The following is a 72,089-nucleotide window of genomic DNA, read 5'->3' as shown; positions in this document are numbered from 1 at the left end:
ACCTAGTGTAGGTATATTGTAATCGCATTACGCGGTTCTGTTCCCCTTCCTATAATGATAGGTAGGGAACCACTTTCTCGCTCATGCTCTAAATTACCCCTCCAAGTAGTGCTCATGTCTATTCTACACATGAGCGGCCATATTTCCCATCAAAGAATCGGTTTTCAAAGAGAGTATATTTCTGAATTTCACTTATTTCTCTCATTTACGATGATTTCTCAATTCAAAAACCGAAATATCCCAAAATTCGCTCCAGGCTCCACGACGTTTCAAACCCACCAATTCATCAAAAAGTTTTGCTGTTTTTCTTTTTCATTAAACAGTGGATAAAGAACGCATATTTTCAAGTTATGAAAATGTCTACTTAGATGGAGAGGGACGAAAAGAATCGTTATAGAATTTCATGATCACTAAATAATACTGACAAAATTTTCTTGAAAAACCAATTCGACTGATGAAACAATAATTTTGATGATATTTGTTTACAAGGTGTCTCTGTCTACTACGAGTACATCGAAAAAATGAAAAGAGATCACTTTTTGAAGTTTTTGATGACCATTACAAAAAACCAAATTTACAATATTGTAAATTTGGTTTTGTAAATTTGCTCATAATTATTATGAGCAAATTTATTTTCAACGTTACGTAGGTTAGAAATTCAACTTTTTTTCCGCTCTGATCACCGAAAAAATAATGAAAAAATTCCACCACGTTAGGATTTTTTAGATTTTCGAGTTGATGACACCACTATCACTGAAATTCTATCAATTCTACGTAGGTAGACGTACCTAAATTGTAAATCTACGATTGATAATTACATTATACCGTTTTCATGATTCTTTATGCGATTTTTTCACGATTTCATTTCATTTAAATACCAATTTGATCTTCTTTTTCTAATATTACACAATTCTTTATCCTATATGAATATACTTCTGCGATATTTCGGTCAATTTTTTACCAAGTTTCATCAATTTTCAGTCAATTTAAAAAAAATAAATCGAATTCGAACCCATCTTCAAATTATTTTTAATCTTTTTTTGCAAATTTTCGCGCAATTATGCCAATTTTTTCACCAATTAATACCATTTTTCAGTGATCGGGGGAGGTCAATTCAACGATAATATTTATAATATAGACATAGATGCAATAATTTTCTGCACATTTTTGAAAAATTGATATTCGCAGGGTGCCCATTACTTTTGACAAATCATTTTCCCTTACTTTTCCAGGTTTTCCCGACCATTTTTTCCAATTTTCTTTACTGACCCCACACTTTATTTGAAGAAGTTTCGGGGGGGCGGGGGGAGAGGGGTTAATTTTTTCACAAGATTCTTCGTCGGATATAAAAAAATGTAAACACGCAAGCAGTGGCGTCGCACTCCAAATTTTCTGTGAAGGGGGGGGGGCAAATTGAATACAAAAATGCCAAATGAAAAACAAAAAAAAATTGAGAATAATTTTAACCGACAGCACTAAAGAATAAGTACAATAAGAGCAATTCAACGCTTTTATTTATTCCAGTACAAAAATGACAAAATATAGCAATGCCGATGCGGGCCTTTTTTAAATGCAAGTTAATTTTTTGGTTTCTTAAATTTTAGAATCGGAATATGTAATGTTTTCTTGAAGGAAGTTGTATGTACTTTTGAAAAAGAAAAGAAAACAGATTCGAGCAAAATCTTCTGAAAAGGGTGCCCCCGGATAAGATAGGCAAAATGCCCTTAACCTCGGATTTTGCCTATCTTATCCGGGGGTACCCTTGTCCCTTTGTATTTCGAAAGGCATAAAAGCGAATTTTTTTATGTGAGGACAAGTAGTTCATTTTTTAGCTTTTAAAATTTAGAATTTGAATTAACGTTACTGACGTTTTCTTACAAGGAAGTTGATTCCGAAAATAGAAACAAGAACAGGCCCAAGCGAGGGCGAAAGCTCTTGCAAAGTATTTCGAGAGGCATAAAAACGATGTTAGGTACTTGAGAGCAGTTCATTTTTTGGCTTCAAAACTTGATTTCTATTGTTTAGGAATTTTCGTTTTGCTCTTGAAAAAGAAAAGAAAACAAGTCCGAGCGAAAGCTTTCGAAAATTTATGTTTCAAAACGTAAAAGTAATGGTTTCCTCTCATCACAGGTCCTTATCCAAAATTTGCAATTAATTGTTTTTTCACGATTCCAGGGATTTTGCGTAAAACTTACAAAATTACCTGACTTTTCCAGACCGACCGAATTCCCCGACTTTTCCAGGTTTGTGAACACCCTGTATAGCCTAATTGATGCAAAAATCTTTCACAATGAATTCCAGAAGTAAACTACACACCTCCCCTTCAGATACACCTCAAAATTCGATATGAACGTGTACTCAAATAAACAAAAAAAGATAATGAAAAAGCGGGATAAATTATAAGACAGACGATGAGACGAACGAAATCTCTACTAAAATCAACACAAAATGAATAAAAATCTCCCGATTGACGATTACGATTAAAATTATACAGACGATGAGATAAATCACCAAACATTCGAAACAAATTTAGTTTTCACCCTTCCCTTCCCCCTTGAGGAAATCCTTACTACGCCATCACCAATCAGAACCGAGCCTACATATTAATATTAGGTACAAACTAAACCAAGCATTTAGAATAGAATATAACTACATACCTCAACAGTGACAAATTGTTGACGAAAAATATCCACAAGATGAGAACAACGAACAATTTCATACGTTACACGTGTTACACGATACAACAAAAGTCTGTATTTAAAATGCACCCATTTAAATACCAAAACGAAAATTTATGTACATCAATCAACAAAACTTACTGTTTGCAAAATACACGAGAAACTACACTAATAAATGGCATTTGCACTAGAGCACTGCAAACAATCAAGCATTTCAACGACCATTCGACCATTCCTTAACAACTCGACAACGTGAAGGAAGACAGAAGACTGACATGGCTGAGGACACGAAAGACGACAGTCGACAACAAAACTCTCTACAGGCATACAGGCCTAAACCTGTTTGGATCCTAGTTTGGATCGCTTTGTTTCAAGTACGCTACACGCTACTACACGATAACGCAGCTGCTGCTAATTTCTCAGAATTCCTTATCAGTAACAGACACACATAAAAAACCACCTACTACACAAGAAGGCCAGAGCACTGGTTTTCTGATGTCACAGAAGCTGGCGATTGCGGCTTCATTGTCTTCTGGGAGATTGTCCAATTTCTTAGTTCTTCATGAATAATTTTTGAATGGTTACTACAGATCTGAATTAAACATCAGCTTTTATAACTTTCGATTGAAAAGCGCTAGAGCTTCGGGGAAAAAACGAGGTTGTAGAGGAGAAAGAGTAGATCATTTTTCATGTTTCAAACACCTATGAGCTCGATCAAATTTTCGATTTATCAAAGTTCCAAGGTTGCAATTTTTTTACATTTAAATTAAAATAAGTATATGTATCAAAATTTTGAGTGGGCACGTGGGTATTTGAAGAATGAAAAATGATCTACTTTTTCTCCTATACGAGCTGGTTTTTAATTCAAATCTGTAGCATTGACCATTAAAAAATTATTCAAGAGAAACTAAGAAATTGGTCAATCTCCTATATAATAAGACACCGAAAGAAATTCAATTAGCTTTCTCTAATATTTGTGGTAGTGAAATGTCAAACAATACACCCCTTGGATTTTCGCAATTGCCCAATAAGTTTTGAAAAAGGTTGACGCGACAAGCAAATAATGGATAATGGAGAATTCGCGAGAAATTCTAATGTACTTATGGGTCTGGTAAATATCAAAAAAAAAAAAAAAATATTTTTAGCGCAATTTTGAACAATTTTGAGCCCAAAATTGAGAGATGCTTATTATTCCTGCTAGTAGGGTGTCCACTTATTTCTGGAAATGATTTTCCTTGACTTTTTCAGGTTTTCCAGACCAATTTTACTTCTTTTCCAAACCATTTTTTTCAATTTTCTATGCTTACCTCATACTTTAATTTTAGAGAAGAAGTTGGGGAAGGGGAAATTTTTTTCATAAGCTTCTTTTGTAAATCAAAATCGCGAAATTCAAAGTGAACTAGAAAACACGAGTTTTCGTTTGTCAAAATTTAAAAAGTTGAAAAAAATCACGAGGATTTCAGAATAAAAATTCGATTAGAAGTACCTAGAAAAACTCCACCGAAAAAATTAAGGTAAAAGGCACTAAAATTTAAGAAAAAACATCGCAAGAATTGAAAAAAAAACTCACGAAGGAAAATCGAGGGAAAAATCTACAAAAATTTTAAAAGAAAACTCACCAAATCGGCGAAGTTCAAAAAAGTCATCGAACCGAAATAAGGAGAAATCCATTTATCGGATATCCGAGGATCAACCAGACGCAGATCACGAGAAGACTTTCTGACCACCGTTTTCGACACAGCCGTGGCGATTTGTTTTACACCGCTGGTGGTAATCAATACAGATGATCGAATTATTCGCAGATTCCGAAACAAGCATATTATTGCAGGCAGCTGAAACCACAAAGGACGAATTAGCGCAAATTCATAACGCAGACTGAATTACTCCTGCGGTAGTTATCTATATGCAACTTACCAGCAACGGCGGTACTTTTCTGTGCATCAGATGAGGCAGAAGTTTTGGAACAGTACATATCATTTTCTATGTTCGAGCACAGATTCGGGTAATCTATCAGTAACTGAACGACGTTGGTATGGGCCTCCCTTGGCCGCCTCGATGAGCATCGTGGAATTATACTGAAAAAGGAACCACCGTTTAGTGTTCGGTTAGTACATAAATATCACTCTTGTTTACATTACATAATCATAATGTTATTCGTATTCGTACACAAACAGGACTTGCAGGATGAGCAGGCAAGACGCTCATCAATTGGAATATTCAAGATTTAAAAACGACTTTAAAATCAACACGAAAACATTACTAAATTTAGAAAAAAAAATCGACTCGAAATTATGGGGAAAATGAAATATACAAACTCCAAATCACCACAAACAGTTGATTAGAAGTAAACAATCGCGAAAAAATTCGTTCGAAATCAACACGAAAATTAACGTTCCTTCATCACAAAAAAAATTATTCAAATTCTGGTGAAATTTGCTCAAAATTTGGCGGAAACTTGCCAAAAACACAATCAAAGTGTCACTAAACCATGATATCGAATCGAAAAAGTACAAAACAAAAGACGTTTCTGAAACTTACGATAGAGCAGTGCCAGCAGTCTGGATATCCGCATGAACATTAGCTCCGGCCTGTAATAGATACGTATCTGTTGAGAAAAATACATCGAGTCATTAGTAAAGGAAACGAGCTCATTTTCAATTCTTGACTCATGATCAATCATATCTTCACGTACCTCACAAGCTCCAGGTGGCCTTCTTGCGCGGCTTCCATTACCGGTGTCGAAGCGCCCAGCTCTAAATCGACGCCTAGTTTGATTACATAATCGGCTACTTCGATGAAACCGCCGCAACACGCTAACGTTAGAGCTATCTCTTGCGTTTCTTCGGTTTGAGCGTTGATACCAGCACCTTTGAAAACAAATCATATCCACGGTTTAGTCAATCATCATCAATTCATCACCGAAGACTCGATAGTGACAGGAAATCAACGTATACGTTACCTCTTTGTAGTAAAACCGCCACCATATCATCGTGTCCTTCTCGGGTTGCGTTGAATTCTTCGATATTTGCTCCGCGTTCTATTAATAGGATGGCTAAATCAACGTGACCTCCGCATGCGGCTAATGTTTAAAGGTGATTCGAAACTATCCGTAGGCATATTGACCTATAATGTGGAAAAAACACACGCAAACATAAGATGAAATATTCAGATACACGTTAAACCATATGGCCACCGAAAACACGTGTTCAAAAATCTCACACCTCACTCCCTTTCCTTATACATCCACGAATAAAATAAATTCAACGTACTTGGGCACCGGAATCCAGTATAGCAGTTTTGCTACTTCAACATGACCATCCATAGACGCCTCCATTAATGCAGTATGCATCTCGTCAAGTTTATGCTCCTGCACCTGCACAAAAAGTAACATATTTGGATCAGTTATCAATAGGCATATTACGAAGATCACGTTCACAGTTTCACACTATTGCTAATAGAGCTTTACCGGAAAAAAATAATCAATTAGAATACCTACACCACGAGACACACATTTCAATAGGTACATCATACTATAGAAGAATCGAGAATCAAAAATTTCCGCCGAAAAAAAAAACACCCGGTCACATGGCGGTATGAACGTCACTGCAGATCGAGTGAAAACACCAATCTTTCCTACACTAACTACTTAGGTACACTAAAATTATTAACAAAATAAAATTGTCAAATTACCAAAATACGTTCTTTATACAATTCGTAATATACCGGCGTCTTTTATTCTTAATTAAAGACGCCGACCGCGAACAAAGCAAAGAGCAAACACTGCAAAAAGAAACGAGAAACAGAAAGACGCCAAATTCCAAAACGATCAATAATGGCTGCCGAAACACATACATAACAAATAAAAGCGGAATTGCGAACCGTTCGTGGACTGAAAAATGCAAAACTCATGCAAAAATTGGGGGAAAACAAGGTAACTATTGTAACCAATGAAAATGCAGCAAAACTATTACAGTATTGCCAAACTTCAGATTTTTGTCAATTGACCTAATGCACTCCCCCCTACCTAGTATGATAAGATTCTGATTATCTATCGTATCTAAACTGCTTGCATTTTGTATTCAAACAAAACCTATGCCAAGCTGTTAATTAATTGATCATATGTTTAATAATAGTTGGTAAGTACGTAGGCCTATACTTGGTACAACATGTTTCCTAATTCGTATTCAGTTTTACTAATGATTTGATATTCTTTAGAATGGTATCCGGATTCTTATAACGCCATCGAAGACTTACGAATCTGTTTGCAATGAAACTGAAACAATCTGCTATCGTTACTATCGTTGTTGACTACAGGATCGTTTATAACAAAATTACCACATCATGGAGTGAACACTCCTGACATATTGACAGCCTATGGTATATTATTGCTGCCATCGACGTTTTACAGCAATCAGATCCATCAGGAATGCTGTTTGATGCTTTACGAGTCCTATAAAAGGTAGGCCTAACATAGGTTTTAATCGTTATAAACAATGAAAATGTTTAATTGTTATCTCTCAAACTTTCAGAACGTATTTACGAAACTGTGAAGATATCGTACATTGTATGGTTACGAGTTTTAACCGCGAAGAAGGAGCTACTGATTTATCAGATGAAATAACATTATGTAAAAATGTATCTAACCTTGTGAAATTCGTCGCGATGTTTTGTTACAGGTATGTATACCTACGAATGAAAAAAGAGACCATTCTGCGGATATTATTACAATTCTGGTGAATGTTTTCGGTATAGCAGGAAATTATTCGTTGATGAATATAGGAAATTATTAGCTGATCGATTTCTGACTCAAATTACCTTGGTACAATACTGATAAATAAATTAGGAATCTAGAATTATAGGTATTGAAATTGAGGTACCCTAAGTAAATATTCTGCGTGGTTTTCATTTTATTTGTGATCTTTTAATTATACCTACGATATTATTTTATAGATTCGGTGTGATTCTGGATTGAATAAATGCGAAATTGTGTCGAACGATATTCACGATTCGTGCAGAATTGGTAATCATTTGCAATCTGATCCGGTTTACGGAATTAACGACTTGGTAAATGAATCATAAATTTAGGCTAAGATTCGGTGTGATTCTGGATTGAATAAATGCGAAATTGTGTCGAACGATATTCACGATTCGTGCAGAATTGGTAATCATTTGCAATCTGATCCTGTTTACGGAATTAACGACTTGGTAAATGAATCATAAATTTAGGCTAATGAATTAATTTGTGTTTCGAATTTATTTTATTGAAGATGATTATATTTGTTTTAGAAATTTCATGTTCGATGGTATGATCCTTTCGGCGTATTTTTGACCTCCCTTCAAAGTTGATAATTTAGAATTACCAGCCAAAGTGACTGAACATTCTCGAGACATAGGTACACGTAATAACATTTTTATTTTATCTACTCGTAGTTAGGTATTTACTAACAGTTCTTCATTTATGAAATTGTCATTCAATTTCAGAGTAATCGAACCTCACCATTGGAAATCTCACTCGGGCACAGTAAATTTAGAAAAATCGAATTGAAAGATCGAAAATTAGACTCGACTGTATCTTCTGTCCATGCGACGATAATTTGGCATTTTCAAGATAGAAGTATGTTTTTTATTTTTAAATTGAAGTTATACGGAACTGTTTACAGATGAGTGGTTCACTGACTTGAGCCAAGTAACAATGGTCTCGTGCTCAAAAGAAATGCATAGTATTGAATTTATCCCAAGATTACCCATTCCTGCGTCAGAATTCTTTCAAAAGATCCCCCTCCCCTTCTACCCGATCACCCGAGCTACTAATATGCTGGTCTCTTTGTATAGAGGCTCTCAAACTTGTAAATAATCGAGAAAAATAGAGCAAATCAGAGTTTTTTTCTGAAATTTTTTTAAAGGCTCGTACTGGATTACTTATGCAAAATTTTGGTTACTCGAAGTTATTTTATTAGAATAAATTTCCAAAAATTTGGAAAGTCGTAGTTTCTCACTTTGATATTTATTGCTAAGATGCTCTTTATTTGTATGTACTTATTGGCAGTACCTATTCGTTTTTTCGCGAGATGTAATTTTTGTGAAATTTATTGCTAGGTAGGTATGTGATACTTTTTTTTAACATTTTGGTTGCTAAAGCTAATTTATTCCTTTACAAATTTTCAAAAAATAACGTGCGAAATTTTTTTCCAACTTGTCATCTTTTTGTTTTCAACGTTACGGTTACAAAAATCGTAAAAGTGTCGATTTCTGGCAAAAAAGAATGGATTAGATTCTTGCCTTTTATCAAAATTGCTAAATGCTGATGTTTCTCGATTGTGTTTTCATGAAGTGAAAAGAAGCTTCGCTTTTTCAATAAGAATAATTTGCGATTAAATCTCTATGTTTGCGAAAAACTCGTCAAAAAGTTTCGTTTTTCTAAATTAAAACTGTCGAAAGTTATGCTTTTCGTTTAATACCGACTAAAATTCTCGGTTTTTATCAAAGTAGTTGCAAAATCTCAATTTTTTTCAAAAAATATAATTTCTAGAAAGTATCGTTTGATTATAATTAAATTCAGAAAAAAAAACATCATTTTTTTTGCAAAAATTACCCAAAAATCATCTCTTTTGTCAGAAATTGCCGAAAAATATTTCAACTACCAAAATAATGTTGAAAAGTTTCAATTTTTCACTAACTTATTGAAAATTAAGTCTCGCTTTCGATTAAAATTTCAAAATATTAATGTTATGTTTTCTTGCCAATAATATTATAGCTTTTTCCAAGGCTGGCTTTTCACCAAAAATGAACCAAGATTCTCGGTTTTGAGATAAATTGCGTAGTCTCACGTCTTCAGCAAAAATTATTGAAAATTTGTAGGTGATCGCGAATAATTTTTTTTGTTCATCGTAATTTTCAGTGGATTTTTTTTTGGGTGATTTTTTGAATGAATTTTCCGATTGTGATTTAGGATTCTCATTTTCCAGTTTCGTGATTTTTGCTTGTTTTAAATTCTTATTCGGCATTCGGAACGCCCTCGTCGTCGGTTCCAAAAGTTTCCTGAAGATTGTTCAAACTTTTTCATCGGTGTTACAGTATTTTTTGACATATTTCAAGCAATTTCACGGTTTTATTTTTACGTTTTTTGAAATTCAATAATCTATTTCGTTTTCGATTGTACGTATAGATATTTTTTGAGAAATTTTGTCTATGGCTGAATAATTTTATTCTAAATTTTTTGTCAGTTTAAAAAAAAAAAAATGTATTACTACCTATGTACGTACTATACTTGTTTTGAGTATTGATTACGTATTCTGGTTCACCTTTGGATAATTTTTCATTTTCATTTATTTCATCTCGATTTCATTTTTCGACAAAAAATATAAAAATTTCTCTTTTTTCCATAAACTGCACAAAAACCTAATTTTTGCTCAAGTTTTCAAAATATTGCTTTTAGCTTAATATTGCCGAAAATTTGTTTTTTTTTGTACTAGAAAATTTTTATTAGGATAACGCGTCACTTTTATACCAGAAATTGACTTGAAGGGCTCATTTTTCCCCAAAAATTTTCCAGTAATCTAGTTTTATGCCAGAAGCTGTGGAAAAGACCAGTTTTTTGCTATAAAGTTGTCAAAATATTGCATTTTTTCAAAAACTGCTGAAAATTCTTACTTTTTTCTCAAATTATTTTGCTGAATAGTCGAAAGTTCAACTTTTACAAAACCAACACTTACTCGTAGCTTTCGGTTTTTTTAAATCAGAAATTTCAAATAGTGAGAGAAGTTTTCGTGATGGGATTGACAAAAACATTGAAGGGGGGGGGAGGCCCAAAAATGTTGATCACGATGTAAAAAAATGTCAAATATGGTGTGACATTTGTTCGAAATTCGGTTATGTATTTGCAGACAAATTTTGTCAATAGCTAAATAATTTTATTTTCAATTTTTTCGGTTTTTTCAATTTTTTACTACAGGTTTCCCATGATTTTTAACGAATGTAAAAATTTTTTTCATCACAGAATAGCTGGTGTTCAAAAATTATTTTATCGAAAATTTTGTTGCTTTTCCCGAATTTATGCTCTAATTTTGGAGCAGATTTTTTTTTTTTTTAAGCGAACATTTCGTTAAGATGCGATTGAACATGAACATTTTTAATATGTATATGGGTTCTCGTATCTAATAAGATCATCGTTTTGATGGGATTAGATCCATTCTGAATGTGATCACTTGCGGTTAATAGCAGCTTATAAAAATGGGTGAAAAATGCTACTTGAGCTGGAATACCTTACAATATTTTTCATAGTTTGTGAATTCAGTAGTTGTGTTTTTGCTATATCCATTATGGCAATATTATTCTTATTTACCAATTAATTCCATCCTTACAATTCATAGGTTCTATTGAGGTTGACCATCGAACGTCAGAAACGAAACAAGAAATGACCGAAGCGATTTCTAATGCGTATGATATTGCTCATCCGACTCCAGTATCACTGGAAAAACTTTCAGCGATCGCTATCGCCATGAGCCTGGAATTATGGCGACGTGCAGTATATGAAGGCCGCAGTAGCCACACGTTGGAAAGTTTTGTTGAGTACGACTCACATGCTGCATTGAAAGCTGCTTTTCCAGATTTACCCCCTGTGATTGATAACATCATTTATAAATATGCCAAGAGATTTTGGACCTCACTGGATGACTGGGCGCAAGATCATTATGATAGGTACATGTATTTTTACTGCGATTCTAAGTTTGACTCAGAATTATTCATTTTTAGGTATACGTGCCTTTATTCAAATTTTCAGCAAAAAGGGCCAACTTTTTTTTTGAATGATGCAGTAATTTCATAAATTTACGCTCGGTTGATTTGACGTTACTTTTGGTTAGTTTTCTCTCATTTATGAAAATTTTTCAATTTTTTGAAGCAGCTGATGATGGCACGTATGATTTTTATTAGAAAATAAAATTTCAAAAGCTGTTTGGTGAATTTTTTCAATATTTCTCTGGCATTTAGAACAATTTGTGTAGCATGGTGGTGATTTAGAACTCATCAGTTTAAAATTTTTTCGCGATTTTGAATTGATTTTTTTAAAAATATTACCTACCTAATTCTAAACAAATGTTTCGTGACGATTTCGAATCAATTTTTTTGGGGGTGCTTTGAAAATTGAATTCGGAATATATTTACCTATCTAGCATAAGAATCCATTTTTTAAAAATTTAATGGTATTATTTTTATTGTACATTTCCATTCATTTTTTTAACCGTTTTTAAATGTTCACAGGTAACCATGAACGATCAAATAAGAAAACGAGCTTGCGATTTTTATATAGAAGATGCTGAAGATGTTGAAGAAAAAAGAAAACAGAAAGTGCAAGACGTGCAAACCGGATAACTCTTATGGTGAGTTCAGTGTTTCATTTCATCATTTTGAAATCGATAGGTACCTATTTATTTTCAAAACTGTGGTGATCTATTCTGATGTTTTCATTTTTCCACAGCATCTGTTACGAGGATACATCCGGAAAGTCTAACCAACGCGCGACGTTCCCACATTAAAGATTATTGCTTCTGTTGCGATCACAGCTTCTCTATGGAATCACGTCAATACAACCGAGAGCTTTATCTGACATAAAGGACACATTTGCTAGCAACACGAAGCAATGGACGGAGTTGTGTGAAAAAGTGCGCGCCTGAATCACCGTTTTAAAAGTTGCGAACCCGATCGCTGAACAGATCGCTAAATTCGTCGGTAAAATGACCCAAAAAAACGAATGGGCATCGTATCACTACCGAACGGTGTTTTTGGAAAACGGGCTCGATAAATTTGTCTACTATTTAGCGAAGTATATTGTTTGGTACCCAAACGGACGAATACATAGGATACAAACTGCAAGAAAACTGAAAGAGGTAACGTCGCTCAGATTCGGCAATATCGAAAAATTTAGATTTTTATCCGTGTATTGCATACAAGACAAAATGGATCGGATGGAACCGGTGAAGTTGTGCAGAGCCATTATTTACAATTATCCGAACGCCCAAGAATATCCTCTGGTTTGGTATTGGCATTGTTACTATACAGAAAAATGGCCCAAGATAAGCCTGAATGACAATCGAAACGAACATGAAGATCTACGCAAATATATTGATTTGTCATCCAAAAGTGGATAATTGGGCAGCCAAACGGTATTTTTTCAATCAGTTGAACTTTGTAGAACAAGAACTACAGGCTATTTGGCTGATTGACGAATACGGCATGCATCGTTTACCAGAAAGCAGTCATGTTGGAACTGAATAAAGAGCAGCGTGACAGCGTTTACCAAGAACGAGCTACGCAGATAATACTGAATTACGCGCGACCTCGTATCAATGCTACGTTCATTCTGCGCATGTGGCACGAAGCGCAGGATTTAATGACCGAGGATCAGTTCTTGACTCTGATTTGAGGCCTGTCGAGCTCGCTGAAATCAAAAGATTTCATTCTGCTGGAGATTTGGTCAAGTGCTGGTAGAAATTTGAAACTACATGTAGTCGATGCCGGTATCAACGACGATGAAATTGTTGAAAAAGTACGAGGGTCGCTTCAAAAGTCTCCGCCACCCAATCAGATCTCAGCTCGTGGTAGCACTGATGAGATGAACAATACACCGTTATGTTGGGGAAGGTTAGGAGGTGATCAGGTTTATGTTAAAATTATAACCAGTTTCAGCGAATAGTTTGTCTTCAGTGTGTGATATAGACACTGTACCTGCGGGAAGACAACGAACTGGCAGCCATCTTGGCTGAATTACATGTGTCATGCCAATTTATCCCGCTGGGTGCTTTTGGCTGCGCTGGTGTCGAATTCTTGAACGAAGTACCATGCGAACTGCGAAGTACAGCGCGCGCAGCCAAGAGCATCACTACCATCCCTCTTCCCCGTTGCCTGCAAACTGACGTACAGCGCAGCCAAAATCACCCAGTGGGAGAAATTGGCATGACACAAGATTTTACTACCGTCCCTTTTCCCCGTTACCTGCAGTTCGATGTCTTACCCGGAGGGCACAGGTACAGTGTCTATAGTGTGTGATTAACCATGGAGCTACCCCTTGTGTGAACAACGTGCAGTGATTCGGTACCTCAACACAAAAGATTTTAATGGTAAAAAATTCACAACGAGTTACAGGTGACTTATGGTGATAGTGCTGTGTTGTATAGATCAGTTTGCGAATGGATTAAACATTTTAATGATGGTAGAACGAACCTTCATGATGACGCGCGAAGTGGCCGGCCTAGTGATGCTGTGAATGATGAAACAAGAGCTGGTGTGCTCGAGTTGTTCAAAGGAGAGCGGCGGTATTTGATAACAGAAGTAAAAGATTTATTATCAGAGAGATATCATATTGATGTTTCATGTTCCTTGATCTCCCGTGTGTTGGCGGAAGCTGGATTTCACAAAATTTGTGCCCGATGGGTCCCCCGACTCCTCAATGACCAGCATCGCCTCAATCGTATGGGGGCAGCTCTCACATTCCTGTCTCAGTACCACAATGACCCCAATATTTTGACCAAAGTGATAACAGGTGATGAGACTTGGATCCACTACACAACACCAGTCAAGTCACAATTTCACAAAACGAGCTTCAATGATGTGGAAACATCCAGGTTCTCCACATGTCACAAAGTGCAAAACTGAAAAATCTGCAAAAAAGGTCATGGCTACAGTCTTTTGGGACTGTCATGGCATGGCCCAATTTTGATCGAGTACATGCCCCGAGGTACCACCATAAACTCAAGTAGTTACTGTGAGACCTTGGATAAGTTGAAAAAAGCCATAAAAAGCAAACAACCGGGGCTTTTGACCAGAAGACCACTCCTTTTCCACAATAATGCAAGGCCTCATTGCTCTCATCAGACCCTGGAACACATGAGAAAGTGGAATTGGGAGGTGTTCGACCATCCTCCGTACACTCCAGACCTTGCTCCATCCGATTACCACCTCTTCCCCATTTTGAAGGAGTACCTGGGCACACAGCGATTCAAAAACAACGATCAACTCAAGAACAAGGGGCTTCTCACCAGAGCAGTGGTGAAGACTTTTGAAACAACCCTTGTATTACTGAAATGTTGTATGTTCAATGATGTGATGAGGATCCAAAAGTATCACGGCGATTTAAAAAGAAGTGCATCAAAAATGATTTGTATAAGAAATTTTTAAAAATCCACATTCCACGGGCCGAAATTATTATTGACCAACAAATTTCAAGATCTCGAACAGTTGCTGAAATTTTTTCTTCCTGATGCCGAGGATTTGCGAAAGTTCAAAGTACACCTGGTGACTCATTCGGATCAAGTAAAGAAAACATGCTTCGAATTTTATTCTTCCTGTCAATTGGACGATCTGAATAATTACCTAAAACAACTTTTAGACTCAAATCCTGATGATATTGCCCAGTACAAACAGTGATAAAATCGCCGGATGGATTCAGATTATGTGTTAGTCTTATGGAGCACAAACTGAACAGAATCTTGAACGATGCTCTGTAAAAGTCATAGTTCAATATTGAAATATAGAAAGAATATGATTTTTTCAACCAAAGCTATTATGAAATTGCGGAAAATGCTAGAAAATTCAGGGTTACTTGCCGTCCAAGCCTGCATTAATCTTCATCTCACCAATCTCACCGAAAACGAAGATAAGGCAGCATTGAAGAAACAATTGATCGGTGACATTATGGAGCTGATGTTGGCGATTTTCAGTAAAAGCCAAGCGTCCTACTTTCAGGAAGTCTTGATGTGGTGTTTTGAAGATGACGAAGATGCCGTTCAAAAGTTCCAAGACACTTTGCAGCTGGATTTGAATTTCATCAACATGCTGAAAGGTTGCATATTCCACAAATACAACCAGTTCTTAACACTGTGCAGGTTCAATAAACACTTCCCAGAGAATAGCGATTTCAAAATTCTCGACAAATTTTTGAACTCGTACTTCTCGAAGATGCTGGGGAAAAAACATGAGTTTATGATGAGAATTATTTGTTCGAAAAATTCGATTTTTTTGAAACCCTGCAAGCTGGCAAATGAGAAAACCGGCATTTGAAAGTGATTGCACGCTGGTTTTTTAAGAACAATGTCAACGAGATTGAAAAATTCAAGAAGTTCGCAGGTGGAAAAATATCAATTCTTGAAATCTAGAAAGTTTGTAATTTATTGTTTCAATTCTGAAAAGTTCAGAAACACGTTGATATAGTTTAGCTAAGAAACCCTACATGTCGTAGGGGGGAATAAATCCTTTACCTATGGTGGTGAGAATTAGAAATATTCCTTAAGAGGGGAATATCTCTCGGTACCTAGATAGCTCAGAAGGGTGGTAGATTTCCTAAACTGCCCTATACATCATTTAAAAAGATATACCTAATAAATACGAATTCTGTAATATTTACAAGGTATATTTATAATTTTTTACATAAATTCATTGACCTACATGATTCTACGTTTGTTTACTTGAAAAGGCCCTAAATGAATTTAAAACGAAGATAGATCTTACCATACGTGTGATGGTATAGATCAACATAATTTTAATCATAGTCCAAAATTATGGTACTTCATCCTACCCCATCTCCGAAGGTCAGTGATGGCAGCGTTCGCAAAAATTTGAACGGCGTTCGCGTTCGCGTTCATTTGAAATGAACGGCGTTCGCGTTCACGTTCATTTAAAAAGAACGCGTTCGCGAATGCCGTTCGTGAACGCGATCGCGAACGTATGTCGTTCGCGAACGAGAACGCAAATGCATGATTCGGGAGACAATGATTAATGAATTGCAGCAAGTAACAGTGACATCCTACGCCTATTCTAAACGCAATTTTTGCCTTTTTATTGCAAAATAACTAAAAAGGGGTGAAAATTCTATAGGTACTTTAACTTTACCCCTTTTTTTCAATGAAAATGCAAAATTTGTCTGAAAAATGTTTCGAACTTTGAAATTTGCGTTCAATCAAAACGAACGCCGTTCGCGTTCGCGTTCTTTTGAAAAGAACGCGTTCACGTCAGTGCTGTGAGAACGCGGAAGTGCTCGTTCCCGTTCCCGTTCTTTGTTCTCACAATAAAGAACGCCGTTCTTTGTTCCTTATCACTCCCAAAAATCTAACACCTCGTTCCTGTTCCTAGTTCTTATGCTTCATAAGCAGAAGCGTTCCCGTTCCCGTTCCCGTTCTCGTTCTCAATCAAATTTCCAAAATTTACGTTCCTGTGTTCCCGTTCCCGTTCCCAATAGGGTTCTGTGGTACAAGCGAAGCCATTTTTGATGGAAATTTTTTTCATTTTCTTCTATTGTACCCAAAAACTACTAAAAGTTTGTGGAAAAAGCATATTTTTCCTATTTTTCAGAGTTTTGGGAGGTAATTTGAGAACCCTGAAAGAACATCTAAGAATGCCAAATTAGCACTCCGTTCCCGTTCCCGTTCTCGTTCTCACAAATTTAATGTTCTCGTTCTCAGTAAGAACGTTCTTCAAGAGGATTTGTGTGATTATCCGTTCGTTCTTTGAAGGAAATTTGAAAAGTTGCGTTCTTTATGCGTTCCCGTTCCCGTTTTCGTTCGTTCTCACAGCACTGGTTCACGTTCGCGTTCTTTCAAAAAAGAACGCGTTCCGTTCGCGTTCTCATTCACGTTCGCGAACTTGGCATTCACGAACGCGAACGCTGCCATCACTGCCGAAGGTGTAGGATTGCTAAATTTTGCTTAAACTAATTTTATTTACACGAGAAAACAATATTTAAATTAGTCATCATAGATTACGACGCCTTGCTCGTAATCTATGCGAGGTGAATACAATATTAAAAGAAAGTAAGTGTATTCTGCTTACCACAAACTGTACGCGTTTTCCATCTCTTTCCTGGTGGCTCAACTAATACTACGAGCCGTCGATGGAACTTAACCAAATGAGACACATTTTAATTCTTTGCCCATTTCGGTGATGTCCGGATACATCCCAAAATGTCAAAAAGGTACACTCGTTATTAACCGTGAATATTTCGGTTAATCTAGGTTGAATTGAAACATTATCCATCAAAAGATGAGATGGGAAAAACAAAAGAACTTCTGCCATGAACTCTGATAAGATGTCCATGGCTTAAGTTTTATTAATTATGACGCGAGAACTGACAATTCGCGAGTTATCCGAGCCCACGTCCGGAGACTAGATTTAGTTGCCGGAACCATGTCCGAAGGCATCCAAAAAACATCACGATCTCTCCGCTAGCAGCTTCGAGATCTGTATTATAAAGAGACTTGAGATGGTCAAATCCCTACCCCTATTTCTGGGGAACCAATAGGGTACTTGCTGAGTACACATAAATTAGACAATTTATGTGACTTTACTAATTAATGGCCAAAATCCCTATCTCGGCCTATAAATGTCAAAGGCTGTCAAGAACTGTCAAGGGCTCGCGAACCCTTTTACTTTTACGTTCGCCGACTCGCGGGTGCGGCCCTACATGCGCGAGTAGATCGCGAGTACCTCGAGTACTTAGCCTATCTAAAGAATTTACACACGTTCCCAACATTTCATTATAAGGGGTTCCTATTATAAGCACTACCTTCGGCAGTGGGGCCAATCTGCCCTCTGTCAACGTTGCAGCTGGATACAATTTTCATTAACATGCTGAGAGGTTGCGTATTGGTGATTAGAGATTGCAGGTTACCACGACCACGTTGTTTGAATACGAATATCATGAAGATGAGGATGGGAATGAGGATGATACTGTCGATTTTGATCCAAGGCATAAAAATGTCGAGCTGTTATTACTTATTCTACGATCTGCATCTATCGAAGAAAGAAGCACATTTTGGCAAAATTGCTGGCATCTCTTGATTGCATCAGCTCGAGGCAAAGAATTGCAACAAATAATGGAACTCTGCTTCGAAACGAGGGAACACGAGATGGCTGAATTTAAGCAAATCATGGCTAAAAGCGATAAAGCACGTCGATTGTGTGTTCGATTATTGTGTAAGGGCGAATATTTCAACCATTTGAATGAACTTGCAAATTTCTTAACTATGCCCTGAAATGCTTAACGCAATAAATTTTGCCAGATAACTCTGAGAATCGAGCTAGGTATATGACTTTTTTTTTCTGAATTTCAGTTTTGTTTTTGTTTACCTATTTTTATTTATGTATAGTTTTATCAATACCTAGCTGTAGATTTTGTATAACTTATCACCTGTTTTTATGATTTACCTACTCGTACATAGTAGGTAGGTATGTATTATGAGTTTTGAGTTTATGTGTATTAAGTAAATGATAAGTATCGATTATCGAAGTATATACCTAATTGATTTTGCTGTAATTTTATTGAGAATTATTATCCCAAATTGCGCATTGAGAAGAGGTAGAAAGATTGAGAATAATTCTAGAGACAATGACAATGCCTGTTCAGATAAGCGTGGGTTTTGATCAAACTGAATCATACGAGTAGGTATAATATCTGCTCAGAGGTAGTCGTTTTATTGATCTGATTCGACGTGATCTTTTCTCCATGAGGTTTTTCTTTCCTCATTGTTTGCTGGTCTGGTGTACTCTTTTATTGAGAAAGCTGTTTTGTTCCTTCTTTTTATATTTTGGGGGATGAAAGCAAAAGCGTGGCGTGGTCTGTCTATCTATAGCTGCGGCTGTGCTATTTCGTGTCAAATCAGCCCACCGATTTTTCTTTCAAATTAAATTTTTGGTTCGTTCCTCACATCATGAGTAGAAAATTGATATTGATGCAGGTGGAATGAGGTTGTTTTTTTTGCTGTTGAAATTTCTCGTCATAGTCTGATTCGAGGGTGCTGATTAAGATTTACGTAAACGAAGTTAGATTTTGATAATGTAATTGACAATTGATAGTAAAACATGTTACTGAATTCTTTCAACAACTCCAATCGATTCTGCATCAGACGGGAATTTGTTCAATTGCAGCTTCTCAACAGCTCTTAACTAAAGATCCCTTCAGCTGGTGGCAAATCTTCACATACCCAACCTGAAAATGAACCAATAGATTTACATTTTATTGAAGAAAAAAAGTCCGATATAACTTACGTATACGTATAGGTACATTAAATTATGATTCAATTTGAATACGATGTTGAATTGTTGAATTACTAGCACTGAAGATGAATATTTTTTCTAATATGTTCAAATTTGCCGAATTTGCTAGACTCGACTAAATCAATAAATTTTGAACATTTTTAGTCATTTCCCGATTTTTTTGAAACTTAAACAGCACATTTTTGACTGAGGCTCAGGTTTTTTTTAAAAAAATGTATTCAAATTTTAAAAAAAGTAAGTTTGAATCGAAAAATAAACTCATTATATGGAAAAAAAATATTTTATTTCTCAAAATACAATATTTTGAAAGCTTTTGTCCTCAATTCGTTCGTCCCTTTTTGCTTTTATTTTTCAAAACTGGAATTTCTAAAAAAAAAATCACTAAAATTTTGAAATTTTCAGGTCGAAAAAATAGATTATTTCTCCTTTGAAAAAAAAAGATCGTTCTTTCACCGCTTAAGGTCTTATCTTTTATTTCATATTGAAAAACTAATCGTTTTATTTGGAAAAAATGGTATTTTTTTCTCATTCGTTATTGTTTGTACTGCAAATTTTTCAATTTTTATTTTTCAGAAATTGATTTATCCAATTGAAGAGTGATATTCCAAAACTCGCTTTGTCCATTTTCACAACTTTTCAGGAGAGAGGAAAAACAGTTTCCCTTTAAACGGGTAAATTGGCTTTTTAGGCGAGTTTAGCACTTTATTTGGGTGGATTTATGATGTAGGAGTGTAGGTATACATTTCATCCACTAAATACCGCTGAAAAAAATTTCAATAAAAATGAACAAAGCGCGTTTTGGAACATTATTTTTTTTAAATTTTTATTGAATTGGCTATTTAGGTGAGTTTAACACCTCATTTTGGTAGGTTGATGATGTAGGAATGTGAGTTAATACTTCATCTACCAGGTACCACTGAAAACCCAACTTTGATAAAAATGGACAAAGCGAGTTTTGGAATATCACTCTTCATTTTTTTACAAACTTTCCGGATATAAGTACCTAGGTATTAAGTAGGTATCTAACTATATTATCGGTACATTTTTCGGGCGAGTAAAAAAATAAACGTTCTTTAGTTGTCATGTCACGCGTGAATAGGCCACATACACTTACTCCAATTTCAACACGCTGTCAAGTCCGCTGTAGATAGTTCAAATCATTTTTAACCCTCCTGTGACTTTTTCACAATTTTTAGACCCTTCAACAGATTTTTGAAACTTGCAATATCCATAAAATTTCATCACATGAACTGAAGTTGAAAATCCGCAATTCACTTTGCAAACTAATTTCAATACTCTACTAAAACGCGTCCAAGTGGTTTCAAGTTGTTATAATTTTGAATCGGAAGGCCAACACAGATATAACTACATGGGTTATTGGGGCAGTGGATCAATCCTGTTCCTCCAAACTTGTCAAATCTTCGAAACGTCTGCAAATTTGACCAATTTCCCAGACCGGACGCGACGAAATTGATAAATTTTGAACATTTTAAGTCTTTTGGCTAAGCGGTGAATTTTGATTTAATTTTTCTTGTAAACGAATGAAAATGTCATATTTTTAAAATGATAAATAAATCGATACTTCGAACAAATCACGCCAGGTGACTGGGAAAATAGCTTCAAAAACAAAATTCATCACTTGACCAAGTAGTGATCCAATCCCTAACTACTTAACATCTTCGTATTCTTCGTCTATGAATACGGCCCATAGAATTTTCAGGTGTTACTGAGCATTGATTTTGTTAATTGTTACTGACTAGTGTTGTGCTACTCAATTTTCAGCTGTAGTTCCATTCCACTGATTCCACACAAACGAAGTACCTACCAATGTTTTTTTACGCGAATTTTGGTAGATTATCGAGAATTTGGAATTTTGGCAGATTTAAAATTCACTGGAATCTGGCTAGACTAGGGTAATAGCTTTTGAAAATGGAATTTGGATTTTACTGACTTTACTCGAAAAAAGACAACTTCTAAAAAAAACCTGTTTTAAAAAAAGATTCAAAAAACCTCCAAAAAGCAGATTTTCGAGAATCCGTGTTAGTTAACCTCAAGAAAACCTACTTATCAATTTTGAAACCTAAGAAGATCTCTAAAAAAAATTGAAATTTACTCTTCGATTAATTCAATTTAATTTCAAATCAAAAATTGAGTTCAAACTTCAAATTGATTGATATTTTATTTCAAAAATTTAAAAAAAAAAGTAAAAAATACAAGAAATATTTCTACGATTCTCCGTAAAAGCGCTAATGACTAATTTTTGTTTTTCGATAACCGAATGTTGTGATTGTAGCAAGATCCATGTTTACCTTTTTTCCCAGAAATTTGCAAAAAAAACACGATGGTCATATCTGCAAAACTTTGATACTTTGAGCTTAAATTTCAGTTGTTTTCGTTCACCAGTGTGAATTAAATTTCGATTGTGATCTAATATTTCTATTAAGCAACAAATAATTCATAATCAAAATGTTCAGTTTCTTCAGTTCGGCTCCTGCGGCTCCAGTCAAAGTTGAAAATAGCACTGATAACAAACCTCAGGAAGAGAAAAAACTAAAACCATGCTGTGCTTGTCCCGAAACCAAAAGAGCCAGAGATGCTTGGTAAGTCTTCAACTATATCAATTTCATCTCTTATAAATGGATTATACGGTTAATTAATCTCAACCCGTGTTTAATTACAGCATCGTAGAGAATGGTGAAGAAAATTGTACTGGTCTGATAGAAGCACATAAAGAATGTATGAAGAAAATGGGTTTCAATATTTAAATCAATCTCGCGTAGTTCTCAATTCAAACTGTTACCTTTCGTTTCATTTGTAACGTGAAGTATGTTCTTGTAATCCTAATAATTTATAATTTATTTAATAAGTCGTTCTACATATATCGTCGTCGGTGTTTTGGTTGATAAATGATAATTGATTCGAAGACGGTTGTCATGTCGCCGGTTTCTATCAACATTCGGTGTTAGTTGAATGAGAAGCATGTCCTGTTACGAAAACATCTAATAAATGCTTTCTTGTTACGTGTTGTTCGAGTATTTTGAGATAAGGGTATTGTTTTCTAGTCTGTAATTATACTCAGTGTTACGCAATAAATTAATTTAACGTATTTCCTTGTGGTTTCAGTCCGATGTAAATAAATGAATCGAGTACTTCTCGTAAAGATATCAGCGGTGTTTCTATGAAAATCAATGGTTTTGAGATCAGAAATACAATCGTATCTTGTGTTCAAGTGTTTTCTAGTAATTAGATTGCAAGATTGTTTCTCGATCTCAATAGGATTATTGAAATGAACGAATTATTATGGTTTCTATTTTTAATCTCAACTGCAGACTCAAATTTTACGAATGATGTAAATTTGATTAATGGTTACATCATAATAAATGAGATCTAAAGGTCAAGTTCGTATCAACTAATGAGTTGAAATGCACCTTGCAAATAGCTCAAGAACGTTCGCTTGTTTTTAGAAAATATGTAACTATTTTTGGACTTCGACTTCAATTTTCCCTGGGCGATCATTTGATTGATTCAGCCATTACATCAACTTTGGGAAAATGAAAGTAGACTTGTGAAATTCTAATTGTTCGTGGTTCTCGGTTCACTGAAGTTGCAGTTTAATTTTCCAATTTTTTATTACAACGATAACTGAAGAAAACGAGTGTTAGATTCAATTTCGATTTTTAATTAGTCATTTATAATCTCGATTGATGAGACTAATTCGTATATTTCGTAGAAAGAAATAAAAATAAAATAATTTTGAACCTTTTAGTTTTTTTTTATCATCTTTGGTAATGAACTGCTGATTCTTGTTCGAATTCAATGAACGAAATAGCCCGTAATCTTGTTGACATTGAGCTGAAAATTGTGCGAAAGCAAGATCCTTGACATTTACTTATCTAAATGATACAAAAGTGATGAATTTTGGATACAAATTGCAAATTTTGGCTGAAAGTTTCCTGCATTTCTTTTTATAATTTTAGTTATTGTAAAGTGAAATAATTTATAAAATGAATCAGTTGAAGTCCTTAAACAGATTGGTTTCGCAAAGAGGCATATTCATGAGGTAAGCCATTTCAAAATATCTCGTAACTTCAACCCCGAGCATTTCTGAACATGAACACCTAAAATTTTCAATAGACCATATTCACTGACCGATGGGTTTTGTCGACGAGTAATATTCTGTTCTAAATTCTACGACGAATCAAATATCATCTATTTTGTAAATTTACTCGAAATATTCCCATCATATCACACAACACACCTTATTGAAATTCTTTTCTCATCGTAAACTTTGTGATTTCAGTGCTAGTCAATTCTCTTCAGAACTTGGCAGCGGTGCCGGTAAAGGAGGCGGCGGCGGTGGAACTATCCGCGAAGCCGGTGGATCTTTCGGTAAACGTGAAGCTGCAGCCGAAGAGCAATACTTTCGTAAATTAGTAAGTACTCGTAGTATCGAAACGAAAACAAACACTGCCTAATTACTCGTACGTCAGTTTCACTAATACATGGCTTATTTTGCAGCAAGCTGATCAACTTCATCAGTTGAAAGATCACATGTCCGATGAAATATCGTTCCACGAAGATCAAATCAAGAGACATCAAGAAGCTCTTGAAAAAGCCAAGAAATCATTCGCCGATTTAGAAAAGGCCAAAAAGTAATTCTTCGTACGAGTTTCGTAGGATGTCAGTTCAATCTATTCTTTGGTATTTTTAATCCGCGGTTTTTTCTCCTCGTTCTGTGAAATTGGTTAATACACGTTAACGTTATGTATATAAGTAATAAAATATTTTAAATTTAATATCGTATTACCGTATTAATTTTCGTTTTGTTTTCCATTGTACTAGACTACGTCATCACGAAGACAAATGTTTTGCTCGGTTTCAAAATATTACATCATGCATTGCTCTTTTTACGACGACGTTTCAGACGTGTGTTAGTGAACTACGATTTATTTTCTTTCGTGTCTTACGTGTTGCTACAAACAAAAGAATTTACGATTCACCGACAATCTTCGGACATGAAGGAATGAAGTGAACTGAATTGAACGGTTTTATTTTTCGTTAGTCATCTCGATCGTATAAGAGTTTTGTTTATGTGTCAAGTTTCATGAACACTGACCAATTGACCAGCTGATTATTTTTTTTACCGAGCTGAATACCTGCGATTATGTAATTTTTTCGATTCATTCGATAAGTAGATTTCTTGTTCTTGTCAATTCAAATATCTCGTTTCCGCAGCTGCTGTTGAACGATTATCGATGCAGTTTTTGACACATGTTATGAAAGGTTTGAATAATCGTATGGATTAGAGACTATAGTTCTTTATTCGTTCGGCAGCTCTAAATATCAGAAAAGCTGACGTACCTACGTCGTTCGAGAAATCTTCGTAATACGTAGACGTAGACGTAGACGTACATCCTATTACAACGATATATTCTAGTTCAATCGGAAATAAAATTAATAATTTTCATCTGTAGATATAATATATATTTGAAAATATTCTACAGAATAAATTGATTCGTGTAGAGAAATTAGATAATAATCATCGACTAAAATATGAAAAAAAACGATGATAATTGAATTTTCATTCGGAACCTACTCGAAATCTTTAAAAAAAAATACCAATTTGATTCACCTCCGGTAGGTAACTAGAACTAGAGCATTTTATTACTCGTAGCCTATGTACGTTCGTTGACAAGCGTACCTACGATTTTTTAATATTAAATATTTTGACATGCATAATGTCGTAATTTTCATACATATAATTTACTATATGCTCACACGTTAGATGAGCATCGATTTTAAACAGTTTTTTTTTTCTCTCATTACCTCAACTTCGTGTATACTTATTTTACATTGATACACGTAATACATGATTGGTTATTAACGTTGTTTCCAGTGATTGAAACATGGTTCAATTTCCTTCACGATGAAGAATAATTTACAGACCGTGAAAATATATGAAATAATCAAACGCTATTAGCCTAACTACCTTTATTGTAAAAATTTCAAGATTAAAAATCTATCTATGCACCTCATCTCTCCGGTCTCCTTGCGTTTAATAAATACGTAAACCGGTTCCTATAACGTAGGTACTTTTCTCTCTCTGTCTTATTTTTGGAAAATTGAGAACTCGGACATGCATTTGACATCCTATGTTTTTCATCTACTGCCTCGTCGTCTTAACGATGCGAATTTTCACCGTAGGTAATTATGCAACGGGAAATCAACAAAATAACATAGAATATTATCCAAACCATGACTAAATGGTTTAGCATATTACACATAATTATGTAATTGCTCAAAAACAACAATCTTTGCGCCCAAAGTTGATCGGTTTTTTTTACGTGACATTCGCCAGTGTTTTACCACAACTATCTGGTAAGTGACTACCTCGTTCAAAAGTCTTTTTAGACCAGAAAAATTTGCCATTATTTGGTAAACTGTTCGCTTTTAATATCGTAAACCGCTATATAGATGTTGTTAATATGGTTTACGCCTCAACGAGCCTATCTACGTGATCGTTGGTCATCGTATAGTATAAGTCGATTTCTATTTTTCTGAAATGGTAAAATTATTAATTTTTTGAAGACTGTAGATGTAAGTGGATATTTTCTATTTGAGTTACAGTCTTCTGGTTACAAAATGCAAATATTTGAAAGATGTTGTTGTAGAAAGAGAAACATGCCAGCATTTTTGAAGAGTAAATGAACTGACGATGAGTATAGTGAGTCAGAATATACGAGTAGGGTTGAATATCGAATTCAATTCTATACAAAATAACAAGCAAAACTTTATCAAAAGATGTTCATTTATTATTCGACATCATTAGTGATCTTATCGGCGACATTTTCATCGATAATATTCGTAATTTTGATGATTCATGAACGCAGAATGAATAAAAGATAAAAATGTCAGGGAGAAAAGGGTTCACAACAATACATTTTACGTGATAAGTTGGCAACACTTATTAACAGAAGGGTGCAAAATGTACATTTTTAGATCTGCGTTGGGTGCAACAGTTTATTTATATTCAAAGTGGCGAATTCGCTTACTTGTTGCATTCTTTTATTTCTTTTGATATCTTTCAATTAATTATTCTCGAATGTTTAATTGTAAAAATAATAATTTTTTCGTCTCGGGTTACTGTACTTCGTGATTCATCCCTTCGGTGCAACAGAATAGTCAATTTCGCAGGTGTTCAACGAGTTTCCCAGAAGGTGTTTGATGTTTCCAGTGAAACGAACAATGGAGTTTGTAAACTTTTAATTTACTTGCTATAATTATGATTTTCGATTGTAAAATGTGTTCTATGCCTTTTTAAGGTTCCTTTTGGTGGAATTCCTTCTATCTGCGATTTCGGTTCAGTCCAACGCTCGCTGTCCAGCTTCCAGACTCCAGAGCTCTGTTTGTTTACATTCCAAGGAGCTTCGTCGACTCGTCGTGTTTCTTCCCTTTCGAGTAAATTTATGTAAATTTTCGTAACTCGGTAGTGTCAATGACCCAATGAGAATTATTACATGTATTCAAGAATTCTACGTTCGATATTCCACATCCACATCGAATTCGGATCACCGGAAATTGATTTTTGAAGACTACTGCTATGGTAAGCCATTTTTGCAATGTTCTGTTGTGTTTTCAATTAGGTACTCGAAACACCGATGCGATCAGTTTTCCATAAATTTCATTACCAACTACAAACGAATGTATTTACGGTTTTGGTGAAAATCACTTATTCGAGGTGCCTCGTGCTATACAAATCTATTACCAATCAATCGACGTACGGTTCGACATCAGCAACGTATCTATCTGGTGAATTTTTACTGCTACCGAATTTTCACATGGTTATTAAATGCGCTTTCTACCTATCAATATTTTTCATCGGCGGGGTGTCGTGTATTCTATTACCTACTGTTAGTGATACTCATTTCAACTACAAGTACCAATCGCACTCGTCTGTCGCCTCCATTCATCAGCGAACCCCACTTTATACCGAAATTATCGACTGTTTTATGCGAATTAAGAGACCGCCGGAGTACTGGAAGTCGATACATTACCAACCTGTATTCAATTTATTGTCTAATAAACCACACGAATCCGGTAATCGACGACGGTGTAGTGTATTTTACTTTTTTAATGATTAGTGGAGTCGATGAATTCGTGATTTGAGTATTCGTTGTTACGTTTGTGAGAGTGAGTTCGGTTTTGGTTTTGTTTTGATATGTGATATTGTCGATTTGGTTTATTTTTTTATTTATCGTCGTTAGAAATGAAATCCAGGTAGGTAGACGATGTTTACGTGATGTTTTCAATAATTTTTGGTCGTTTTTTTGAAAATTCGATGAAAATTGATGATTCTCCTGTATAGATGAAAGTGATTACTTTTGAATTGAGTGGCATAAGCTGAACTCTGGGAAAACAAAACATGCTCATTTTACTTACCCTTAGATACTATACTAAATAAGTGAAAACTACGCATAAGCACAGTATAGCAAGATTTCGTAATTTTTTCATTGCTTTTTTGATTGACAATTGACAAATTTTCAACTTTTTAAGATAGATTTTTACCTTTTTTTTAATTTTTTTTTTTAATGAGAAGAAATGTACCTACCTGAATGAGTTACTCAACGAATACTTACCTATCATCAGCAGTAGGTATTCTTTATTATTGGATTCCGAATGTAAAATTTAAAGATTCGAGGAATTTTCAGTTTCATTTGGTCAATTTTATTTTTACAAATTGAAACAGATCTCAACTTGTGATACCCTGAGCTTATTATTAATTTTTATTTTTCTCGAAAATTAGTTTTCAATTGAAATGTACACCAATACGTAATAATAGTTGAATGAAAATGAGAAAAAAATGCTGCATTTGAGTTTTGTTTTTTAATTTTTTCAGTGAAATATTTTTTTCGAAGATTTTTGTTAATGAACCCACAAATTTTGAATTATAACAACTTGAATGAATTTTTTAACATCTCTAACAAGACAAAAGTTATGAAATGAACATTCGATTCAGACTCTATCGTTTCTGAAAAACCGAGAGGAAGTCCGAAAATTTGTTTGAAAATTGAATTTTTTAAAGTAAAATTGAAGTAATTAATATTCAACAATTAGGTATGTTTTGGTTCGAGGTTTTTGGAACTGAGTGATGGTGGGGGTGGGGTGAATTGATTCCTTAAAAATGATGAAAATCAGCATTTCCTTCATTTTTGATCATTTTGTGATAATAACGACTCCTTTTTTAGATTAATTGGATTGTGGAGGTTGTTAAAATTGAGGGGTTAAACGGAAATGGGGCCTTTGTCAATTTGTTTTATGATTTTTACGATTTTGAATACTTACCTGGACAAAAAAAAATTCAATAGGCAAACATTTTTCAATTTTTTTTTCTTCATGAAAGAGCAATTTTATATGGTACAATTATTTCATTAAAATTTTTCATCTATTCAGAAATGTAAAAATTAGAAAAATAAAAAAAATTGACAAAGGTCCCTTTTCCATTCAACCCCTCAATTATTCACCTAAGCCAAGAATTTTTGAGTGAATAAAAATAATCAGTCTGATCTGAGACACGAGGAACTTGAAATGGGCTGAAAAAAAGAGATTAAATAATCCCAAATTTTTTTCATCTTTTTTGATGTTCTGCACAATTTTTTCAAAGCTGAAAAAGTTAACGAGGCTGCAAAATTTCCTCTGATGAGCGTTATGATGTCAATAAAACGATTCCTTGAGAGTGAGGTTCGCCTTTTTTTTGTGTACTTTTTGAGTCAAAAAAGTAGATGTGATGTCAAAAGTGGTCAATGAGAAGTGATGAAAATAAATACTAGTTTTCGAAATTTTCAGCAGATTGACCCCCCCCCCCCCCCCCATCAAAGTTTGTCTTTAGACCCTAATACTACATTTAGTCGAAAAAGTTCTCGAATTAAAACAGAAGTACCTACTGATGCGAATTTCGAATAGTCAATAAATTTTTTTAACAGTGTTGGCGAGAATTTCAGGAATTTGAATTTAGGAGATGAATCTTAATAATTATGATGATGAAAAATTTCAGAATTTTCCATCCCTCGTAATTTCTTATATGAATTTATGTGGTTAAATGCACACGAAAGAAATGATTTTTAAACTTCTTTAATTTCAATTCCTGTCTGGATACTGATTCAAACCACATTTTGTAGACAAGTGGGAAAATTTTTTGCATTTTTGCTTCACATGTTTCCTATTCAGTTCCGCATCAGATGAATGATTATTGTTTTTTACACGTGTTGATTTATGTACATACCTACCTACACTCTCTTTTATTAAATGTCCAAGATGCCATATTATAAAAATAATCCGGAAAATACTTTTGTAATTTAACCGCCGTCACGTGGTTTGTGTCAAATTAACCGCATATAGCTAGCTTCTTAATTAAGTGTAAGTATTTGTGGTTTTTTTATGCTGCAATGATTCTTTGATTACCTATGTGAAAGAGAATTATCGCCTGAAAAGTGTATGTACAAGATGGAATTTAATTCGAAATTCCCCTCGAAGGGACGACATTTTTTTTGAATTTTCATGAGCTTTTTTGATGTAAGTACATATAAGTATAGGTGTAGATTTCAAACATGTAGTCGTTATTTTTTAAAATCATTTTGATGCAAATTTTTTTATGAATTCATTTGGTCAGAGAATGGTAATGCAGGCTGTCAGTTTACCTAGCAGGGGAGTACGATCATAATTTAGATTGAGTCCTGGTCATGCAATTTTTTATCAACTTCTTTGCACGTTTGAGATTTTTTTAATCCTTAAACTTTGAAATTCGTGTGAGTTGAGCATGAGGAATTACTTCACCAATTGACGAGATGCGTGAAAGGAGGAGGTAAGAATCTCAAAAATTCTCCATTTTGGACATTTTACCGCGTTACTTACCTTTTTTGCTTTAAAACCAAAACGAAGGTTGTGAACGTTGAAATTTTTGAAAATGGCAAAAATTTGCTTCATTCATTGCTTCTAAATTTTTTCAACATGTTTGGTGCCTCGCATAATCATTAGAATTGAAAAACTCAACGTGCCAATAAAGTTTTCAAAATTAAAAAAAATACTGATTTAAAAAATTTTGTAAAATTTCAAGCCTTCTATTTTCCCCTTTTTCATCTCCCCTCCACTCCCTCCCCCTCCACTCCTAAATCATCGTGGATTTCAAAGAGTAAATCGTCCCATTGAGTTTTGGTATTTTTTCAACCAGCATTTGTTCACTTTTTGAGCTATGTATGTATTTTGGAGAATTCAAACTTCAGCAGCTTCCCATCCTGAGCAAAGTAGATGACTTTGTGAGGGAAGGGGGAAATCAGTTCAGAAGTTCTCATAATAGGTATAGTTCTTTCCTTCAAAATAAGACAATTTTGTGATCATATGCCTAAAAAATGATGTAATTTAGAACAACTACGTAATTGATCGTGGGGGAGGGGAGGGAATTGTAAACAAATTTTCGAACCACATGAACCTTTATGTCAATCTTCGAGCTTTCATCGTGGAGGTTAAACATTGACCTGAAAATTTTCAATTTTATTCCATGACTTGTTGAGGTTATTTATAGGTCATTAAGTATACTTTTTGCTGGACTCCATCAAATTTCAAGAGGGAAAAAAATGAAAAATTCTCATTAAGAGGTTTGAAAATTTGAAATTTTCACTGCATCTTGTTTGGAGGTCATTTGACCAACATTTTTTGCTGCAATTTAACAAACAAAAAAAAAATGAAAATGAAAATCGACGAAGGTATTCTAATTCCAACATTTTTAATATTTTGATTTCAAATTTTCTGCCAATTTGCTTCGTACATATTTATACAATTTGATTTTTTTGTGTGTATGTATATTTTTTTTTCCAATTTTTGTCATTTATTGATTGAAACTGGAGACGAACTGGCCTATGATGTTGACTGGTGAGTGGCGATCCCCAAAGGCTCCGAGGTCCGAGACACCTTTAAACATGAATTTTTACTAGCTTAGCCCTCACTTCGCTCGGGTCTGTTTGCTTTTCTTTTATTTCAAAACTGGAACTTTCAATATTATGGTACACAATATTCAAATTCTAAAAATGTAGAGTCAAAAAAGTAGACTCAATGACTCATCATAAAAAACAACATTTTTTCGTTCAGGCTCTCGTGTTTTTTTTTCAAATTGAACTTTTAAAAAAATATATCATTCCAATGAAAAATTTTCACCTGAATAAACATTTTTTTTTCACTTATCAAAACAAGCTTTTACCCTCGCTTCATTCGGGTCTGTTTGCTTTTCAGTTTCAAAATTAAAATTTTTAGGAATACTCGTCATTGAAATTCTAAAATTTTGGATAAAAAGAAATGAACCAATTTCATCTTAAAAACTCGTAATTTTATTCGGCAAAATTGGAGTATTTTCTCATACCAGTCGGCAAATTTTCAATCACCACGTACCTCCCCCCCTCCCCTCATTCAATCAAAAAACTCCAGTTTTTTTCTTGTCAGGTTGACGTATTTCCGAGACATTGAGTAAAAAATCAATTGTACAACTCGCATTTTAGTATCCGAAGCTAAGAAAGAAGCAGGAGGAGAATGATTTTGAGAGGTGGGGGTAAAATTTTGAGGATCCCGTTCGGTACATCTGCCAGGGGCCACCAACCAACCAACCAACCAACCCAGTTCGCGCCCGATTAAAACTTCAATTTCTGTTCGTTTTCTGGTATACTTATTTGAGAATCTTTTTATTTTTCATTTTTTTTTTGGAATTTTTGCAATTGTCGAGATTTTATAAAAAAAGATTTCCCCAAATCTCGAAGGCATCCTGGAGAGGAAGGATGTAAACGCTTTGAAAACACTCAAACGGGGTGTCCACAAGCCTGGAAAACCTGAAAAAAACAGGGAATTTTGAAAATTTAAAGCACTTCTCACTCAAAAGTCAGAAAATTTTGTAAAAAGTTACTTCAAACAGATTTTTCCATTTCTCATAATGAAAAAATTCACCTTCGCTTTGATCAGGTAATTTTTTCGCTGGCCGGTTTTGTCATAGATTGCCAAATTCCCAGAAAGTCTTGTTTTTTACAAAAATTGTTGAAGTCTTGCATTTTATCAAGTTATGAGTTATGAGTTTGAGTACCTATCATTAATAAATCTCGCTCTTTAGCGCTAAAATGTTTCACTTTTTCGGTAAAGATGGTCAAGAAGATCTGCCTTTTACGGAAATTATTGTGTAAGCCTTGTTTTCTATCAAAAATTATAGCAAAAGTCTCGCTTTTAGCCTAAATTGTCAAGAATTTTCTTCTTTTTTTTTTAAATATGCTAAGAATTGTGTTGCTTTTTGCAGCTGAAAACTCCTACTTTTTTCCAATACTTAATAGTTCTAACCAATGTGTCGTTTGTTCGCCAGAAATTGCTCGAAAAAAAATTTTTCTTTTGCTGAAATTGTCAAAAGTCTCATATTCATTGCCAGAAATCGCAAAAATTCTCAATTTTTGGTCCAAAATGACCAAAAATCGTTTTTTTTGTTAATTAAAAAGTTGCCAAATATTTTGTAGTTCAACTTTTTCTGCAAAATGTACTGCTTTTTGTTGAAATTGAACAAGTTTCTATGGAGTTTCATTTTTAGATTTTAATTAAAAACAAAAAGTTCTGTTTTTTTTTTTTTGATATTTTTTTTTTGCATTAAAAATGTATTGCCTATATTTTGTCACTTTTGTTGGTTACTTTTTTGAGCATTTTAGGTTACTGAAGTCATTTTTTGCGGGAAAAAATGTACGAGCCTTGGAATTTCAAAAAACTATTGGTTTTTAAGTAATGTTGACATTAAAAAAATATATTTCTTTATGAAGTCGTCTTTTTTTTGGATTTGTACATAAATTTTCCAAAGCTTTTGCACTTGCTTCGCTTGGGCCATTTAACATCGTAAAGGCGAAAAGATGAAGAGACAAAAAGGCGGACAGATGGAAAGACAAAAAGACTGGATGAAACTTGAAATGAAATAAAATTTCAGGATTCATATTCACTTCAGTTCAGTATTTAGTTCAGCATTCAGTTGAGTATTCTGTCCAGTTCATCATTCGTTTCAAGTTCCAATGAAGAATGTTTGAGGGTTCAAATAAAAATTTTTCAAAGTTTTTGAAAAATGATGTTCTTCCATTTTGTCTATGCTTGAATGCGAATTATTATTACAACTTTTGTTCTTTTAACAGAACGCCTCTCTTTTTAAAAATTTTGATACCATCGAGCATCGATTGAGCTCAGCACGTTAAAATCTTGATTTTTCCCTCTAAAAAACCAAAAAAAATATTCCCATCAAGTTTAAATAAGGGCCACCCTATTGAGCACACAGTCATGCTTGGAAAAAAAGGGCACAACTGTAGATATATTAACGATATTTTGGAATTCGTGATGTTCGAAAAAATTTGACCCCCTCCCCCACACCTGATCGCATGTGTAATTCATTTTTCAAGAATCTGGAAAATTAGAGAAATTGGTCTGGAAAACCTGGAAAAGTCAGGGAAAATCATTTCCTGAAATGAGTGGACACCCAGCTTCAGTTTTTTTCTTGCCAGGTTGACGTACTTATTTCCGAGAAATTGAGTAGAAAAATCAATTGTTTAACTCGCGTTTTAATATCCGAACCTAGGAAAAAAGCAGGAGGAGAATGATTTTGAGAGGTGAGGACCTCTTTCGGTACATCTGCCTGGGGCCACAACCAACCCAGTTCGCGCCTGATTAAGACTTCAATTTCTGTTTGTTTTCAGACACACCTATTTGAGAATGATTTTTTTTTTTCTTAATTTTTGCAATTAATTATGAAAAAAGATTTTCTCAAATCTCGGAAGGCACCCTGGAGAGGGGAAGGGTGTAAACGTTTTGAAAACGCTCAAATCTTGTGAACCCATTTTTGAGGGAGGAGAAGGAGAAGGAGGAAAGCAAAATCTGAAAATCGCCAAAAATTTTGATTAGGAGATTTTTTGGGAACTACGTGCTTCCTTTTGCTACCCTTTTCATTCTCCAGAAAATGAGTTGTAAAAAAGAGTCATTGTAGCCTGATCTTCTAATATTATACTGCATAGATAAGCGTTTTTGTCTGACAGAAATGAATTTTTTGAAATTCGAAACCGATCTTCAGTTTGGACAGTCTCCTTCTCTAAAATGTAAAATTCCCTACTCGAGGACGTTTGCTATTTTCATGGTTGTTCATTTTTCGCATCTCAGAGAATCAGCGATTTTTCTGCCAATTAGACTTCTTGAAATTTTATCGATGTTATTTTTCAGACAAAATCATATCCACGTGTTGTTATGGATCACAACGACATTGTTGCTGTGCAACGATGTAATATGCATTCAATATACGCCGATTGATATGGAACAGTATTCCGAATGTGCTGTGATTGTTACAAGCCCTCGAGAAGAGTTTTCTCATTCTCACTCATTACGAAGGTATACGTATTATCTGTACCTAATGTTCTAATGTTTACCTATACCTGTAGACTCGTGTAGGTACAATGTATTTAGGCAGGTATTAATGAAAAGAAGGTAAAATTATACAACTCGCACGGTATGGTATGTCGATGTCGATGTCGATGTCGTAACGTGCTATATGCGATGACGACGACATCGACATCGACGCGACGATTAACACGGTGTACCTTTTTACCTATACCTTGCCTACCTACAATGTAGACCATTTTTTTTTTCTTCTCTTTAGTTTCCTTTTAAATTAATACCTAATATTTACAGCGACTTCGATGGTGCGGTTAATTGTATTACGTACGACGCCATCAATCAAGCGTACTTGGACGCTATGAAACGTATCGGTAAGTTTGACACACATGAATCATCGAATTATGAAACGCGCGCCAGTTTTTTACTCTTTCCTTCCTTCGCGTCTCTGTCGTCATTGGACGAGATGGCAAATTTATTGAGATTATTGCGGTGGTAAATTAGTGCGAAAAAAAAGAGCAAAAAAGCAACGCTGACCGGAAATTAGTTCCGAGATAGGTTCGAAGCTCTGCTGGCTCTCTGGTGTAGGTAGAGGATAATTGGTCACGATGATGACAGAACGCGAGCAATGTCGTATGAGGAAAGATAGAGTAGATAGAGATCTCTTTCGCGTGTATAATTATCGATTGGTTATAGAAGATTTTCGTAGTATTTGGCTGAATTACGAGTATTATAGACTATCTGTATTGTATTAGTATTATTATTATCACTGGCACGGCGAAGACGACGACGAGCGTATCGATTAATCTATAAATTATTATTATCTAATTGATCGATATTATGGCGAGATTTTCCTCCTCACAGGTGCTAGTCCGGTTGAAGATATACCACCTCCGCCGGAGATCGCCGATATTGCTCTGGTTTTACTGGAAGTTACACAGCAATTAGCTAAACAGTGAGTTTTGAATGGATGTTCATTGTACATTGTATTATAGATTGCAGAAAAAATAAAGATAATCGCGTATAATGCGGATGTACCTTACCTTTTAACCCGTAGGTATAATTTGAATCAGGAAGACGTCGAATTAGGATTGGCTCAAGTCGATACCCTGAAGACAGCCATCAGAGAAATTTGTCCAGCGTATTTATATTCGATAACATGCCACGCTGGAAAATACCGAAGACACGATGGAATCTGCACCAATATCGAACATCCATCGTGGGGTGCCACGAACACCGTGTTTACGAGGTAAATTATTAATACCTACTCAATGGAAATGTCGTTTCTTATATGTAGCTACTTATGCTGATTGAAAATCTAATGATGAGACGATATAATTTTGTTTTTTTTGAACGCAGACTGATTCCACCTCAGTTCTCCGATTTGGTATCTTCTCCTCGAGTCAGCCTCAGCGGAGCACCCTTGCCCCCGGCTAGAATAGTCTCGAGGACTATTCACGAAGATATTGGGTTTCACGATCATGCTGGCACAACGATGTTGATAGCTTGGGGACAATTCATGGATCACGATCTTACGCTGATGGGGATGCCTTTGGGTATGGATTTTTTAAATCATAATAATATTTACCTACTGGTTGGGCATGGTTTTGCTTACTTACCTGGTTAGTGGTTCCTCGAAGTTGATTTTAATCGCGTGATATGGTCGTTGATTGTTTACTCGCCAATGATATCTCGTCTATAGCTGGAAATAAGTGGTCATTATTACAAATCCTTTGAAGTTCTTGTTTCTTGTAGAAGATAATTCAATAAAAAATGAACGATAAATTTGGTAATTTTTACAATAAACACAAAAAGAACGACAAAAATTAAAAAATTTTCACCAGAAGTTTTTAACAGAATGAATAATAAATTAAGCAATGCCCAAGATAGATAAAAATTAACGAACGACAAATTATGCGATTTCCACGATATTAAATAGAAAATCGAGTTGGTTGGCTTTCGAAACAAAAAAGAGGATTTTTTAGGCATGCAAGGCAAAAATCGGTGCTTTTTGGTCGTTTTGGCAAATTCATAGCAATTTTGGCAAAAATTACGACCATTTGACTATTTTATCAAAAAACTACTTCCATGAGAATTTTGACGAAGAAACATTACAATTTTTCGTCAACTCGCCAAAAATTCACACTCTCTGATAATTTTGATGAAAAACTGGATGTTTTTGACGATTTTAGTAAAAACAGGTTTTTTTGAACAATCTTAGCAAAAACAGAACATTTTGGCAAAAATTGGTCTCTTTTGTTCATAATCTTACAAGAAATGGACATTTTGAAAATTTTGACAAAAATTGACATTTTGTAATAATTGCGCCAATTATAGGTACTTTTTGACTATTTTGCCAAAAATTGACGTTTTTTGACAATTTTTCCCAAAATTGACATTTTTTTGACAAATTTTCCAAAAATTGACACTTTTTGACTTGAACGAATTTCGCAAAAAAAAACCAGAATCTTATGAGCCAATTTGGCAAAAAATACTAGGACTTTTGTTTGGCAATTTGTGGAACATCAAGAGGACTTTTTAAACGCGAAAATCAATTTTTTTGAGATATTGGATATGCGGGGGGGGGGGGAGTACCAAAAATTATACTTTTTTAGGCATGCAAGGCGAAAATCGGTGCTTTTTGGACGTTATTGGCAAATTCTTAGCAATTTTGGCAAAAATTACGACCATTTGACTATTGTATTAAAAAATTGCTTCCATGATAATTTCGACGAAAAAACATTACAATTTTTCGTCAACTCGCCAAAAATTCACACTCTCTGATAATTTTGATGAAAAATTGGATGTTTTTGACGATTTTAGCAAAAACAAGATTTTTTTGAGCAATATTAGCAAAAACAGAACTGTTTGACAATTTTGGCGAAAATTGGCCTCTTTTGTTGATAATCTTACAAGAAATGGGCTCCGTGTGGCCAGCCCCGACCATGTGGGGGTGGGGGTCGAAAATAGTGCCAATCGTTTGTGCTTCGTTTGTGCACGTTTGTGCACTAATTACTTTCGTTTGTGCTCACCCCCTTCATGGCGTATTTGAAGGGAGCCTTGGTCGGGGCTGGGGACACGCAGCCCCGACCATGAAGGGGAGGGGGTTGAAATTAGTGTCAATCGTTTGTGCTTCGTTTGTGCACGTTTGTGCACCAATTGGTTTCGTTTGTGCTTGCTCCCCTACAAAGTGGAAATGGTCGGGGCTGGGGACACGCAGCCCCGACCATGAGGGGGAAGGGGTCGAAAATAGTGCCAATCGTTTGTGCTTCGTTTGTGCACGTTTGTGCACCAATTGGTTTCGTTTGTGCTCGCTCCCCTACAAAGTTGAAATGGTCGGGGCTGGGGACATGCTAATAGGGGGAGCCCATAGGAAGGGCTTTAGAGGAATGAAAACCATACACATCGTTTGTGCTTTTGATGCTGAGGATTGTGCACTCATCAAATTGACCCATTGCGTTCGTTTTGTTATACTTGTAATTAAAAGCGTAATTATTCTTGGTCGGGGCTGGGGACACGCAGCCCCGACCATGAGGGGGAGAGGGTCGAAAATAGTGCCAATCGTTTGTGCTTTGTTTGTGCACGTTTGTGCACCAATTGGTTTCGTTTGTGCTCACTCCCCTACAAAGTTGAAATGGAAGGGGGCTGGAGACACGGGGGTGAAATGGGAATTTTGAGAAAAATAACTATCAATGAGTAGGGTATCGTTTCCATATGATTCGATACCGCTGAGTACGAATATGACCTCAGATTTTCTGCTACACTCACCTACCCCTCTCTAGAACCCCTCAGCGTCCCTCAATTTTCACGATTTTCGAAATAAAGTTTTTTTGATGACATTGGAGTCGTTTTCATATGATTCGATACCGCTGAGCACGAATATGACCTCAGATGTTCTGCTACACTTGCCTACCCCAAATACATGCTTAGGTATTCCAGGAGATCAGTACAGAAGTAAATTTTTGATCACTTTGCAAATGGTACAAAAATTGAACAAAAAAACAATCTTCCAAAGAAAAAAATTCGTGGAACTATATAAACGAAATTCAATGCAATCCTTCATTACGAGCAAAAAGTCCCTCCTCAAAGAGAACTTATTTTTAATACCCTATCCTGATTTTTTTTGCATCGGTCCCCACCCACCCAACCTGTTTTGGGATAAAATGACCCGATTGTATTTTCATGTTTTCTGTCCACCTGGGCAATTGCCATCAAAATCCAAGAACAGTTTTTTGATTCTACTCATTTACTGAGTGGCTAGAAACTTCCAAATATGTAGCTTCTTTTTGAGTTAATTAGTGGTTTGAAAATTTTGTATTCTGAAACCAACACCATCAAAATAACTATTTTAAAAATCGTGAAAATAGAGGGAGGCTGAGGGGCTCTGGAGAGGACTAGGTGATTGTAGCAGAAAATCTGAAGTCATATTCGTGATCGGCGGTATCGAATCATATTAAAACGACACCAATGTCATCAAAATAACTTTATTTCGAAAATTGTGAAAATTGAGGGACGCTGAGGGGTTCTAGAGAGGGGTAGGCCTCTAAAGCCCTTCCTATGGGCTCCCCCTATTAGCATGTCCCCAGCCCCGACCATTTCAACTTTGTAGGGGAGCGAGCACAAACGAAACCAATTGGTGCACAAACGTGCACAAACGAAGCACAAACGATTGGCACTATTTTCGACCCCCACCCCCACATGGTCGGGGCTGGCCACACGGAGCTCAAGAAATGGACATTTTGAAAATTTTGACGAAAATTGACATTTTTTAATAATTGTGCCTATTATAGGTACTTTTTGACTATTTTGCAAAAAATTTATGTTTTTTGACAATTTTTCCCAAAATTAACATTTTTTGGCAAATTTCCTGAAAATTGACACTTTTTGACTTCAACGAATTTGGCAAAAAAAAACAGAATCTTATGAGCCAATTTGGCAAAAAACCAGGACTTTTGTTTGGCAATTTGTGGAACATCAAGAGGACTTTTTAAACGCGAAAATCAATTTTTTTGAGATATGGGGGGGGGAGTACCAAAAATTATACTTGTGTAGGCATGCAAGGCGAAAATCGGTGCTTTTTGGCCCAGTTGGGTGAAAATCTGCTCTTCTGCCTATAAATACGCGGTAAAGAGCAGTTTAATTGGCGTTTTATACTTCAACGCGACTTTAAACTGCTGCCATGCAGCAGATTTTACAGTTTTCAAAATCGCGCTTCAATTCACGGGCGTAATTTGAAGCGTCTTTTTAGGTTGTTACATTTTCTGCACAGCAGAATAAAAATTCTGCTGATAAACACGCCACAAGAATATTGCGTAGCGGATTTTTATCGCGTAAAGCCGCTACGCTTCTAAATTATGTGGCGTATTTTTGCACATTGAAAAAACCAGCCACAAAATACGCTACGCAAATATTTTGTAGCGTATTTAATCGCGTATTTGCTGAAAAACGCGCGTAAATGTGGTATTTTGCGCGTGTGTTATAGGTTAGTATATAAATATTTGTTCTCTTCTACCAAGTTCCCTGGTGGAGTAGGTAGCAAGGAGTCCGCTTACAGATCCGGGGACCCGAGTTCGATCCCCGCTAGTGCCGAAAAATTTTTCAAGAATATTTATCAATGGCAGATTTTTACGCGTAATTAAAATACGCGCCGATTTATGGGCAGAAAAGGCATTGGCGTGAAGTGTTAAATCTCCTGCCCACGTTTTTATGTCGCGTAAGAGCAGATTTTCACCCAACTGGGGGACGTTTTGGCAAATTATTAGCAACTTTGGCAAAAATTACGACGATTTGACTATTGTATCAAAAAACTGCTTCCATGAGAATTTCGACGAAAAAACATTACAATTTTTCGTCAACTCGCCAAAAATTCACAATCTCTGATAATTTTGATGAAAAACTGGATGTTTTTGACGATTTTAGCAAAAACAGAACTTTTTGGCAAAAATTGGCCTCTTTTGTTGATAATCTTACAAGAAATGGACACTTTGAAAATTTTGACAAAAATTGACATTTTGTAATAATTGTGCCAATTATGGGTACTTTTTGACTATTTTGCCAAAAATTGACGTTTTTTGACAACTTTCCCCAAAATTAACATTTTTTGGCAAATTTCCCGAAAATTGACACTTTTTGACTTGAACGAATTTGGCAAAAAAAAAACAGAATCTTATAAGCCAATTTGGCAAAAAATACTAGGACTTTTGTTTGGCAATTTGTGGAACATCAAGAGGACTTTTTAAACGCGAAAATCAATTTTTTTGAGATATTGGATATGGGGGTGGGGGTGGGGAGAGTACCAAAAATTAGATATACTTTTTTAGGCATGCAAGGCTAAAGTTGGTACTTTTTGGACGTAATTGGCAAATTCTTAGCAATTTTGGCAAAAATTACGACCATTTGACTATTGTATCAAAAAACTACTTCCATGAGAATGTTGATGAAAAAACGTTACAATTTTTCGTCAACTCGCCAAAAATTCACACTCTCTGGTAATCTTGATGAAAAACTGGATGTTTTTGACGATTTTAGCGAAACAGGTTTTTTGAGCAATCTTAGCAAACACAGAACTGTTTGGCAATTTTGGCAAAAATTGGCCTCTTTTGTTCATAATCTTACAAGAAATGTACACTTTGAAAATTTTGACAAAAATTGACATTTTTTAATAATTGTGCCTATTATAGGTACTTTTTGACTATTTTGCAAAAAATTTATGTTTTTGACAATTTTTCCCAAAATTAACATTTTTTGGCAAATTTCCCGAAAATTGACACTTTAGGACTTGAACGAATTTGGCAAAAAAAAAAACAGAATCTTATAAGCCAATTTGGCAAAAACCCAGGACTTTTGTTTTGGCAATTAGTGGAACAATAAGAGGACCTTTTTAAACGCAAAAATAATTTTTTGAGATATTGGATATGGGGGGAGGGGAGTACCAAAAATTATACAGTTGCAACTATCGAAAATTAGCGTCCTCCCAAAAATTAAGTGACCTATAAACTGATTTTTATACCTACGATTTTTTTCAAGATTTTTCCGATTTTGAACGAATTGATTTGCTGTTTTGATTTTATGAAAAAGTTTTGAATTTTTTGTGTTGGTACGAGATATTTTTCCATTTCGAAATTGATTTTTGTTCCATTTGTTTGAAGATTAATTCAATTTTGGTGAGTTTTTGCAGTCTTTCTGAACCGGTTCAAAACTTTTAAATATTTTTGGGAGATTTTTTTCATCGTAGGTAGATTTTTTCAATTTTTTCCTAAAGATCTTCATTTTTTGAAAGAATTTTTTTCATTATTTTGAGATCATGCTCGTACCTATTATTATGATGAGATTTTCAAAAAACAAAATGCCCAAGTATTTTGAAACGAAAAGTTGAAAAATCTTACTTAAGACTTGGACGTTTTTAAATTTTTTAAAAAGATCATTTGAAGTTCAGTAGATTTTTCCGTGATTGTTTTGAATGAGCTTCTGAACATTTTTGGAAATTTTGAAATTTTTTTGGTCAATTTTTCAATTACAAGTGGATTTTGTATTTTTGTATTTTTGTATTTTTTTTTTTTTTTTTTTGAGAGAGGATTTTCTGCTATTTTGGAATTATTTTCTTATTTTCCCTGGATTTTTCAAGCAATGAAGTATTTTTATCGTATGCATTTCAGCAGAGGAAAGCAATATTTTCAACTGGCATGGAAATTTTTTCATTTTAAATGAATTTTTATGTAATTGTGGAGCGTATAGGAGTGATGAGGATGCAGGAATTTCCTCTCGAGATCTTGAGGTTTGGGGCATCAGGCTCATGTGGTGTTTATGATCCCAGTTATCTAAAGCCAGAAATGAAGTGATTTTTGTCTTCTCTTCAACAGCTTTCAATTATGTAGTTGTACAGATATTCTCATGATAAATCATAAATCATAACAAATTACTTGATATAATTTGTACTTTCTGGCGACTTGTCTGTTGTTTAATTTTCTGATGAGCCATAATCATAAATTCTTTTCATTCTATGTTTTTTTTTGTGTGTAAAATTTCCGTAAGTAGTTGGGAATACGTATGGTAACCAATTTCTTTTTTCTCATTTGAGCAAATAAAGTAAAATTTTTCAGGAAAAGCGTTTAAAATTTTCTGATTTTTTTTTCAAAACATAATTTTATACCTATAGTTTTTAAATTATTTTTTCTGCATTTTTGTGCATTTTTTTTCACTTTTCTTCCTTTTTTAATTAAAATTTTGAAAGTAAATCGTTTCAAGTCGTGTAATTTTGCGTAAGAATTGTTTTTTGTACAGTTTTCAACTTTTTCGATTCTCGAAGAGTTCCTAAGAAAATTTGGCGAAACATTTTGGTCAAATGGTCCTTTTTTATATGCGTCCTCATTTCTTTTCAATTCTCACGTTTTTTAAGAAGCGAGAGAAACTGCATTTTATGGTATGAATATCATTTTTTAATTTTCAAAATCTGATTTTTCCAGGCTTTTTTTTTGAAAAATAGTATAGGTACATTTTTCATTTCAACATGTCTATTTTTCAAGATTTTTTGGGGGAATAGAGGAGGAGTGGAATATTTGAAATAAAACCTTGATTTGCTCGACACTTTCGTAAATGCAGGCGAACCTCCTCCCCCCCCCCATCAATCGATCTGTCTCTTCAGCTGATTCAAACTTCAAAGTAAGCAGTGGGCCTCTTTTGAAATATTTTCCCGAGCCCTAAAAACATTGTCTAGGTATTCGTCCCTGGTTCAATTTTTTGGAAATCATTTTCAAGTTTTATGAGGTTTTTTGTGATCAACTCGAGTATATGTTTCGGACAGTTTTGGTTTGAAAAATATAAATTTCCGAAATGCTTTCGAAGGTTTCAGAACAATTTAAAACCACCTGCAGTCAACTTAGCATGTCGAAAATTCATTTTCAAGTAAATTTTAGCCTTTCTACGTAATTTGGTAAAATTTTGTGGAAATCACACTTTTCAAGAGTCTGCTGAAAGCTCGAAAACTGCTCAAAACGCTTGGAAATCGTTTCAGATAAATCGGAGGGCAGAAATATGGTACTTGAGTCGATTTTGTTAGGTACCTAATTAAGTAATTAAAAACAGGATCTTCAGTGAATTTCAGCTCTCCATATTTATTTCATCAAATTCTTGGGTTTCAATCACTGAATTTAGCTTCAAAAAGTCTGCAGAATTTGGGAAATGTTTTGTCAGTGTTTTTTGGTCCCTTTGTAAAATTTATTCAAAATTGAAACTAGTGACGATCATCATTTTGACACCACCTAGATTCAAAATTTTACAATTTTTTTATGCATATGCTACGTATGTTGTAAAAACCGTTGCAATTTTGATAACAATTTCAGATAATACAGAGATAATCATTGAAATATGACAACAATTTTTCGTATAAAGAATGATGGTTAATTGGTCAATAGGTTTATTACATTTTCATTCGTTCGTTTTTCATTAGGAAATAATCAGTTTAAATTTTTATTCATAAAATTGACTCGAATTTTTCTCATCTGAATCGTCTAATTTGTTGAAAGAGATAAGATGTTTTGTAGCTCATAAGATACGGTCAACTTGCATCGAATTTCTACGTATCTGTATCAAATTACTGATTAAACTAGAAGTTTCAATAGTCACTGGAAGAATCAGATTGAAATTGGAGAAAACGACGACTTAAAATTACGAAAATTTATTTTTACAATTAATACATTTTTAGTAATTGACAAAATTATTTCAGTTTATAATTATGTACATAAAAATACTTAGTCTACATCACACTGAAAAAAAAGTTATAATGAAGTTAAATTGTAACTTTTCTCTCAGTCTATAGGTATCTTCTTAACAGATGAACATTCTTCAAGTTTGCTCACTTCTATAAATATTCGCAAAAAGTTTACGGTGAAATGTCCTGCTGAAAAAAAAGGATAACCTACTTCTGCCTCCTTTTCAGTTTCCCTAATTCTTTTGAGAAGTGCCTATAGTTGATGTTTAAGTGTGCTCTCACATTCAGCTACACACGTCATTGCAAACAGTGCACAATACGTATTGTCAGATTTTTAGATCTTGTCTGGATTTTGAATCCGCTACAGTTGTCATACGAGTATAATGTACATAAATTAATGCAGTTTATTTTTGGTTGTTCAACATATTCCATTGCTTTTAGGGGTCTCTTATTTACAATCATAAGTGACATATATTTTAAGAATCCTTTTTTCTAGGATCTTGCATTTTTGCTATAGATCTTTAAATCTGTCTGTTACTTCACATTTTCATAAATCAAGTATTTAAGATGGAAAGAAAGTCATTTCATATTCAGGATTTTTAAAGATTTTTTTTGTGCTGTTAGTCTTTCTACAGTTTCGTTTTCGCAAGCGCCCTTTTTTTAGGGGGGTTAAATGTGTTATGGAGATTTCTCGTTGATCAGTGCCTGCCTACAATCCGAACGATCTAATATTTCTGCCATGAGTTCCTCTGAATGAAAACTACAACGCTCTAGATAAGTTTTTGTTGTCTGAATTCCCGAACATGTAATTGGATTTCAATGTTGTTTTAACGGCGAATTGATTATTACGAGACTTCGCACTTCCGCATAATATGCAACAGCGACTAAGTACTTTATGTATACCTCTCTGCACGTGTAGTTGGTTAAAATTAATTATTTGAGCTTACGTTTGAGCCTTTAGTTCAATGCTTCAGGGTCAACATTCTCTTTAACTGCCTCAAGTTCCAAAATTGTGCAAAATTGGCAATGGGGCGTTGCGTTTGTTTGGTATAGGTGGTTATGTGTAATTACACAATGTTGGTGTGGATTGCGCTTTACTATAGTTGTAAATTTTCTATGGTCCTAAAATAAATGTAAAACAACGATAAAATGTGATAGGAATTTGGCACCATTTTACGGTGACAGTGATTCATAATACTTACATATCGATTTTTTTTCTGTTGGGGGATGACATACAGTGATGCACCTACATTGAATACAAGAAAGTCACGGTACGTTCTCTCATCTTGAGCTCTTGGTGAACTAATGTTCAAAATAAGACCATGTACTCTTTATCAAGCAATTACTACTCTACTTTAATTGAAAATTTCGTAATTTTTTTCTGATGATAATTTTTTTAATTAAATTCTCACAGAAGTCGTATTTGGTCGTTGGTATTCAATATTCAGGCTATCTAATCTCAACTTATTCCTTATCTATATCTTCGTTTTCAAAGTTTGAATCAGAATGCAGATTGAAAATTCTAATTTTTGAAAAATGAAGCACACGATGGATTAACAAAGTTTCATTGTAACCGCTGACGACGTCGACTGTCTTTTCTTACCACTTCGTAATTATGAGAATAATACATAGAGGTACCTAGCAACCTACTACCTACTCTCCTGGCGTAGATATCATTGGCGAGTTACTCGTATATGAACTTTTCAACTTAAATGGGTCCTTTTTTAGTGTGCGTAGGACACTATTGGTTTCGCTTTGAGAAATTGAAATTTCAATTACAATGAATGTTCTCTTAAGCTATCCAACAGTTTTTCGTACCTATTGGACACCATTTGAGAATCATTAAGGCGGAGGGAATAGATTAATTTTCATTCAATTCGGATGGGTAATTGCTGAGTAATTGCAATTTTAGTTCATTATTTTAATGCATTAAATCCTAAAAAAGGGAAAAGGGGACTTGTAGAACACCTGCCGCTCATTGTACCCTGCTATACCCCCAGTCTATTCCATCACCAGCTGTGTTTCATTGTACCCTGTTACACCCCCGGTCTGTTAGCTGTAAATTCCAAGTGGGAGTGGTTTGGTGGGGCGTTTACCAAACAAATATATTATTTTAATGCCCTAACCCTCGTAGTGATTTGGTGGCTGCGTGGATAGGGCATGTAGGTAGGAATAGGAAATTTAGGGACCCATGGTTCGAATCCCCGTGAGGTAAGTAGGTAGGTGACAGATTTTTCGTAGGAAAATTGGATAGGTAAATGCTTTGGAGTTACCTATGGAGTACATGATAATGGGGCAAAAATAATGCTGAAATTGAGATGATATCATTTGCTAACTAAAAATTCATTTCATTAATTTTTTGTCTACCTATAGCCATAAGTATAGTAAGAATTACCTTGACATGAATAATTTTTAACTTTTTACTTATAATTTAAAAATTACTTCAAAATGAGTAATTAAACTAATTTTTGTACAATTGAAACATGTAATTTTTATTATCATGATTTAGTAAAAATTATTAAAACAAAATGATTTTTACTATTGGTACCTATAGCAAAATTTATTAAAATGATAATTTTTACTATGCGATTACAGTAAAAATTATTGAATGGGATCTGGTACTTAATTGTGCTAAATACCAGTATTTAGTTAAGTTAAATTTTTTTGTAAAAATTACCCATATTTTTTTTTCGTGTAATTTAGAGGCATTCCAATTCTTAACATATTTTATAAGATTTAATTCTTAATTTAGAATAAAAAGCAAGTTCTGAAGATTGGTTTGAAAATTTATAAATTTGAAGACAATGGAAATTCTAAAAAAAATAATATGAAAATTTGTATTTAGAGACGCTGAGAATTCCAAAAATTGATTAAAAGTTCTGTAAGTTGCAGATAATGTGAACTTGAAAATTATATGAAATAAGTATTGTAATATTTATGAAGAAGATGAGAATTCTGAAAAATTGGATGCAATGTGAATTCCAAAAATTGAGTAAACATTTTACAATTTGTGGACAATATGAACTTGAAAATTGAATTTGAAATTTTTTAGTTTAAAGACAATAAGAATTCTGAAAAATTATTCAAAATTTGACTATTTAGAGGCAATGTGAATTCTAAAAATTGATTGCAAATTTCCTAACTCAGCAGCAATGCAAAATTCTGAAAATTTATTGAAAACTTTATGAAATTGTAGCGATGGGGAATTCGGGAAATTGATTTGAAATTTTGTAAATTTTAAAACAATGCAAACTATGAAAAACAACTAGAAATTTCTTAATTTAGAAGCAATACAAGCTTATAAATTATTCTGAAATACCTATTGTAATTTGGAAAATATGAAAACACTGAAAAACAAATATTATTTTGAAGCAGTGAGAGTTTCAAAAATTCTCATCACTGTGACATGGTTGATTCACTTATGCACTATACCTAGATGTAATAACGGTTATAGCTGTAGAAAAGGCAGCTATCTACGCACACTTTGCAGCTAAGCAATGCTTAGCTGTCTAGTTTGGTTTCATAATTAGTTTGCAGACTTTTCTTGAAACAATTTTCTTCTTCTTTCGCTGGCATAGTTATAAGTGGGCCATTTTGCGATGAATCATCCCAATTTTCGAGCCTTGGGTTCTTCCGATTTTGTTCAACATGAGAGTAATTTCAAAAATATTCGCAGGAAATTTCGAGTTCAGAGTTGAGTTTTTTTTTGAAAGCTCGATTTTTAAAAAATTACCGAATTTTGAAGCTGGGATTTGAAAATTTATTTTATAAGTAACCAAGTTGCTCGGTTTCTAAAGTTATCTACTTTTTTCCAAAGATTTGAAAAAATTCAAATTTTTCCAAATCTTGGTCCCACTTTTTGGAGGAAAAAAGAAGGAATGTTGATATCAACGAGTGAATACTGAATAATTTAGTGCGAAAGCAATTATTTTGTTATTCTTTTTCTTCAAAGTCCAACTTTTTGCCAAAAATATCAAAAAGTTTCGGCTTTGTCAAAATCTTCTGCAAAAAAGTATTGTTCCCTACCAAAAATTGCTGAAAATTTTCGCTTATTTGTAATATATTTAATGCCTTACTTTTCTCCTAAAACTGACCAAAATCTAAAAAGCCAAGCATTTTTGCCAACATTTTCCAAAAGTTTTGCTTCTTGCCAAAAATTGGCCAAAATTATCGCTTTTTACAAAACTACTGAAAAAAATCTCGCTTTTTTACCCAAGAATGCCAGAAATTGCTCAAAAGGCTCACTTTTTCACTAAAAATTGCTATAAATATAAAATTGTCCTTTTTGCCAAAAACTACATAGCCTACTTGAAATACTTAATTGGTTTTTTTGCACACCATTCAAAAAAAAACATTTTTTTCAAGAATTGCTGCTTTAAAGTTTTGCTTTCTTATCAAAAATTGCCAACAGTTCTCATTTTTGTGAGAAAAATTGCCAAAACTCTTCTTCCTTTTTTAGGCTACTAAAAAGTTGCGAAGTAGTCTCCCTTTTCTTACAAAAATTTGGAAAAAGTATCATTTTTTTGCCAGTGGGTACTTAATTGCCAAAAAGTCTTGTTTTTTTCCCTAAAATCGTTGAAATTCTAATTGAAATATTTATTGTTTTGTAATATTTTTTTTGTATATTTTTAATTGAAATGTTTTGGCTTTTTTGATGACTTTTTGTTACGTTTTGACTACTGTTCTGAACTTTTTTGGCATTTTTCATTTTTTTTTTGGAAAAAATTGAGTACGAGCCCTGGAAATAATTCAGGAATTGTGCTTACTTTTTTTTTAAACAAACGAGCTTTTCATGATGGAATTCGCAAAGCCATCGGTGAGGAGCGGTGGGGGAAGGGGAGGGGTAAAGAGCTTGAAAATTGTGGTCAAAATATTTTTAAAAAGTCGAATATCGTGTGACGTGTTGTTTTATACGTTTAGACATAAATTTTGAAAAATCAATCTTGAGCTTGGACTGATTTTATCTCGTTTTGGGGAAAACTGGAATATTCAAAATGTCACTGGAGGTTCCAAAATGACTCGAGACCACCTCCAGTTAACTCAGCATAATAGGCAGTTAGAAATTGAAGTTTAGAGAAGTGCTGAAGTGCATTTTTTGTTTTTTGTTGAATTTTTGAACAATCAAAAGGCCACAAATATGAAATAAAAATCAAAATTTTATTGAATTAACCCAGAAAGTTGAAATTTGGGATAAACTTACCCTATTTTTGACCCGCCAAATCGATTGGAAACGGTTTCAACTCGTTTTGAGCAGTTCTGAAACCTCCAGCAAAGTATCTACTAATTTTTCTGATGTGACCCCCCCCTCTTCCCCCACCGTCCTTCAATGGTCCCTCGAATGTTCTGAAAATTGAAAAATCGTATGGCACATTTATGATTTACTTATGAGGTTTTTGGGAGACTTGAAATTCAATTTCTTGATTCAGCTTTTCCAACACTGCACCCATTGGTTGTCCTAAATTTCCTGAAAATTGAAGAAATCATCTGATACAAGGTTAGATTATCAGAAATTTAAATTATCTGACAGCTTTTGAAAAAAATTCCACAGCAATATGTTGCTTCATTGTGTTGCTCGTTATCGATTTCATAATCTTGGGATTCAATATTTGAGGAAGACGAAGCTCGGAGGGCCCCACAAAGTTTTCAATTTGTCAAAAAATGAGATATTTTGAGTGTGGTTTTTACCGATGCACAGTAGTCTGAAAGGCCCCCATTTGCAAAAATTTGACCAACATATCAGAATTTTGGGAGCCAGTAGAGGGCGTTGGAGGACTTGAATTGAAAAAATGAGTCGATATTCGCGTTCAGCGCCCTCTAATACGTCAACCAATGATTGATATTAATTTTTTCACATTTTGACCAAAATTTTGGGGCTCCGTACCCTTCCCCCACCCCTTCTTGATTTTACGAATTATACCAGAACATTTGAATCTGTTTTTTTTTCGGTGTTTTTTTTTTTTATGTTAGAATGTTTTGCTCGCATTTTGTCACTTTTTTGGTTACCAAAGTTACTTTTTTGGGCAAAAATTGAATACGAGCCATGTTCTAATAAAATCAAGTGGCACCTGCAAGTTCACTCTCCTCTCTTCAAGATCACAAAAAAAATTTTAAAAATCCAAAATTGAAATTTCTATATTTTGTATTCTAGTTTTTGAATTTTTGTTCATCCTTGTAATGTTTTTCTTTTCTTTCCAATTTTGGACTCTGACTGAAAATTTCTGGCAAAAAAGCGATACTCTTGGACAATTTTTGGAAAAAAGTGAGAATTTTTGTAATTTTTTGCAAAAAAAAAAAAAAACAATTTTTGTTTCAAATTTTTAAATATTATTATAGCTCTATTGGCGAGGTTCCGACAGTTCGAAGTTTCAAGAAAAAGCCTGAATTTGAGCATTTTAAACATTTGGGGAATATTTTTGAAAAGAATTTCAATGTTTAAAACTTATTCACAGACAGATTTTCTTCAAGTTGCAGCAATTCCAAACAATTATAGGTAGACTCTAAATTTGTGCATTTATGACGAGGAATTTTAACTGCTGAAAAAAACGTATCTCATATGTTCCAATCCAAAAGGTCTTTTGGGGGCTAATGGTGGCTATTTTCAATTTTTCCTATTGTGAGAAGCCTATCCAATTTTTTTTTTTTTTTCATGAAAACGTAAAAGCTAAACCCAGAATTAAACTGATTTGACATGGAACGACCCTTGTCCCTTGTGTCTGTATCAATCGCATCGAATTTATAATGCTTCGTTTTCATCTGTTTCTGTACATTAATTGGTTGCTAATGTGTCTGATTCTGTAGATCCAATAAATAGAAACGAGGTTCGAAGCTGTTGTGATACGCCACCGTCTCAACAAAATCCGTACTGTTTCGAAATCGAGATCCCTAGGGACGATTATTTCTATCGTAAATTCAACATTCGATGCCAAGATTTTGTCCGAAGTTTCCCCGGAGTACGACCGGATTGCAAATTAGGTAAAGAAGATGCTCATGGGCTTAAAAATATCTGCAATTGACTCGCTACCCTAGGTACCTTTTCTAACCTGGTTGTTGTGTGATGAAACAGGTCCGAGGAATCCATTCAACACGTTGACTGCAGCCATCGATGGCAATACAGTTTACGGTGTGAACGCAGTTTTGGCTAGGTAAGGTTGACAGGAGATGCTTTTACCTCAATAAAGAGCTTTCACCTATCTATTTTTCGAATAATAATCACCCTGACGATTGATTTATGTCCATAAGGCAGCTTCGAACCCTACAAGGAGGTTTACTAAAGATGAATCCGGCATTCACCGAGCTGAATCTGAAAGACTTGCTGCCACCTAAGGTCGATATCCCAGATGAGGGATGTGTGCGCACCAATTTCACGCAGTTCTGCTTCTTGGCTGGTAAATGAGGCATGCGATTAGATCGCAGACGCGACTAATAGATTATTTATTACGATGATGGTGATGACGATGACTGACTCTCTGTGTATCGTTTTGCAGGCGAGATTCGTGTCAACGAGCAATTAATTCTATCCTGTATTCATACGTTGATGGCCCGCGAACATAATCGTATCGCTAGAGAGCTATCTGCCATAAATCCTCATTGGGAGGATGAAATTGTATATGAAGTAAGAGATATACATCATACAGTGTGAAATAGGTAATTAGAGCGTTTTGATTGTGTAAGCAGAGTGTAATTGGTTCGATTTGATGATGTTGTAGGAGACTAGGAGGATCGTTATTGCGGAGATTCAACATATCACTTTTAACGAATTATTGCCCATAGTGTTGGGTAAACATACGATGGAGAAATATGGACTTTTATTGAATCCGAAGGTTTGTTGATGGAGATGGCGTTTCGCTGAGTTCAGAGTTAGAATCAGCTGGTTTTCGTTTGTCTGCGATGAAGACTGATGAGTCATTCTATGTCTAGTCGATCAAATTTTGATTATTTATTTGTTGTGTTTTGAAAACATTTTTTGGCTAGAGAACTAATTTTATCGATCTCTAAATTGCTGGTTTGGAAATTTTTGAAAGATTACAGAACCACAAACATAATTTCGAATGATACGACTCGATTAAATCTCAAACCTCTCGATTTAGCTGACATAGAATGACCCAAAATGTCGAATTCTCTTCCGAATTTTACCTCTTTGTTTTGCTTTGAAAGGGATACTGGGACGGATACGATCCGGAAACTAATATCGGAATCTTGGACGCATTCGCAGCAGCTGCATTTCGTTTTGGACATTCTTTACTTCCGACTAGCGTCGAAAGATGGAGCAAAGTGCATAAATTTATTGGTAAGGCGTTTTTATTGGCCACACTGTTGAGGTTTAAGGTTACCTATCTCGACTATCGACTCATTTTCATCTCATTTGCCATCAGCATCCAGACGTTTATCGAATCTTATTCGCCAGCCTTTTGATCTATATCGAGCCGGTGTCATCGACGAATATATTTTGGGTCTGACGAATCAAGCTGCTCAAGCTATGGATGATTCGGTGACTCAGGAGGTATATACTTAATGTTAAAAATGTTGACTGGTTTTAACGAGTTCGAAGTTGAAATCAATCGGTTTGTTGTATGTACTTGTAGGTTACAAACAACCTGTTCAAAAGAGCAGGAAATCGATTTGGTTTGGATTTGATTGCGTTCAATATTCAAAGAGGCAGAGAATTCGGATTACCTGGATATATGTTTTACAGGTGAATATTTATGTAATTCCAATAGTTCTGAACTATTTGGGGGGGAGGGAGGATTTTATAGATATCGTTAACCGAAAAATTATGCTTTCTTGTTATAGAGAACGTTGTGGATTGCGAACTTCCTTCACTTTTGATGAAATGATTGGCACGATGCCGAATTTAACCATTCAGAGATACAGCACCATTTACGAGTGAGTAAAAAAAAGGGGTATTATTTTTGTGGGTGTGAATTTGTGATGTGATTTATAGAAAAATGCGAATGTGGAGAGTGAATTGTGTGATCTTGCTGTAGAATCAATTATGAAATCCGAGAGTACTTCTCAAATCCGATCCATCTTCTTCCTTTTGTTGACTGCTGCTCATCCTCGTATTTTCTCAGCATTTTAAGCCCTCCTCTCTCAAATTGAAAAAATGCCTAGCATGAGATCTTTTTGATGGACTCAGATGGCAGAACTGATGCGTAGAATAAAAAGTTACATTTCAGTTTTGAGTTTTGAGAGTAAGGTTGAATTTCGCTTAGGGTTTGATTTTCACAAAAAATCAATCAATTTCGACAATTTTCAGTTGAATTCAAGTGTAGGCTCAAAAATTTGTAGAGAAATCAGTGTACACGATCACATTTCGTTTCATGTTTTCGTTTTCGTTAAAAATAGATCGGTTTTTGGGTTTGTAGTATTTTTTTGAATTTCATTTTTCAAGACCAAAATAATCCTACGTTATGAACTTGGTTAATTACACATGGATGTTTTCCTTTCCCTTTCCCCTCAAAATTATTATTTCGGATGAACCAAAAATAATTTGTCAAAATTGACAAATTATCTCATTTCTTACTAAAAATTTTTGCTTTTTTGCAACAAATTCTAAAAAGTCTCAATTTTTTTCTTCCAAAAATATCACTTTTTCGACAAAGATTACGAAAAAGTATTATTTTTTGCCAAAAATAGTGTCAAAAATACTCGCTTTTTCAAAAATTGACAAAAATTATAGCTTCTTAACAATTCACAAGTTTTGCTTTTTCAGCCAAAATTTCCAAATATTTTCGTTTTTTTACCAAAAAAAAGTCTTGCTTTTCGAAAAAAATTGTGAAAATGAAGATAATTTTCCAAAAGTTGCTGCTCTTTGCTAAAATTGTCGAATTTTTGCTTTTTGACAAAAGTTCAAATTTTCACTTTTTAGCAATATTGCTAAGATTTTCAATTTTTTTTTCAAAAATTATCCAAAAGTCATTTTTTTGCCATAAATTCCCAAAAAATATCACTTTTTTTATCAATGATTCCTAAAAAGTAATGTTTTTCCTGAAATTATTAAAGTCTTGCTGTTTGCCAAAAATTGTTTTGTCGCAGAAAATTTTAAAAATTCTTACATTTTTCCAAAAATTGTCCAAGAGTCTCCTTTTGTGCCAGAAATTTTCAAAAAACCCTTCGTTTGGTTAAAATTGTCCGAGTTTCTCGTTTTGGCAAAATTTGGCTTTTTGGCCCGAAATTGCAAAAATTCTCATTTTGTTGCCGAAAATTGCCCAAAGGTCTTGCTTTTTTACAAAAATGTTTTAAAGCAGTTCAACTTTTCAAAATGAGAATTAAGAACATTTCGGTCCGTTTTTTTTTTCGTTGATTTTTTTTAACATTAAAAATAAATGTTTAGCTCGCGTTTTATCATTTTTTTTTTGGTTACTGAAGTTACTTTTTTTGGGCCAAGTGGTACTTGGAAAGTTCCCCTTCCTTTCAAGATTATAAAAAAATGTAAAAAATGCAAAAAATTGAAATTTTATCATTTTGTATTTTTACTCGTATCAATGAAATTAGGATTTTACGATATTTTGTCCTACTTTAAAAGAACTTGGAAAAAATCACAATTTAGTTCATGAAATTCTGCCAAACTTTTGAAAATTTTGAAAGAAAAATCTCAAATTTTTAAAAACTTGGCAAATAGTTTAAATTTTGATCAACCAATATTTAAAGTAAAATTATGAGTTTATGATATTTTGTTCTATTTTTAAGAACGGGGAAAAAATCACAATTAAATTAATTTATGAAATTCTGCCGGATTTTTAAAACTTTGTTTAAAAAATTCAATCAATTGAGTCAATTACAAAAAAAAAATTTTGTTCGACTTTTAGACGTTTTGAGAAAAAAAGTTGATAAGTTCTTGACAGCAAGTCAGACTTTTGAAGACTGGAAGAAAAGAACAATTTCTGACATTTTGATGTTATCAGACTCTTGAAAAATTTGGAAAAAAGTTTGATGGTTTTAATCTGAACAAAAAATTCTCTCTGATTTTTAAAAACTTGGAAAATTTGACATTATGTCAGACTATCAATAACTTCGAAAAAAAGGTCAATTTCTAAAATTTCCACTTGCTTTGAAGTATACTTCTAGATATCAAGTCTACTTGTAAGAACTTGGAAAAAATTTATGAATTTGCTGAAATTATGTCAAAAATTCAAAAATAACATTCTAATATTGTAGCAGACTTTTCTGTCTTGTAAGTACATAGTTGGAATTCCAAACATTGAATTCACTTGAGTAAAAAACATATCCATGATTTAAAACTTTCCTTGAAGAGGAGACTTTAACCTCATTTTTTAGAAGAATTATTCTGACAAAGAAAACAGGATTTAAAAAAAAAAATGTTACCAGTTTTTATTTGCTTATTTCATTTTACTCGACTTTTTCAACTTTTGGGGGCTCCATAAAAAGAGGCCAACATAGCTTGGTTGACGTGGGGACCTTTTTCTTGAAATGACTCTTTTTTCAGATGAGCGAGAATGGTACTTTATCCTACTAGTAAAATAAAGTGATTTTCGATGATTTATAAGGTTTATTTCCCGAGCAGAGCGAGGGAGGTAATTAAAAATTGTCGAGAATCACTTTATTTCACTAGTTGAAGAGTGATATTCCAAAACTCGCATTGTCCATTTTCACAACTTTTCAGGAGAGAGGAAAAACGGTTTCCCTTTAAACGGGTAAATTGGCTTTTTAGGCGAGTTTAGCACTTTATTTGGGTGGATTTATGATGTAGGAGTGTACTGTGTAGGTATACACTTCATCCACTAAATACTGCTGAAAAAAATTTCAATAAAAATGAATAAAGCGCGTTTTGGAAGATTATTTTTTTTTTAATTTTTAGTGAATTGGCTATTTAGGTGAGTTTAACACCTCATTTTGGTAAGTTGATGATGTAGGAATGTGAGTTACTACTTCATCTATCAAGTACCGCTTAAAAATGCACTTCGATAAAAATGGACAAAGCAAGTTTTGGAATATCACTCTTCAGTTGAATAACATATTTTACCCAAACGTGAGAAGAAAACGTGCATTTGATCACTCGAGCGACTAGCGAGAGTGAATAAAGTAGCGTTTTATTCTACTAGTAGGATAAATGAAAATTAGAGTGCTTGTTATCATCTCTTGTAAGGTCGCAACTTTGAGAAGGGAGGGGGGGGGGTGAAAGTTCCAAACTCTGGTACACCAAAATAATCTATTCATTTAACTCCTAAATAAAGACGTGAGCTGATTAATTGAAAATTGAGAGTTCTGAAAAAGCCCAAAAATTGTACTAGGGGTTGAAAATTTCTGATAGTCAGTCATTACTGGGGAAAAAGCCGTATTTTTGTTTCATTTCCAGTGCAATCACATTCACAAGGCCAACAACCTAACTTTGATTCTTACCAACTGGAAAAAAAGAATTTTTTGGGAACTGACATTTTTTGTATTTTTTCCTATTCTCAAAGTTCTCCTTCTTACTTCCATCTACATACATTAGCAGTGAGATTCCTCATTATTTTCTGTCTTTTGTTTGGATTTTTAAATGATACTCGTACGATATGTTACCTCGAACATTCGCAATATAAATTTGAGAACGTTGGAAAGAGTGAAATAATACCTGGCTATAAGTATACGATGCAACGGTACATTTTATGTTAGATCTCCGTGGGATATTGACCTGTGGTCTGCCGGAGCAGCCGAATTACCTATGCATGGTAGCCTGGTTGGACCTACTTTCGCTTGTATTATCGCCAATCAGTTCAAGCTGGCTAGACATGGGGACAGATTTTGGTACGAATTACCCAATCAGCCTTCTTCTTTCACCGAGGGTAAATTTTTGTACTTACACTTTATTTATTTATTTTTTTTTGATAAATTTAATGTGGCAAAGAGAAATTAAATTTGTACAATATCTGTAAATGTAGACCAATTGAGAGAAATCAAGAAAATCAGATTATCCAGAATCATATGCGATAATACCGATCTCGTCGAAACGATTCAAATTTACGCCATGGTTTTACCCGATCTCAGTATGTAAGTATGGGCAGACATTGCCACGAATTCATCAAACAAATAAAATATTAAAGAAATATTTATCTGGAAGCATTTATTATTTATTAGCACTGCTATGATGACGATGTATTGACAAACTGTGTAAAAATTTTTTTGCAGTAATCCTCGTGTATCGTGCAAAAGCTCGGTACTACCGTCGATAGATCTGAGCCATTGGCGCGATGGTCCCGAAGCCGAAGAAGTATTCGCCGATGTGAGTAATTTTAACGGCCACGGTTATCCTTACAGTAGTTTAGAGTATTTGAAGTTCGCTCGGAGTAGGATTAGTTAATAACGGTGCTGTAATGATGGTTGAAAAAAGCTTATGTCGTTCCATCGCCTTCGCCGCCGCCTCCTCCTCTATGCCGCTTTGTAGTTCATCTGTGTGCCATAAATTAGTATTTAAATAAATTATTTATTGTTCCGCTCGCTCTCGTGTATTTATTATTGATACGTATAAATGAATCACAGAGATAGCTTTACGCACTCGCTATTAGAGCTTATACATATGTATTCGAATCGAACAAAAATTAAAGAATGGATCATTTCACGTGAGCCGCCATAAACGCAGATTATCGGGTTAATTTAATTTACACTATACATAAATGCATTTAGCTTAAGCGTACCTATGTATGTAGCTATGTACTATGCTAGAGCATCGCAATCGCATCGTTTGTATGGAAACCTGATTCGTCCAGACAGCTGTATGAACGCGTATCGCAGGTAGCATTATTAGCTTCGCTTTTAATCACAACCTATACTGAGTTATTCGTGTAAATTGGACGATATTTTGTACTCAGATGTTTCGTTCACAAAAATGCTTCTGCAGTTCTGCAGAATCGAAATTGAAAATGTCGCCCATTTTGCATGTAGAGTCATCCGTGCCAAATCGTTCGATTTTTGCACGAGGGAGGTCTTCGATTTTTTTAAAAATCAGAATATGTTTAGAGGTCATCAAACGATGACGAATGACGCAAACCGGGCATTTTTTCGATTTTTTTGGCGGAGCTGTGAGGCTTCAAAGTTTTCCAAACTGGCCGAAAATGGAAAATTTCAGTTGCAGATTCCTCCGGTTGTGTGGCCGGGTATAGAATTTTGAAGTTTTTTTTTCAAATTGTAGTACTTTGAGAGGGTAACTGACGAATGATGTAAAAATCAATGTTGCCACTTTTAAAAACCTAAAAAAATTGATTTAAAAACTTATAATACCTATTAATATAAGCACGATGTCCGCGAGTAAAAATTTTGAATAAATTCTCAGTTTTAATCCTTTTTATGTAGAATAACATATCAAAAAATTGGACAGACATTTTTCTTCATTTTCGAGAAAAAAAAATTACAAGTTTAGCACTTATTACAAAAATACTATCAGAAACGTAAAAAATGAAAATTTTTGAGTTTCTGAGATATTTTACCAATGTGTAGACGAACATTTGAAAAAATTTCCCTCCCTCGCTATTTGTCAACGAATTGACCAGAAATACCATTTTTCGTGCTATAACTTTATGAGTGAAACATCTTTTTTTTAAAAAAAAATCACCTCTGTTTTAAACAAAAGCAGAAACCTAAAAAAAGAATATTTTTGCATTCTTGAAATATTTCACCAACATGTAGACGGACATGTGAAAAATCCCCCCTCCCCATAATTCGTCAGTGAATTCAAAATTTCAAATGCTAAATTGCCTTCTTTGATTTTTGGTGAATTTTTGAAAATCTGAACCGAAAATGAGGGAAAAAATCAAAATTTTACCAAATTGACAAAGAAAGCTGAAATTTGGGATATACCCTATTTTCGACACGCCAAATCGATTGGAAACTGTTTCAAACCGTTTTGAGCAGTTCTGGATCCTCCAGCATATTTTTGAAACTCGAAATTCCCACAAAATTTCATTAAATGGAGTTGGAAAGCCGAAATTTACCCTGCGAACTAATTTCAATACACCACGAAGTTAACTGCAGGTGGATTTCAAGTCGTTTTGGAGCCTCCAGCGACTTTTTGGAAATTACTGGAGCCTCCTGTAGATTTTTGAAATTTGAAATTTCCTCAACATTTCATGAAACGGAGATGGAAAGCCGAAATTTACCCTGCGAACTAATATCAATACACCGCGAAGTCAACTGCAGGTGGATTTCAAGTCGTTTTGGAGCCTCCAGCGACTTTTTGAAACTGTTCATGAAACGGTGATGGAAAGCCGAAATTTACTCTGCACTTCAATAATAACACCCTCTGAACACGACTTCAGGTGGGTTCGAGTTATTTTGGAGCCTCCAGCGACTTTTTGAAAATTACATGGAGTCTCCACCAGATTTTTGAAACTTGAAATTCCCACTACACTTCATCAAATCGAGTTAGCAAGTTGAAATTTACTTCGCAAACTAATTGAAGCTTCCGGCTACTTTTTAGAAATTTCATTTTTCCAAAAAACGCCGTAAAACCTTTCAAAAAGTCTCTGGAGGCTCCAGTAATTTTCAAAAAGTCGCTGGAGGCTCCAAAACGACTTGAAATCCACCAGCAGTCGACTTAGTAGCGAATTGAAATTCGTCGTCGTCGTAGTCGCGCTCCTTTACAGGAGATAGCGTATACTTCCATCTATATCAGCCGGTTTCTAGCGTATCTGATAGTTTCTTTCAGGGTCTTACAGGGAGAGTTGGCCGGTGAGTTTGTTGTTAACATCTCCGATCGTTTCCTCCCTCTTGTAGTTCTTCCTTGAATTTTCCCCTGTACCGCTAGCATGAAAATACCGTTTTCTCGTATTTTATGAGCTAGATACTTTAGCTTTCTGTTCTTTATATCTTCTACTACGACTTTCCGCTCCTCTCCTATTCTTGCTAATACTTCCTGGTTGGTGATGAAGTCCTTCCATGAGATCCGTAGTAGCCTTCGATAGCACCACATCTCAAAAGCAGATACTTTCTTCTCGCATTCTGCACTCATGGTCCATGTTTCACAGGAATACTTCAGAACGGTCCATACGTAGCATCGCATAATTCTCTTTCTCAGAGCTAGACTCATCGTTCGATTTCCCAGCACATTGGCTAGGTTGTTAAAGGCGCTTTTTGCCATTCCAATCCGTGATTTAATTTCTTTATGATCTCTACCATCATTATTTATCAGTGCTCCAAGGTATCTGAACTGATTTACATTTTCAATTTCTTGAGTTCCGATGTTGATTTTGACCTCCTTGAAGTCTCCTTTTGTAAATCTCATCACCTTGGTCTTGCCTGCATTTATCTTCATTCCATATTTTAATCCAGCACTGTTGATTTGGTTGATCATTTTCTGCATCTGCGCTTCTGTTTCAGCAAGGATCACTTTGTCGTCTGCGTAGCTTATTTCATTTATTCTCTTGCCGTTGATCTTGAATCCCATTTGTTTGATTCGCGCTTCTCTCATTATTTCTTCTGCGTACACGTTGAACAGCCTAGGTGAGAGGGGGCATCCTTGTCTCACGCCTCTCTTTATACCACATCTATTCTCCGAGTACTCAGTTCCAAACTTGATATTTGCGCTCTGCTCCCAGTACAAGTTCTTGATTATCCGCAGGTCTTTGTCATCGATATTGTATTTCTTCAGGATCTCCAGCATCCTCTCATGGTTGACACGATCAAATGCTTTTTCATAGTCGACGAAGCAAGCAATAATTTCCCTGTTTGCATTCAGTGCTCTTTGGATGATCACTTTCAGCAGGGCAATTGCATCTCTCGTCCCTTTTTTTGCTACAAAGCCATATTGTGTTTCGCTTAGATTTTCGTCTATCTTCTTTTCAATTCTGGCATTTATGATGGATAGTAGTAGCTTTAGAGCATGGCTCATTAATGCGATGGTTCTATATTCAGAGCATTTTTGCGAGTTATTTTTCTTCGGTATTGGTACAAAATTTACTGCTTTGAAGTCCTTAGGCAGTGTACCTTCATCGTATATCTCATTTATCATCTTCAGCAGTTCTTTTTCGTACTCAGGTGTTAGATGTTTAATCAAGTCTACTGGTATGAGATCTTCCCCCACTGCTTTGTGGTTTCTGGCTCTCTTCACCGCATTTCTCAGCTCCCACATTTCGATTCGTGGTGCCTCCTCTGTGGATGAAACTTCCATTTGAGCCGGACGTGTGTCATCTCCATACAGTTCCTGTATGTAGCTGATCCAGACCTCTTCTGTTTCTTGATTGTTAACACAATACTTTCCGTCTTTTCTTCGCATGTATGCTATTCCACTTCTCCTTTTCTTATGGGCAGCCATCATCTGCTTCACTTTGGTATGCATTTCTCTAGAGTTGTGTCTTTTCTCCAGTTCTTCTACTTCTCGACACTTCTCCTCATACCATTCATTTTTGGCCATTCTGCACATTCCCATGATCTTGTGATTTAGTTCTGTGTATTCACTACTTGGTCTGTTTGCATTCCTTCGTTCTTCCATCAGATCCAGTATCTCTTGAGTTATCCATGGTTTGTGTTTTCTTTTATCTTTGAGTGGAATAGACTTTTCTGCTGCTTTTTTAACCTTTCGCTTCCATTCTTGCCACTTCTCTTCAATACCTTGTTCTTCTTCCAACTTGTCTTCCTTTTGTTTTTCCAGTTCTTCTTGGAATTTCTTCTGCACATGCTTTGATTTGATCTTTGCAATGTCAAGTTGTTGGTATTGTTCTTTGCTCTTCTTCTGGCTCTTCATGACTATCTGGCATTTTGCAGCCAGTAGCTTATGGTCAGTGTTGCAGTCAGCACCAGGATATGTATGACAGTTCTTCACCATGTTCTTGAATCTTCTTTTTACAAGAATGTAGTCTATCTGGTTTCTGGCTCGATCTCCAGGACTGACCCATGTGTATAATCTTCTTGCATGTTGTTTGAACCAGGTATTGCATATTATTAGATCGTGTCTTTCTGCGAGCTCTACGAGCATTTCTCCTCTTTCATTCTGCTCTCCAAGTGCGTGCTTCCCTGCCACTTGGCTACCATGATCATTCCCGACTTTGGCATTGAAGTCTCCCATCAAAAACACAACATCATTGTTTTTTGAGCAATTCATTACTTCTTCTAGGTCATTGTAGAAGTTATTGATTTCTGCTGTACTGCTTTCTGCTGTTGGCGCATAAACTTGGATTATCACGATTGGTTTTGGCTTGACCTCCAATTTCACAAATATTATCCTCTCTGATTTTGGAATTATGGCACTGATTTTATCGCTGATTCTGGTATGTATTAATATACCCACACCTAGTTCGTGTGTGTCTTTTCCAGCGTAGATCATTTCGTAATCCTTATCTACCCGGTTTCTGCCATTTCCAGTCCATCGGGTCTCGCTTATTCCTAATACGTCGATTTTTAATCTCCTGGCTTCCTTGATTACATTGGCAAGTTGTCCAATTTTATACAAGGTTCGTACGTTCCAGGTTGCGATGTTGATGTTGTTCCACCTTGTTTTAACTCCGCGTATTCTTAGCACCCTATCCGGCTGCCTTGGCGGATGAGGATCAGCCTGACGGAGACTTAGGGCCATTGCTGAATTGATGTCCATATAATTCTAGGGAGATATAATGGTGTTGGTTTCCCGTTGCCTTCCACCATGGTTTTCTGTTGGGGTTTGCTCCCTTAGCTGAATGTGCCAGTTTTTAGGCGCTGGTATTCGCCTTCTCACTCTGAAGCCCTTGAGCTTCCCTGGGGCTGGAACAAGTGAGTTGTTGGTGTTCTGCAGCTGTTATGCATTCTTGTTTGTAATCCGGTATTTATGTAGAGGTTTGGCCTTCAGCTTGCCACTCCTCCCCGTCGTTCCACCAACTGGAGAATTCTGCTTTGGCCATGTTTATCGATTCCGAGTCCATCGAACAGCAACATGTTACCACCCCGCACGACGTGGACGCGCAGAATACCCCTGGTGTTGTCTTCGCCTTCTCATCTGTCCTCGGGGACTGGCTCCTCTTGATGATCCGAGCTACTACCTAGAGACTACCTCTAGCGACAACAACCTATGCCCTCGCGAGGCGAATTGAAATTAGTTTGTAGAATGAATTTCGGCTTTCCATCTCCATTTGATGAAATTTTGGGAAGTTTCAATTTTCAAAAATCTACCGGAGGCTCCAGTAATTTTCAAAAAGTCGCTGGAGGCTCCAAAACGACTTGAAATCCACCTGCAGTCGACTTCGTAGCGAATTGAAATTAGTTTGAAGAATGAATTTCGGCTTTCCATCTCCATTTGATAAAATTTTGGGAAATTTCAAGTTTCAAAAATCTACTGGAGGCTCCAGTAATTTTCAAAAAGTCGCTGGAGGCTCCAAAACGACTTGAAATCCACCTGCAGTTGACTTCGCGGTGTATTGATATTAGTTCGCAGGGTAAATTTTGGCTTTCCATCTCCGTTTCATGAAGTTTTGAGGAAATTTCAAATTTAAAAAATCTACTGGAGGCTCCAGTAATTTTCAAAAAGTCGCTGGAGGCTCCAAAACGACTTGAAATCCACCAGCAGTCGACTTCGTAGCGAATTGAAATTAGTTTGAAGAATGAATTTCGGCTTTCCATCTCCATTTGATAGAATTTTGGGAAATTTCAAGTTTAAAAAATCTACTGGAGGCTCCAGTAATTTTCAAAAAGTCGCTGGAGGCTCCAAAACGACTTGAAATCCACCAGTAGTCGACTTCGTAGCGAATTGAAATTAGTTTGTAGAATGAATTTCGGCTTTCCATCTCCATTTGATGAAATTTTGGGAAGTTTCAATTTTCAAAAATCTACCGGAGGCTCCAGTAATTTTCAAAAAGTCGCTGGAGGCTCCAAAACGACTTGAAATCCACCCGGAGTCGACTTCGTAGCGAATTGAAATTAGTTTGAAGAATGAATTTCGGCTTTCCATCTCCATTTGATAAAATTTTGGGAAATTTCAAGTTTCAAAAATCTACTGGAGGCTCCAGTAATTTTCAAAAAGTCGCTGGAGGCTCCAAAACGACTTGAAATCCACCTGCAGTTGACTTCGCGGTGTATTGATATTAGTTCGCAGGGTAAATTTTGGCTTTCCATCTCCGTTTCATGAAGTTTTGAGGAAATTTCAAATTTAAAAAATCTACTGGAGGCTCCAGTAATTTTCAAAAAGTCGCTGGAGGCTCCAAAACGACTTGAAATCCACCTGCAGTCGACTTCGTAGCGAATTGAAATTAGTTTGCGGAATGAATTTCGGCTTTCCATCTCCATTTGATGAAATTTTAGGTTTCAAAAATCTGATGGAGACTCCAGAACTGCTCAAAACGGTTTGAAACAGTTTCCAATCGATTTGGCGTGTCGAAAATTGGGTATATTCCAAATTTCGACTTTTTTGAACAATTTGGTAAAATTTTGATTTTTTCCCTCATTTTTGGCTCAAATTTGATTTTCGAAAATTCACCAAAAATCGAAGAAGGCAATTTAGCACTTGAAATGTAATGTTGACAGGTGATGAATTTTTGCCTGATTTTTCGATCTACCTTTGTAAGGTTTGAAAAATTTTGTGCAATTCCCGTTTTGGAACGCAAAATCTGCGATTTCGGCTGACCTGTCAATCAAAATGGCCGCCATTTTGTAAGTACATAGGCCAAGTAGGGCCACTTTTTTCTGTGTACAAGGGCTAATGTTCCATAGGGCTCCCCTTTAAGAAAAAATCCGTCCCGGAGGATCTACCATCGGAGGGGGGGGGGGGGGTGCGATAGATCCTTATGCGAGCTCTCCGACCACACGTACAACCGGAGCAATTTGCAACTAGAATTTTCCATTTTCGGCCATTTTGGAGAACTTTGAAGCTTCACAGTTCCGTCAAAGACAATCGAAAAGTGTCATTCGTCATCGTTTAATGACCTGTAAACACAATCTGTTTTTGAAAAAAAATCGAAGACCCCCCCCCCCGTGCAAAAATCCACCAATTTGGCATGGAATGACCTGTAATAACTCCGCACTTTAATAAGAATATATAATTTTGAAAAGTGAATGACGATAATGTTCATTTTCAGCCTTCTAATAACCAGACCACTTACAACAAAGTGGACATCCCATCGACAGTCTCAAACCAGACTTCAGGCCAGCCTTCAGCCTACGAATACCACATCAAAACCGTCGCCATCATCGGTGACTCGAGCCAGCTAATGAATCTGACCGATATCCTGAACAGAAGCTTGGGCGAAAACCTATCCTACGAAAATAACGAAATAGATCATCTCAGTAGACCGAGAAGAAGTACGAATGAAACCGCAGCTGCTTCCAACATCTTTATGACAAACATCACCGCCCCAAAATCCAAAGATATCACACCCAGCTCATCGTCCAATCGACTACACAACGTAACCTCATCATCGAGCAACACCAGTTCATCCACTGGAGCAACGAAAGACCTCACTAAAAGATCATTCTACCCGGGCCATTCCCTTAACCATGGCCGAGCTCGTACCCAACAACCCGAAATGACCCAAGCCATCATGGAAGAGAACCCCAACCCATCCGAAGACTACCCCGCCTACCATCGACGATCTTCCATCGGTGGTCATTTCACCAGCGCTGCTGCCGAAGACGACGAACAACACGATATCGAGGACTTCTTCCGTAAAAACGTGCCCATCTATGATGGAGTACCGATAGCTCGACGAGGCTATCAAGGATCCTCGTCGGCGGCTGTATCTCCTAAAAAATATTATCATTTTTCACCCTCTCCTTTGGCTGCTGACGGAGAAGAAGAAGAAGAAGAGGAAGATGGCGGATTCGGAGGCGGAGGAGGCAAACCGATGAAAGGGTTGCTCGAAGTGGATCACGACGAAGACATGGATCACGAATACGTTCCAATGAAAGTAAACCATCTCGGTAAACAAATCGTAATGGAAGATGAAGTAGCCCAAGACGAAGAAGCAGATGATCAACCTTTGTACCCGTACTATCCAGCCAAGAATTACCACCATCATACGGACGATGATGACTCCGGATTCTACAGCAGTAAACCTGGGGCACCTTCTAGTCATCCTTACCCATTCGAGAATTCGTATTCGTCTGCCTTCAAATCATCGTCACCGTATCATTATCATCATCAAAGCGATTACCCTTCGTCGCCATCTTTCTCGTCAGGCAGTTCTTCGCCTTTTTCATCGGCAGGATCTCCATCCAAATATGGTACTTCTCATCAATACAACTCTTTGGCTGATCAGCAGCCCAGATATTATAAACATTTCAAACCGTCTATCCCCTATCCTGCTCACGATGACGATGACAGACCCGCTGCACCTTCCTATTCATCGTACTCATCCCCTACTCGACTTTCCAGTTACCCTACTCCTCCTACTCGAAGCACGTATTACAATAATCACGACTTCGTGCCGAAACGAGCCCCATCAGGAGGAGGAGGAGGTATAAGAGGCGCTTACGCTAGCAAATACCCGACCAGAAGTACCCACGTGCCTCAGACCTTGGAAGAATACCATCGTCTGCACGGTACCTTCGACACGAGGAAGAAAAACGCCAACCCTAGACCTTACAGTAGACCCATTATCGTACCTCAAGACGACAATCATAAAGAAGAAGACGAAGAAGAAGAAAAAGATAAAGACACAGCCGATTACACGAGTAGCAGAGGTCCTAAATCATTCGTATCGTTGAATTTTGGCACAACTGGAACCTCTGCTGAGTCTGACGACGAAGGTGTTTCAGTTCGACACGAAATAGGTCACCATTTCAAACCACGTAAACCGTACTTTAGACCAGCTCTGCCAGAGAACACCGACGCAGATGACGAAGAAGAACCTCAACATCAAGAATACCAAGTAGAATATCCATCCGAATCGATCTCCGGATCGACCAAGTATCGAGGCAGTGGTGGCGACGACGATGACGACGAAACGTCTCCCGGAGCGATCAAAAATTTCGTCGAGTCGGTTTTCAAACAGAACAAGAACTACGATCCGGATATAGTAGTGGGTAAAAAATCGCATCTCGTGTCACCCTATAATCCGCATTTCGGCGAACGAGTCAAACAAAAGACACCGGAGCAGAATTTGCTCTGGCATAGAAAAAGCTCCGATGCGAGAGTAGCTCGCGATAAACAATCACGAGATAAAAATGATAGACTGTTGCACGAAGAGAATATCAAAATGTACGATAGCCTGGTCAAAGAGGTTACGATGAAACCGGCTAAAAGAGATGCTGATACGGATGACCGAAGTCAGGAAGATGAAGATGAGCAGAAGACGTCGTCTACGTTAGCCACCCCTGTGCCTCAAGAAACACAGACCAAGCCGACCGAAGTTGAACCAGAGGATGATAAGCCTCAGTTCAAGTACTGGAGTAAGACCAGCTCGGAACCTAATTGAAGATGAGTTGACTGGAATAGGTACATTTGCGAGCTTCGGTTTGAATTTTTTTTTAGATGCCATTGGTAATGTTTTACTGTACTGACCCGACCCTCCCCCCTTATCACTCTGAGATGAATTGTGTTTTTATAATAATGGCAATACCTGATGTTATGATGTTGAATGAAGGCGTAGGTACTTTTTAATTTGTACGTGAATTACTGTGATACCCTTTTGTTACCTTTACGAGTATTTTAAAGTAAATTTTAATAAATAAATATTATGTATCTAAATACCTAGTATCTAAGTAGATGAAATAAATATATATATTTATTAGCATCTGTGTTTATGTATTAATCCCCCCTCTCTCCACTTCCTCAGAGTGTATTATCTGACTGACAAGGGAACCTCTTGAGGTGTCCGCCTCTGATTTGAACGGGACCCCGATTTTTGGAAAGAGCATGTCCTAAAACCCCCAAATCCAAATTTTCAGCTGCCCAAGTTCATTTTTCAAATTTTGGCGAATTTTTGAAAATTCAAAATTGACTGTTTTTGGCGATTTATGCTTTTTGAAAAAAAGTACGTACTTGACCAACAAAAATGGTCAAAATAAGTCCCAAAACTATTATTAATTCCCCAAATCCAAATTTCACCATTTCCAGCCATTCTGGAGCCTCCAGCGCTATTTTTAAATTTCTCCAGAATTTTAAAAATCACACTGGAGGCTCCAGATCGGTGGGAAATGGTGGAATTCGGTCTTGGGAGGTTAGTTGTAGACGAAATACAGCGATTCGCGCAACTTTCAAAAATTTCCTCGCAAATTGAAAATTTTTGATTTTTTTTGATTTTCTATTTGAAAAAAGCTGGTCAAAAAACCACTCTTGAGGTGTCCGCCCCAAAACCGACTCAAATGTGGATAAACTCGTTAAACCGATCGAGTATAACACACAACTCGATTTTTAGCTGCCCAACTTCATATTCACGCCTTCTGGAGCAAATTCAAAATTCTGGAGAATTTTAAAAATAGCGCTGGAGGCTCCAGAATGGCTGGAAATGGTGAAATTTGGATTTGGGGAATTAATATTAGTTTTGGGACTTATTTTGACCATTTTTGTTGGTCAAGTACGTACTTTTTTTAAAAAAAGCATAAATCGCCAAACACAGTCAATTTTGAATTTTCAAAAATTCGCCAAAATTTGAAAAATGTTTTTGGGCAGCTGAAAATTTGGATTTGGGGGTTTTAGAAAAATGAACATGCTCTTTCCAAAAATCGCGGTCCCGTTCAAATCGGAGGCGGACACCTCAAGAGGTTCCCTTGTGAGATTCATTGAGTGATACAGAAATTAACCATTTTCGTTCATTTTGCCCCTGTGAGTTAGGAAGATAGGCAATATGTATTCATACATGCAAAATAAGTTGCCTATGTTCTTGTTTATGTTATCGATCATAATTGGCAGTTTTCAAAATTGTATTGCTGTTTTTGAAAAAAAAATTGATCCTAGGTACCTAAATATTTCGAAAGCTTCGAGTATTAAGCACAATTATAAAATTAGTACTCACTGGGTTACGCCATTTTCACCAAAAATGGCGATATAGATTCGAAGCGTTCGCAATCGACTATTGTTTTGCCGTTAAATTTGACGCAAGTATCGGCGCATAATTTACCATCGAAGTATTCGTCCAAAGTTTTCACGCATTGGGCGCAATTTTGTATACATATGTCGATCATATTGCTGACAGAGTTACCATAGTTGGCTTGAACCATCATTAATACGACGACAAATGAGAATAAGACGATGATCTTGTGATGTAGAATTTTTCTCATCGTTTGATCGTTTGAACGAAAGTTGGAGAAGGCTTGCGAGGAGTTGGAGATTACGATGTGGAGATGGCCTGAAAAAAAGAGACGTGGTTGAATTAGGTTTCTGTTAATATGTGTGCTCTCCCTGCATGTGAACCTCATGTTGAAAATTTATCCAATTTTGTCCCTTTTCTTGGAGATGGGAGGAAAAGGATAGTCGATTGATCCGAGAATTGGCCGAATTAATGTACTTGGTGAGTATAAGAAAATATCTGTGAAGAATAAGCAATTTTGTGATAGTGAGATGTGGATTTTTATTAGGTAACAAATAATAAATGAATATTGAATAGCTCACAATAATGTTACGATTTTTTGTTTTTTTGTTTTTTTTTTTTTAAATCTGGGACTTCTTCTTAAACGCAATAAAAAATTGTAATTTTCATTTCAAGCAACATTTTTTGCCTTCAAATTGAAATAATGTTGAAAATTGTGTTCACAAAAAGTTACGATTTGAAAAAAATAAAATTCGTTTGCTCGCTCATTGAACAAAAATTACCTATTTGAATTCAACAAAAATAATATTATTTTTGCTGGGAAAAATCGCCAGAATAATTTATAAAAATTCCTTCTCCCCCCTCCTCCATCTACCACTCGTAAAAAAGTAACTCGTGAAGAAATGAATTTTTCAAAATTACTCCTTTTAAAAAGAAGTAGATTCGAAAATCCACGAAAAATGATTTTTTTTGGAAATAGCTCTCTCTCCCTCCCTTCAATGAGAACAAATTGTTCAAATTTCGAATCTGGGGTTAAAATACGATTTAGAAATGAAAAACGTTTTTTCAAAATTTTAATCCTCTGCTACAAATTTGGATCTTTTTAAATCAAAATTGACCCTTCGCCATATTTTAAAGAGCAAGTACACGTCGAAAATTTTCGATTTCTAAAAAAATAGCTTCTCAAAGCTCCTATAGCTATCATAAGAGTGAAATTGGGACGAATTTTCCTGTACATAGTTTGTACATTTATTGGCTTTTATGGAGGTAAAATAATTCAAATTTTCACCACATGGCAGATATCGCATCCTATATGTACATTATATTATAATAATATGTTGTGATTGTACAATTTTTAGGCATATCTTTACTACCTCGTTCCTCTTCTTCCGGACAAAATCGGTTCAACGTTTGGATTTAAGGTCAAAGTATCGTATTTAGAAAGGAAAAAATGCTGAGTTAAATCACCCCCTCTTCCAAATCTGATACCTTTCAATCAAAATTGAAACTTCGCTATTTATTTTTACGAATAAGTAAAGCATTCGTCTTGAGCATTCGATAAAAAAAAAATTAAAACCAGGAACATCAAGTGCCTTCATTTTAAAAAAAGACTGAAGCTGAGTGAGGCAATTTTTCAAATTTTCCCTCAGCTTTACTTGTTTGTGGCTGTGAAAAATCCTACCACCTTGGAAAGGGGAATTGATTTCAATAAAATTGGATTTTAACGCTTCTATAGCTCCATTTTATGGAATTTTTTGGTCGGATGATACAAAATTTGGTCTGTAAGTAAGTAAAGGTTCTCAATGAATTAGGTACCTACTCTTTCCCTCAAATTTTTCAATTTTTTTAAAAAACTTTTTTGATCGTTTAAAATTAATTATGAAATTCTGAAACCCTCCCTTCTCCCTCACTCCACTTCAACTCTCCATCTCCTTCGTTTTTTGTTCGAGCTCTCAATTTTTCGCTAATATTTCTAAACGTATTCTCATTTTTCTTACCAACATGGCTCGTACTCGGTTACTTTTTGAAATTTTCTTACTTTTTCCAAGTACAATTTTGGTTTCTAAAATTAATGTTTTTTTTCAATTTTTAAAAATTTGATATTTTTATACATCTTACTTGTTAGAAGAAAAATCTGCTAATAAGATTATCAATGGGTGAATATTTGGCGAAAGTATATGTACCTACACTTTTTTACTCTTTTCCAACTGGCTACAGTGTATTTTCAGCGTTACGGTTATAAAGCCCTGCCTTTTGCTAAAATTGTCAAAATCTGCCTTTTTTCCAATAAGTACGCTGCAAAAAATGTCACTTTTTGTCAAAATTTCTATAAATAATCTCGTTTCTTGCTAAAAATTGTCACTTTTTTCGCAACAAATT

The 72,089-nt window shown here is 35.3% G+C and overlaps 3 protein-coding genes and 4 long non-coding RNA genes across 8 annotated transcripts; 5 read left to right on the top strand and 2 right to left on the bottom strand.

Moving 5' to 3' along the window:
• Positions 1-5,468: 5,468 nt before the first annotated feature.
• Positions 5,469-6,156, bottom strand: LOC135849131 (uncharacterized). The gene is made up of 3 exons (XR_010559493.1): positions 5,948-6,156; positions 5,638-5,801; positions 5,469-5,545 (listed from the first exon to the last, which is right to left on the bottom strand). It is a non-coding gene; the product is annotated as an uncharacterized LOC135849131 (long non-coding RNA).
• A 513-nt stretch (positions 6,157-6,669) lies between these two features.
• On the top strand, positions 6,670-7,525 carry LOC135848644 (uncharacterized). Its single transcript, XR_010559402.1, has 3 exons — positions 6,670-6,814; positions 6,894-7,137; positions 7,208-7,525. It is a non-coding gene; the product is annotated as an uncharacterized LOC135848644 (long non-coding RNA).
• A 104-nt stretch (positions 7,526-7,629) lies between these two features.
• LOC135847628 (uncharacterized) lies at positions 7,630-18,877 on the top strand. Its single transcript, XR_010559206.1, has 6 exons — positions 7,630-7,883; positions 7,965-8,071; positions 8,160-8,292; positions 11,048-11,375; positions 11,937-12,055; positions 12,154-18,877. It is a non-coding gene; the product is annotated as an uncharacterized LOC135847628 (long non-coding RNA).
• A 4,726-nt stretch (positions 18,878-23,603) lies between these two features.
• LOC135849465 (ATPase inhibitor A, mitochondrial-like) lies at positions 23,604-24,514 on the top strand. The gene is made up of 3 exons (XM_065369915.1): positions 23,604-23,778; positions 24,019-24,151; positions 24,237-24,514. The coding sequence occupies exons 1-3, from the start codon at positions 23,723-23,725 to the stop codon at positions 24,372-24,374; spliced, it is 327 nt and encodes a 108-aa protein (XP_065225987.1). The 5' UTR covers positions 23,604-23,722; the 3' UTR covers positions 24,375-24,514.
• A 1,970-nt stretch (positions 24,515-26,484) lies between these two features.
• On the top strand, positions 26,485-58,287 carry LOC135849462 (chorion peroxidase-like). 2 transcript variants are annotated; one of them, XM_065369913.1, is made up of 19 exons: positions 26,485-26,968; positions 27,041-27,321; positions 34,977-35,141; positions 35,442-35,518; positions 36,009-36,099; positions 36,202-36,393; positions 36,504-36,700; positions 51,649-51,822; positions 51,914-51,992; positions 52,090-52,235; positions 52,335-52,462; positions 52,557-52,670; positions 53,005-53,137; positions 53,223-53,350; positions 53,433-53,542; positions 53,641-53,733; positions 57,466-57,635; positions 57,732-57,840; positions 57,979-58,287. In XM_065369913.1, the coding sequence occupies exons 3-19, from the start codon at positions 35,065-35,067 to the stop codon at positions 58,148-58,150; spliced, it is 2,190 nt and encodes a 729-aa protein (XP_065225985.1). In that variant the 5' UTR covers positions 26,485-26,968; positions 27,041-27,321; positions 34,977-35,064; the 3' UTR covers positions 58,151-58,287. The 2 variants fall into 2 exon arrangements, with proteins under 2 accessions (XP_065225985.1, XP_065225984.1); XM_065369912.1 differs by lacking the exons at positions 26,485-26,968; positions 27,041-27,321 and adding an exon at positions 27,358-27,995.
• On the bottom strand, positions 44,802-46,159 carry LOC135849466 (uncharacterized). The gene is made up of 2 exons (XR_010559545.1): positions 46,053-46,159; positions 44,802-45,972 (listed from the first exon to the last, which is right to left on the bottom strand). It is a non-coding gene; the product is annotated as an uncharacterized LOC135849466 (long non-coding RNA).
• A 131-nt stretch (positions 58,288-58,418) lies between the features above and the next one.
• LOC135849464 (uncharacterized) lies at positions 58,419-68,462 on the top strand. Its single transcript, XM_065369914.1, has 2 exons — positions 58,419-58,581; positions 65,820-68,462. Exon 2 carries the CDS (start codon positions 65,952-65,954, stop codon positions 68,154-68,156), a length of 2,205 nt encoding a protein of 734 aa, XP_065225986.1. The 5' UTR covers positions 58,419-58,581; positions 65,820-65,951; the 3' UTR covers positions 68,157-68,462.
• Positions 68,463-72,089: the final 3,627 nt, after the last annotated feature.

This window comes from Planococcus citri, chromosome 5 (assembly GCF_950023065.1).
Source record: "Planococcus citri chromosome 5, ihPlaCitr1.1, whole genome shotgun sequence".
Lineage (NCBI taxonomy): Eukaryota > Metazoa > Arthropoda > Insecta > Hemiptera > Pseudococcidae > Planococcus > Planococcus citri.
The sequence above is the reverse complement of the archived record's forward strand: the minus strand, read 5'-3'. Positions and strand labels throughout refer to the sequence as shown.

Excerpts from the sequence above, each read along its gene's own strand:
- LOC135849462 (XM_065369912.1), top strand. Across the intron at positions 53,351-53,432 it reads ATGATTCGGTGACTCAGGAG|GTTACAAACAACCTGTTCAA; the intron begins GTATATACTTAA and ends ATGTACTTGTAG. Across the intron at positions 53,543-53,640 it reads CCTGGATATATGTTTTACAG|AGAACGTTGTGGATTGCGAA; the intron begins GTGAATATTTAT and ends TTCTTGTTATAG.
- LOC135849464 (XM_065369914.1), top strand. The coding sequence starts at position 65,952 with ATGAATCTGACCGATATCCTGAACAGAAGCTTGGGCGAAAACCTATCC.
- LOC135849465 (XM_065369915.1), top strand. The coding sequence starts at position 23,723 with ATGAATCAGTTGAAGTCCTTAAACAGATTGGTTTCGCAAAGAGGCATA. Across the intron at positions 23,779-24,018 it reads CAAAGAGGCATATTCATGAG|TGCTAGTCAATTCTCTTCAG; the intron begins GTAAGCCATTTC and ends TTGTGATTTCAG. Across the intron at positions 24,152-24,236 it reads AGCAATACTTTCGTAAATTA|CAAGCTGATCAACTTCATCA; the intron begins GTAAGTACTCGT and ends CTTATTTTGCAG.